The sequence below is a fragment of the Populus nigra genome, chromosome 1 (genome assembly GCF_951802175.1).
Source record: "Populus nigra chromosome 1, ddPopNigr1.1, whole genome shotgun sequence".
In the NCBI taxonomy this organism is placed as follows: Eukaryota; Viridiplantae; Streptophyta; class Magnoliopsida; order Malpighiales; family Salicaceae; genus Populus; species Populus nigra.
This window is the reverse complement of record NC_084852.1, coordinates 28,764,222-28,836,050: the sequence shown is the minus strand read 5'-3', so window position 1 is coordinate 28,836,050 and position 71,829 is coordinate 28,764,222. Positions and strand designations below refer to the sequence as shown.

The 71,829-nt window shown below is 31.8% G+C and overlaps 5 protein-coding genes and 1 pseudogene across 10 annotated transcripts; 4 read left to right on the top strand and 2 right to left on the bottom strand.

Moving 5' to 3' along the window:
- Positions 1-12,362: 12,362 nt before the first annotated feature.
- LOC133700204 (NAC domain-containing protein 104-like) lies at positions 12,363-13,634 on the top strand. The gene is made up of 3 exons (XM_062123782.1): positions 12,363-12,762; positions 12,901-13,166; positions 13,331-13,634. The coding sequence occupies exons 1-3, from the start codon at positions 12,606-12,608 to the stop codon at positions 13,466-13,468; spliced, it is 561 nt and encodes a 186-aa protein (XP_061979766.1). The 5' UTR covers positions 12,363-12,605; the 3' UTR covers positions 13,469-13,634.
- A 3,381-nt stretch (positions 13,635-17,015) lies between these two features.
- LOC133681036 (uncharacterized) lies at positions 17,016-20,957 on the bottom strand. The gene is made up of 5 exons (XM_062104123.1): positions 20,384-20,957; positions 19,907-20,224; positions 19,709-19,783; positions 19,403-19,477; positions 17,016-17,857 (listed from the first exon to the last, which is right to left on the bottom strand). Exons 1-5 carry the CDS (start codon positions 20,783-20,785, stop codon positions 17,303-17,305), a joined length of 1,425 nt encoding a protein of 474 aa, XP_061960107.1. The 5' UTR covers positions 20,786-20,957; the 3' UTR covers positions 17,016-17,302.
- Positions 20,958-28,224: 7,267 nt separating this feature from the next.
- Positions 28,225-30,667, top strand: LOC133669500 (glycine-rich RNA-binding protein RZ1A). 2 transcript variants are annotated; one of them, XR_009833906.1, is made up of 6 exons: positions 28,225-28,383; positions 28,539-28,667; positions 28,890-29,434; positions 29,510-29,716; positions 29,824-29,996; positions 30,084-30,667. XR_009833906.1 is itself a non-coding variant. In XM_062089673.1 (4 exons), the coding sequence occupies exons 2-3, from the start codon at positions 28,557-28,559 to the stop codon at positions 29,415-29,417; spliced, it is 639 nt and encodes a 212-aa protein (XP_061945657.1). In that variant the 5' UTR covers positions 28,225-28,383; positions 28,539-28,556; the 3' UTR covers positions 29,418-29,434; positions 29,510-29,765. The 2 variants fall into 2 exon arrangements, 1 of the variants encoding a protein (XP_061945657.1); XM_062089673.1 differs by lacking the exons at positions 29,824-29,996; positions 30,084-30,667 and having other exon boundaries at positions 29,510-29,765.
- Positions 30,668-33,105: 2,438 nt separating this feature from the next.
- On the top strand, positions 33,106-40,333 carry LOC133669494 (telomerase reverse transcriptase-like; annotated as a pseudogene).
- Positions 40,334-40,874: 541 nt separating this feature from the next.
- LOC133669478 (uncharacterized) lies at positions 40,875-41,895 on the top strand. 2 transcript variants are annotated; one of them, XM_062089651.1, is made up of 2 exons: positions 40,875-41,426; positions 41,605-41,895. In XM_062089651.1, the coding sequence occupies exons 1-2, from the start codon at positions 41,229-41,231 to the stop codon at positions 41,743-41,745; spliced, it is 339 nt and encodes a 112-aa protein (XP_061945635.1). In that variant the 5' UTR covers positions 40,875-41,228; the 3' UTR covers positions 41,746-41,895. The 2 variants fall into 2 exon arrangements, with proteins under 2 accessions (XP_061945635.1, XP_061945628.1); XM_062089644.1 differs by having other exon boundaries at positions 40,892-41,426; positions 41,593-41,895.
- A 324-nt stretch (positions 41,896-42,219) lies between these two features.
- On the bottom strand, positions 42,220-57,198 carry LOC133669460 (protein PHOTOPERIOD-INDEPENDENT EARLY FLOWERING 1-like). 4 transcript variants are annotated; one of them, XM_062089625.1, is made up of 20 exons: positions 56,893-57,198; positions 56,600-56,680; positions 56,410-56,517; positions 56,242-56,322; positions 56,062-56,150; positions 55,831-55,955; positions 55,682-55,743; positions 54,931-55,066; positions 54,615-54,677; positions 54,454-54,534; positions 54,239-54,342; positions 52,775-52,813; positions 50,385-50,453; positions 50,154-50,216; positions 47,014-50,071; positions 46,579-46,643; positions 46,428-46,498; positions 44,841-45,627; positions 43,584-44,104; positions 42,220-43,090 (listed from the first exon to the last, which is right to left on the bottom strand). In XM_062089625.1, the coding sequence occupies exons 1-20, from the start codon at positions 56,950-56,952 to the stop codon at positions 42,697-42,699; spliced, it is 6,057 nt and encodes a 2,018-aa protein (XP_061945609.1). In that variant the 5' UTR covers positions 56,953-57,198; the 3' UTR covers positions 42,220-42,696. The 4 variants fall into 4 exon arrangements, with proteins under 4 accessions (XP_061945609.1, XP_061945592.1, XP_061945616.1 ...); XM_062089608.1 differs by having other exon boundaries at positions 54,239-54,373; positions 54,461-54,534; XM_062089632.1 differs by having other exon boundaries at positions 54,621-54,677.
- Between the last annotated feature and the right edge of the window lie 14,631 nt (positions 57,199-71,829).

Sequence of the window (71,829 nt, the reverse complement as noted above, 5' to 3'; positions counted from 1 at the left end):
CACTGCAAGCTATGAGATGCATGTCTGGACGACTAGATGATTTCCATGAAGACTGGTGATAACACATACTTGAAGAGTATTGTTTCAACTTTAGGCAAGTTCATGACTGGTTGACAATCTTGATGGGTGTTGGCATGATGCACACAATCGATTAGAGGATAATTCTCAGAACAATCCAAAAGAGAAAATCCTTCATGATGAATCAAGCAACACCGCACTTGGGGGCAGAGTCAAGCTTGATAAACAACAAGAGCAGTAACCGTCGAAGACAGCCCAGGATGGGCACTGCACTTACAACTGAGTGGATGGCTAGCACATGAATAAGCCAATGCATCGAAAGAACAAATAAAGCTTTGGAATGCAAACAAAGGCACCCTGTGATGATGGAACATCAAAGAGGGGGGACCTATATTTCGAATCAGGTAAGGATGCATGCATGTCAGCTAACGTTAAAACATTGTACATATTTTTTATTTTGTTGCAGGAAAAATCCTCAATGTAGTTTAGCAAGATTGGGGACCAAAAAAAAAGAAAAAAAAAAGGGGAGAATCATTGAGCTGATAATAACAGAGAATCATGGTTGTGACCTTGGAACGGGAAGAAGATAAGATAAGCCTTACTGTTAGGAAAATCTCAAAGAAATGAAAAGATCAACCTTGCAATCAGGAAGCATCGAGTTTTCAAACCCTGCGATCAAGAATTATCAAGAAGCACCAAGTTTTTCGGCCCTTCTTCTATCATCCCTTCAGGACTTCACGAGGTAAGTCCCATTTTTCATACTTGTCACATCACATCTTTCATTTGGGTAGGTCACCCATAACAATGAGACCATTTCATATTTTTTCTATCCTCCACCTGGGTAGGTCACCCATAATAATGAGACCACTTCATATTTTTCTCATCTTCCATCTGGGTAGGTCACCCATTACAATGAGACCACTTCATATTTTTTCTATCCTCCACCTGGGTAGGTCACCCATAACAATGAGACCACTTCATATTTTTTCTATCTTCCATCTAGGTAGGTCACCCATAACAATGAGACCACTTCATATTTTTTCTATCTTCCATCTGGGTAGGTCACCCATTATAATGAAACCGCACTTCACATTTTTCCATCTGGGTAGGTCACCCATAACAATGAGACCACTTCATATTTTTTCTATCTTCCATCTGGGTAGGTCACCCATTATAATGAGACCGCACTTCACATTTTTTCCATTTGGGTAGGTCACCCATAACAATGAGATCACTTCATATTTTTTCTATCTTCCATCTGGGTAGGTCACCCATTATAATGAGACCGCACTTCACATTCTTTCCATTTGGGTAGGTCACCCATCATAATGAGACCATTTTCCACATTCTTTCCACTTGGGTAGGTCACCCATTACAATGAGACCATTTTGTTACACATATTCTTTATTTTGGTTTAATGAGGTTGCCAGATGGGATCTCATGTAGCTTTGGTTAAAGGAAATCGCCAAATGGGATTTCAGGTTGACCGAGTTACGTAACATCTTTTAGTTTTGGTTTAATGAGGTCGCTAGATGGGATCTCATGTAGCTTTGGTTAAAGGGAATCGCCAGATGGGATTTCAGGTTGACCGAGCTACCATACATTTTTTAAGTTCCAGTTGAATGAGGTCGCTAGATGGGATCTCATGTAACTTTGGTTAAAGGGAATCACCAGATAGGATTTCAGGTTGACCGAGCTACGCACATTTTTAGTTCCACTTTAATGAGGTTGCCAGATGGGATCTCATGTAGCTTTGGTTAAAGGGAATCGCCAGATGGGATTTCAGGTTGACCGAGCTACACACATTTTTTAGTCCCAATTTAATGAGGTCGCCAAATGGGATCTCATGTAGCTTTGGTTAAAGGGAATCACCAGATGGGATTTCAGGTTGACCGAGCTACACATATTTTTTTAGTTTTTGTTTAATGAGGTCGCCAGATGGGATCTCATGTTGGTTCTGGTTAAAGGGGATCGCCGGACGGGATTTCAAGTTAGCCCAACCACACACAGGATATTGGTTCTGGTTAAAGGGAATCGCCAGACGGGATCTCAGGTTAGCCCAACCACGCAGATTTTGATTTTGGTTCAAGGAGGTCGCCAGATGGGATCTCAAGTTAACGAAAGAAAAAAAAAGTAAGGTCATTAGATGAGTGAATATTCAGCAAGTTAGGAAGACAAAAAGACAAGTTTTTCTTTACAAAGCTTACTATGCAAAACATTTAGGAGTTTTGCTTCGTAAGCATTGTAAAGAGGGGGCATCTGTTGCTACCCAATTTTTGACCCATGTTTTGATAAATTTTCAGAAAAAATTCAAAAATAGCGAAAAACATTGAAAATCCAAAAAAATATGTTTTTAATACATTTGCATCGTTTTTATCATTTTTAGCATCGTCTCAAAAGAATTTAAATTTTCAAAGATATTTGGAACGCGTTCAACTTTTAACGCATCATTTTTAAAATCATTGATTTTCCACATTGAGTCTATGTTGATATTTGCTCGCTTTCAAAAATACAAAAAAAATTAAGAAAAATCAAAATTTACAAAAAAAAAAAAGAGGAAAAGAGAAGGAAAGGAAAAGTTGAGGGACTAATTTGAAAACCTAGCAAAACTTTTCCTATAAATATCATGCTACACTGAATTTTTCGAGGGGGGTCATTTTGTAATTTGAGAGAGGCAACACAAAAGGGGGGGAAACCCTAAAAAACTGAACTCTCATCTCCCTCACCTAAGGCAGCAGCCGCCAGCCCCCCTACCCCCTGACGTTGATTTTCCTTCTCCTTCTCAGCCGGTCCTCCTCCTCCTTCCCAGAACAGCCACCTGATCTGCCACCTGAGGAGGAGAGAAGACAGAAAAAAATCAGACCGGGAGGAAGAACCGAAACTTTGCTTGCGTTTTTTGCTTCTTTTGCAGGTGACGGTGGTTGTCACCGCCGGCGAGGAAGGGAAGAGGAGAAGAGGTTGAGCCAGATCCCGTTGTTTTCTAGTTGCTTGCGGCGGCGCGTGGGAAGACGCGCCGCCACTGTTCATGCGGTGGCAGAAGGGCTTCCCTGCAATTTGTGGAGTTTGGGGACTATTTTGTAATTTTTAAATTATGTAATGTAACTTTTGTTTAGTGTTTAATTTTTTATAATTTTGTAATGTGATGTACAAAAAGAAAAGAAAAGAAGAGAAAGAGAAAATAATAATAGAAAAGGAGATGTGTGTGTTTGTGTATTTTTTTATGTATGTCATTGAATCAAAAGAAAAAAATGAATTTAATATTTTAATTTATATGCACAAATATCTAAAGGACAGATAAAAATCATGTTGTATTTCCCATAAAAATATAGAACATGTATCTACATATATTTTGGGAACTAATAATTGATTTATCAAAGCCTTAGAATTGGGCTAAAACTTTATTTTTAAAAACACATCAAGTCCACGAAGCAGCTTACCTCAGGTAGAGCGCGTTAGGGGTGCTAATACCTTCCCTAACCACAACCAGTTCTTTACCTATGAATTTCTGACAAGACTAGTATATTCTGTTTCCTAGTAGCCCTCAATTAAATACTAGGTGGCGACTCCCAACGAACGAATCAAAGCAAAATGAGAAGAATGAAAAATCGTCAGCCGATGCCGCGCGGATTTTTTGAGACGTGCGACAATCATGATCTAAAAAACAAGTTTAAAAAAGAACAAACAATCATTTTTTAATAAAATTTTTATGGAAATGTGAAAAAATAAAAAATAGTAATAATAATTAATGAAAAATATAAAAAGAAATATTTTATTCTTATTGAACATTCATGTGTAATTTTTTTAAGGACCAAAATAAAATATTTTAACATTAAAATATTTTCTAACAACTCACACAAAAGATAATGTAAACCAAAACAAATTCTAAAATATAAAATCATACATGCATAATTTTTTTGAAGGATCAAAATAAATAAATAAAATAAAGTTCAATGAACAATGCTATGAATGGTGATTTAAGTGTAGCCTTTTTATTAATCTCTTGTAAATAGAGTTATGTTATTTTATTAATCTCCTTTATTTTAGTAGTGACTATTTATTGTGTCTATGCACTATCGTGAGACAATTTTCAAAGCTTTTTTTCATTTAATTATATAAACATTAAATAAAATATTTGCAAAAGTTTGGATAATTTAGATTCCATAGGAGAAAATCATTTCTTTCTTTTTTTATTTTATGAAACATATATATATATATATATATATCAACAACATGGTTTATTTAATAATAACTCTAGGTAATTAAAAAAAATATACATAAAAGTTTTAATAATTTAGATTTGAGAGAAAAATGTTTTTCTTAAGGAAAAAATACAGTTTTCTTATTCATTTATTTATTTTTATTTTGATGAAAACATGTTTTTTTATTAGCAGCATGTTTTTGTAAACCAAAACTTATCATGATCTAAAAAACAAGTTTAAAAAAGAACAAACAATCATTTCTTAATAATTTTTTTATGGAAATGTGAAAAAATAAAAAATAATAATAATTAATTAATGAAAGCTATAAAAAAAATTTATTCATATTGAACATTCATGTGTAATTTTTATTTTTTTACAATTTTTTACATATTAGTCTAATATATAATTAGTATTATCATAAACAAATATAATCTAATTTAAAAAGTGTAGCATGAGAGGATGATTTTAAACATTATTATCATCATTGATTTAAAGAGGATTTTATTTTAAAATATAAAAAAGCAATCCAAAAAAAGGTGAAGGCCAACTGAATGAAGTTCACATGTGTTTGGGCTTGAAGGGATTGACTCGCGCATGTCTTAGCTTGCAAGGCTAAGCTCGGGAACCTAACAAAAAAAATATTTATATTGAACATAACAAACAATGTGTCCTCCGCTTGCAAAAAAAAACTTAGTTGTATTTGATGGTTGGAGAATTGGGGTTTGAGTTTTATATTTTAGGCTTTAAAAACCCGAAATTCAATGTGTAAACTTATCCCTAGTTACAAAACACACTTTAGAATGAGGGCAGCCAAAAGCTCTGTCTCTCCCTTTCCTCTCTGATGACTTTCATTTTGTATCTCTTTTCTATCTCAACTTTTCGGAACTGAAATATAAAAGAAATGAAATTTATGTCTAAAAAAAAGTTTAAAAACTACAAGGATCAAAATGTAGGAGGACATGTCTTTTGAATAGTAAAAATGAAAAAAAAACTATATTTTTTATTAAGTCAATCTTGGTCATTTCTTTTTAAATTTTTTTTAATTATAAGCTAAAATTTTATTTTGTAATAGTAATCTTTAATTTAACATTGGTATAATATCTAACACTTTGCATACACGAGCTTATGCAATGGAAAACACATTTCAATACATAAAATCATGCCAACACAAATTGGAAAGATGAAAAAAAAAAGTTAAATTATCCAAGTGCAAAATAAATAAAAAAAATAGAGATAAAAAACAAAATAACTATGAACAACGAAATGAGAGTGGGTGAATGGCGCTTGCTATAGTAATCTACCTATTTATTTTATTTTATTTTATTTTATTTTATAATTATAACTAAATATAAGAAACCACCCTTTCATTTTAGCTAAAGGGCTTAAAATTGAATTAATTTTTGGTAAGTGGAATTTATTACTTATTAAGGATGCTTCTCTCTAGCTTGGAAAAGCTGAAAGCTATCCTAAATTATACCAAGTAATATAAATATTATAGTAATATAGTTATAGTAGTCACAATTGTAAATTCAGTTTTTTTAATGATAAAAGGCAACTCATTTATAGATTAAGATCATGTTTGTTTGTTGAAAAATAGATTTTTTTAAGTGGTTTTCTTGAAAATTAGATTCCAAAAAAGTGAATTATTTTTTTATATTTAGCAATACTATGAAAAATAAGTTGGAAAATATTTTCCAGTGTTTGGATATATCATAGAAAATAAGCTGCAAAATAATGTATTGATGTTTTAATATATTTTTTCAAGTTTATCTAATATATATAGAATATTAAATATAAATATTTAATCACTTACAATAAAAGAATAAGATCTAAAAGTGTAATTATGAATTTGTTTTATTATATCATATATTCATATATAGCTTATTTTATAAAATTTAACTATATATGTCGTATAATATTATAGATATATAATCTTGTGAAATATTTCTTAAGTAAAATCTATTAATATTTTTTTTCAATTTTAAAAGCTTAAATTTTTTTTTATATTAAGAAAGTCAAATTAGTTAATGGTATTAAGTAAGAGTTAGATATTTGGGTTTTTTTGGTATGAAGATTTTTTTAAAAGATAAATAGATACAAAAATATTTTGATGGGTTTTTTGGATAAAGATTGTTTTTTTTTTAAGGGTATGGCTAATTATCCCTTTAATATCCCTTTAATATATATCAAATAAGTATTAGGAAATAAATATAAATATCTTACATCAAACATAGTCATGCATAAATATTAAATTTTTATATCCTCCATATACATATTTGTTCAAATTAACAAACATAAACATGTAAGACTAAATTAAACAAGTAAATATACTTGTCAAATAACAAGCATAAACTTTCTTATCATAGTAAAATCATCTTAGCAATCAGGCATATAGTAGTGTTGGTTTACAAAATTCTTTAAATTGGCATTTTTTATCATAAATGCTTTTGTCAACATTTCATTTTGGATCAAGTGATTAAATGCATCCTCAAGAGTAATCTCATCAAAGCCTTCAATTTTCATCACTTATGTCTATATTAACATCAAGTTGATTTTTGCTTAGGTTTTGAATTGCAAACGCTACATCTCCAATCTTTTTAGACAACTTTTCAACATCATCATTATCTTCCTATGTTGCCTCTTTTATGCACTAGAGGAAGATGTCTCTTTTTCTTTTGAAGTTTCTTTATATTCCCTTTCATTTTCAATTGAAATCGATTGCACTTCAATATTCTCTTTCAGGTTAATATCAGCATATGATTTGGCATAATTTCTAGTTGTCATGTCTTTTCCAATAACAATTGTCATTGCCTCATACATGTCAAGTTTTTTTGTTGAGATTCTTGTCATGATTGGGATGTGTCTGTTTATAAAGTTTAGAATATGCAATTTTTTAGTTCCTTATATAAAATTTTGAAAACAAAAGTAAATATAAAAATTAAAAGGAATATAATATTTATCATACCTTTATTTCTTCATCATATACATCTTTCAAAATTGTAATCATCTCCAAACAATCATCCTAACCAAAGTCACTTTTATTTTTTAAGTTTGGTTATTATTCCCAATTCTTTTTTCATAGTTTTTAGATGATTGTCCACATGCTTAGGCTCGCATTGCATGTTAAACTTTTAGCTAATTTCTATAGCCACTTTAACAAAAGAGTCTACTTTAAAGGTGAAATAAGGCTTGTTTCCTTTAAGTGCCTCCTTTGCTAATATCTCAAATATCAAGTGAGATATAGGCTTAGATCATGTGAAGTGCTTATCCTTGTATTTTTCATTCTGTGTGGTACTCATTTCTACAAAAAAAAATTATAAATTTATACAAAATAAAATCATATAATATTTAGATTTAATAAATTTTATACAAAAACTACAATTAATATTTAAAAAAATACATAAGAAATTATAATAAAGTCAACAAGCAATCCAAATACATAACAAAGATAATACAAACTCAAGAAAAACATAATAAAAACAAACACATATAATTAACACTTAATTACTAGTTTCTTTGAGTGTTATAATCATTTCACTTGGTTGATGCATTCATTTCTCTTTTTGTTATCCACTCCCTATTCTTTTCCCTCTTCTCATGTTGACTTAAGTTGAATGTTCATCTAATTGGTTCATTTTCCAAACATATTTCTTCTATAAAAAAGTCACAATGATCACCTTTTATTATATGATTATGAATAATATAACGTGTAAGCATAACATCTACTTGTGTTTAATAAGATCAAAAAGATTTTTCATCAATTGATCTAAAACGACTCTTCAAAATATCAAACCCTCGCTCAATAGCAGTTCTCAATGAAGAATGTCGAAAATTAAATAGCTCCTTTTTTATTTTTCTTTGAATGTTTGTAAACTCATTCAAGTGATATCGAACTCCACAAAAAGAAAAAATGATATCGAACTCCCCAAAAATATGAACAAGTGAAGAAACATCATGAGAATGTGAAAAGAAGAAATAAAAAAAATGATGGAATAGTTCATGGGAGAATTCTTTAAGTGAATTAAAAGAAGAAAATTGATTAAAACTATATGTTGAAAATGAAGTGATAAATGAATGAAAATTTTGGTGTAAACCCCAATTAAATATAAAAAAAACAATATTACGTGCTTCAAATTCAGGCACGTAGGAGAAATAATAATGTAGTGCAATTTGATTATTCAGGAGTTGTTTCGGGAACAGGGCATCAGGCAGGAGGAGCTGGGCCATCACGAGCAGACTGTAGGTGATTCATCTCTTTCTTTAAAATTCAAAGTTTCATTATTAGTTATGAGTTGTTTATGACATGTTGATATGAAAGAAGTAGAAGAAGAAATTGTTGGTATTATAATGGGGATGTCGCGTGGTTAGTATAGAATTACCGGTTAATATGGAATTACCGGTTGGTATAGAATTACTGGTTGGTTAGCATGAATTACCGATTAGCATGGAATTACAGGTTCGTATGGAGTTACCGGTTAGATTGGCTACTGTAAAGAATAGCTGGATGTTGGGTAAATCGTATGGAATTACCGGTTATACTGGCTATTGATAGAGAATAGCCGGATGTTGGGTAATTCGTATAGAATTACCGGTTGTTGGGTAATTCGTATGGAATTACTGGTTATATTGGCTATTGATAGAGAATAGCCGGATATTGGGTAATTCGTATGGAATTACCGGTTATATTGGCTATTGATAGAGAATAGCTGGATGTGGGGTAATTCATATGGAGTTACCGGTTAGATTGACTATTATAAAGAATATCTGGATGTTGGGTAATTCATATGGAATTACCGGTTATATTAGCTATTGATAGAGAAAAGTTGGATGTTGGGTAATTCGTATGGAATTACCGGTTTAATTATTGGCCATTTAAGAGGGTTAGTCGGGTTTGAGGTAAAATTTATGAATTACCAAATTAAAAAAATTAAGCAATGAGTGTTTATTACAGACGTCTTATAAGTATAAGATTAATAAATTATAAATGGGTTATTAATGTTGATATATTTTGAAGACTTGTGAACATAATAGCTTTATCATTTTTAATATGTTATCTTCCTTATTTCTTATTAATGTTATGTATACAGGTTGTTCACGAGGTGATACGGAACGTTAGATATAGGCTTTGTGTTTTAATATGTTTATTTTGTGGGATGTAATATATTTGCTTTATATGTAATTTGTATTATACGTAGATTGTAATATAAATGTCATGAAGATGTTTGCTTTTGGTACTTACATATTTAGAAAGTATGAGTAAGGAACTAATATTATTAAACTACTCGAAAAGAATATTTAGTAATTATAATCATGCATGTTTAAAAGATAAATGCATGTTAATGTAATAATTAGTTCAGTATGAATCTTTTGAATTTATAATCTTTTGTAATTAAGTATGCGTTAGATCTGCTGCTCTCATACATGCTGCATGAATAATTTTACTATCCATAACAAGAAAGTGAAGTTTTCTAATAATAAAACCTACAAATTTAAGGAAATAAACATTAAAAAAGCATATCAAATACTTACACAATCAATACAATAAATTATGCTCAAACTGACACACATTATAAATTAAAAAGTTAGAAATAAAAGGAGCTGACAATGTATGATAGTTATGACAATAATATCTTATCCCTTAAACAAATGAGACCTTAAAGTAGATTATTTTATAAATTCTCAATCCTTAGGTTTCATGGTCTGAAAATATATTGTTCTTGCAAAACCTTTACTTAAACTTAATATCGTTGTCTTCTCTATTCATTTGCGTCAAAATACCTAACAGAAAATGCATATCATCAACAGAGACACAAACTTTAATTATAGAAATGCAGATTTTCTCACCAACACCAAATAAATTATCGGGAATCAAAATTTTTAGGAAAGCGGAAGAGAAAGAAAAGGAGAGCCCAAGGTAGCATCTCACGCTGCGCACTTCAAGTGTGTTCGCAATGTCACTGAGAAGCTATCAGCAACTGTCACACCAGAAAATAATAGAATTTGACAATGTGTTTAAAGCTGGGTTTTATAAGGGGTAAGGAGTTGAAGAATTGGAGGGCAATATTGGGGTTGAGATTAGGGTGGTTGTGAAAGAGAGAGGAAACATGGGAAAGGGACAGATTTGGGATTAGCTTTTAGAAATAAGGGTGTTTTTTCCATTTAGAATGAGAGAGGATGGAGAGAAGGCGATGCAAAGAGAGATCATCAGGTAGGTCAGGTTCTACTAGAAAAGAAACAATTAAAGAAAGGGAGAAAGAGGAAGAGATGGAGTGGAATTGAAAGCAGCTCTGATAGAAAATGTAAATAAAAATAGAATATGGATTGAAAGAAAAGACATGGAAAACACATACTTTCCTATTTAAACAACATAAATGTATAAATGAACATGAAAAAGAAGAGCTCTTTTGTTAGGTAAAGCAATGAGTCTCAAAAAAGTTGATGAGAGAAAGTAAAGCAGAAAAGGTAAAAATAAGCCAAAACCCACCAACAACAAACATTTCCTTCCACGAACGACACCATAATTGTTAAGCCAAAGCAAGGTAGGACACAAGAGCAGAGAGAGTACTTGGTGAGAGATAGATTGTGGAAAAGGCAAGAACAAGAACATGCTAGAGAGGGAGATCATTGGGACATAATGTAAAGGGAGTGAGGAGATCAACTAGAATTGAAAATGGTTTGGAAAACTTAAACCAACTCTTATAGGCAATCATATAATCCTAAACAAAACAGGGCATGGGATTGCTGTGTTTTTTTCATAGAAACCAAACAAAACATGAAAAACACAGCAAATTAACAAGATCACAAGATTTATGTCATAATCATAACTGCAAATCCAAACAAAAATGAGGAAAACATAAGGCAAATAATAAAGAGGCATTTGAGGAAAAAGAGTTACCTGAAATAAGAGGATTCAATATGCTTCAATGGAGATTGTTGCAGATAACAAAGAAAAAAAAAGAAATTATGATGATTTTGTTCCTAGTAAAGAGATTTAAGAGGGGGGGATTTGCATCAGCCACAAGAAAGTGTTTTTAGAAGTAAATTATGTATTTTGTAAAGAAAGGAAAGTGTTTTTTAAAAATAAAAAAATGAAAACACTTTCATTTTAATTTTTTCTTTGACTAAATTTTCATAAGTTTATTAAATATAGAAAAGTGAGAAAAATAATTTTTAAAAAAATATTTTTCTGAAATCAAATAAAGCCTTAAAAAAATGATAAATACATAAAGGAGCATGATAGAATTATAATTTGCACACACAAGCAAAGATTTCAGCTTGCGTACTGTTGATATAATAACAAAAAAAATAAAACTTTTTTAAAAAAACAAAAAAACGTAAGGAAACCAACAGGCTTGTTGTTAATTATAGGTGGGGACCTACCCAATGCTTCTAATGGTCCAAGACCAAACCCATTTTCTTATTGCAGTCGTGCATGACAGAGGTGCGTGACATAAGCATGAAGTGTGATGATGCCAACAAAAAAAATTCTTTTTTTGCTTTTTTTTTTCAATTCTTCCAAAAAAAATCCATTACTACAAATAAGAAGAGAGGAATAAAAAAAAAAGGGAAAAAACTGAATGTAGGCTGCCATACTCTCTTTAGCTCCCTTCAAAAGCAAGCAAACACATGCCTTCACTTGACAAAAAAAAAATATTTACAACAAACTTTTCATACCAAATTTTTTATATAAAATATTAAAAAATAATATAAATTATATCTTGAAACATCTCTTAATAATTTAAGTTATTGAATTGAGATGATTCTTTAACATAGTATTAGAGTTTTGACGAGAAAATGATCACGAATTCGAATCGCATTATTTTTATTTATTTGATAAAAATTAAACACGGGATAATGTGGGTTTATGTAAATTTCAAATTTAAAAAACTTTCATTTGAAAGGATGTGTTAGAAAATAATATAAATCATATCTTGAAACTTTACCTAATAATTTAAACTATTAAATTGAGATGATTTTTTGATATAAAATAATATGTAAATATATAATTTAATAGTATTTATTTAATAATTTTTAAAGATTAATGTTTCGCATAAAATAGATACGTGTGTTTGTACCAAAAAAAATTATTTATTTGCATAGAGTGGAAGTATCCTTTATCCACTATCTTTAAAATTATAATGTGTGTGTGTGTGGAGCTAGCTAGCTCAAGTCTAGCACCACCCACTATGATCCCAACTGTGATTTGTCATCGAATACGCCTTCCTTTTCACGTTACATGCAGTTTACCCTTGTCTCTCATGTTCCCTAGCTCTATAAATCTCATCATCATCTTAGGTCCCAAACAGTATAGCTACAACTAGAACTAGAAACTAGCTGTTTTTCGTCGTATATATATATACTGATCGAGTGGGGCTGGTGAAGATCATCATGGGTTGTGTTAATCTTCCTCCTGGTTTTCGGTTTTGCCCTAGTGATGAAGAGCTCGTAGTGCATTTTCTTCATCGTAAAGCAGCTCTTTTACCTTGCCATCCAGATGTGATCCCCGATCTTGGTCTTTATCCCTATGATCCATGGCAACTTGATGGCACGTACAGCATCTTAAGTTTAATATTCCCATCTTCACTCTTCTTTTCTTAGTTTTATGTTGGTAATTATGAGCATGCATGCATGCTTGTTAGTTAGATACATGGGTTTTTAATTATATGTTTTAAAAACTGATCAGGCAAAGCGCTGTCCGAGGGTAAACAACGCTATTTCTATAGCAGAAGGACACAAAACAAGATTACCAGCAATGGATGCTGGAAGCCAATGGCCGGCCGTGGCGAAGAGCTTGTGCTTGCAAGTGATAGCAACAAAACAGTAGGAACGAAGAAGTATTTTCTGTTTTATACAGCTGATGGTATAAGAACTAACTGGGTAATGGAAGAGTACAGACTATCAGGATTTGGCACTTCTGCCTCTACTAAAACAAGAAACCGGCAAAAACAAGTACGTGAATCTAATTATCGGAATGAATTGCTCATCAGAATAGGGGACTTTTGTGGGGTTCTTCCCTGTTTCTTCTTCTTCTTATTGCTTTGATATGGCTGCCGATCACCACATATATACTAACTCTTAGGCCCTCTTGTTTTTTGGATTCTTGGCTTGCTCAGGATTATAGTAAATGGGTTATTTGTCGAGTCTACGAGCGAGATCTTGACGAGGACGACAGCGGAACAGATCAGCTCTCATGTCTAGATGAAGTTTTTCTATCTTTGGACGATCTTGATGAAATAAGTTTGCCAAACTAATTACAATTTAGATTAGATCTAACATGTCGTCAGCTTTGTGCTCCATTATATATCAAGGCTCGATCCAGTTATAGAAAGTGGTTTTTGTACATTAATTAGTGGAAAGTCTTGTCGTGTGTACTTGCAAGCTCGGATTAGAAATTATAAAGCTAGCACTGTTTGAAAAGTGTAATGTTTTTTATTTAGAAATATATTAAAATAATATTTTTTATTTTTAAAAATTATTTTTAATATTAACAAATCATAACAATCTAAAAATATAAGAAATTTAATTAAAAACAAAAATATTATTCTTTTCAAAAATATTTGTATAACATAAAAACAAATATTATCTAAAATAAAAAGGGAAAAATCATGCAATTCTTAAGCTGGAACCGCATGAAATGGGTGAGCTAATGATGGTGAGATGGATAGCAAGGGAGAATGTTGGAGTGGCTGTGAGCGTGCGGTACGTGCTTGTACCCTCTTTTTTGATTGGATAGATCCTCACGTTGAGGTATATGGTGGGTGGAGGGTGTCAGAGAAGTGGAGCCCATTGACCACTGTACTGCTGTTGGGCTTTTCCTGCTATGATTGTATTTTTGTTTTTATTTTCTTTCTTTTTTTCTTTTCTTTTTTGGTAAAAAGGATGTATGACGCAAGGATTCACATGCTTATATCACTCATGAGGAATACCAATAATAACCAGATGGATTGGATTAATTTTTTTTTTTAAGTAAAAATATATTTAAATATTATTAATGTTTGTATTGAAAAAAAATTAAATCAAATAAAGATTAAAAGTTGATTTTATATGACATGGTTGACTGTGCAAGTCTAAAACCAACTTAGATGACTCGTAAAAACGTAGTTTGAATAAAAAATAATTTCATGATAACATCTTTTTTTAATATTAAGATAAAAATATATTGGATTGACTTGAACCAACCTGGATTAACATGTCAAATTCATGACCCGGGTTATGAGACTATGATAACCCCATACAAAACAATTCAAAACAAATTACAAAGTCTAATCTTCAATCAACCCAATATCGAAGAATAAAATTGAAAAAAAAATCAATTAAAAAAAGAACCTAAAAAAGTGGCCCAGGTTAATATGTCAAACTCGCAACTCGAGTCATAAAATTAAGATAACCACATGAAAAAAAATCATGACATTTAATTTTCAATTAACTCAATATTAAAGAATGAAATTGAAAAAAAAATTAAAAAAAAAACAATCACAACTAATCGGGTTAACCCACCAAACCTGCGATTCATATAATGAGAGTGAAATGACTCAATAAAAAAATATAATATTAAAGGATAAAATTATAAAAAAAAACATTAATTAAAAAAATTAAAGAAAAAATAAACAAAGGCTAATATTGATTTTAGAACCACACCAAAACATGTGGGAAAAGTATTATTCATTACTACAATATTTCTCTACATGTTTTAGTGTATTGTTAATTAATAATAGTTTTTTTAATTTGTATTTTTTAATCAATAATGATAAAAGGTAGGTAGGCATGGAGATTTCATTTCTTTATTTTTGTTAATATATATAATTATTATATTATTGTACAAACTTTATAAAAATTAAATTAAAATTAATTTTTTTATAAGAGTTAATACGTGTAAAGATAGTTGTTATGCAAAATCTAAAAGGATGCATTTAAAAAAAAATGATTAATGAAACTTAAATAAAAAATTATTGACATATATTTAGATAAAAAAAATGGTTATTCTCCTCGATATCTTAATAATTATTTTCTTGAAGTTCAGAAATGTGTCAACAACATTTGTTTTTTTTTTTTCCGGAACATATTAGCTTTTACGGAGCATTGGTACATGCGAGTAAGTTGGATAGTATATAATATGAACTAGTTTACTTTACCCGGATAATATTTGTGCATGATGTGACCTAAAGTATTCTAGGTTTCATTTATTCGCCAGAAAGTTTTTTTTTTTTTTTTGAAAAGTAGTTTTCATGGAAAATATATTTTTTAAAAGTAAATTATTTTTTATGTTTGACAATATCATGAAAAATAAGTTGAAAAATATTTTTCAATATTTGACTATGCCATGAAAAATAAACTAAAAAATAATTTATTAATGTATTAATTTTTTTTTCAAGTTTATCAAAAGAACGAGGAGTAAATTAATTTTTTTTTCAAGTTTATCAAAAGAATGAGGAGCAAATATAATAGATCAAAAATGAAGAATGAAATTAAAAAAAAATCAATTTCAAATCAATTTTATAAATTATTTCAAATAAAACAAATAACAATAAAAAGAATAGGAACCAAATCTATCAGATAAAAAAGTTAAAAGTGGATGAAATTAAAAAAAAATCTAAATTCATAAATTATTTCAAATAAAACAAATAGCAATTAAAAGAATGAGGACCAAATCTGATAAATAAAAAGATTTCAATTAAAAAGTGGATAAAAAATAATAATTAAAAGAATGAGAACACAAATTGATGAAAAAATAAAATTAAATCAAATTCTAAAAAAAATATTCAAAACAAGATATATAACAATCAAAAGATTGATGACCAAATTTGATATAATCAATAAATAATATAATATTTTTTTTATTTTTTATAATTTACAAAAAGTATATTCTGTCCAAAATAAAAATAAAAAATCTTTTAAAAATTAAAATAATTTTTTCTTTAACTAGAAAATATTTTTCGTTAATCAATTGTTCTAATAATAAACAAAAATAAAAAAAAATAATAAGTAATTTTTAAAAACCATTTTCTATGGAACAAATGAGGCCATAGGAACCAATTTTCTTGATACGGATAATGTTTGTGCTCCATGTAACCTCATTTCCAAGATTTTAAATTTAGCCCTAGAATAAATCAAGGTTGCGCAATTAAATCCCACAAAAGTTGAATCATTGAAAATTAATTTGGCTCGTTTTATGTAATAAATGAATGTTTAGAAATATAATGGCAGTTGCTTTTAAAGTATTTTTTATTTAGAAATGTATCAAAATATTATTTTATTATTTTTAAAAAATTATTTTTAATATTAACATATAAAACAATCTGAAAATATATATAAAAAAATAAATTAAAATTTGGAAGAAGATGGTGCAACCAAGCGGTCTTTAAAACCATTGATATTTCCTAGCAAAAATTGGGAAGTTCATAATACCTTGCAAAAACCTGTAGGATTGGCTTGATGTCCACCTTCCCAACGTGACGAGGAATGGACAGATACCCTCAACCACCTCATAATTCCACCAGACAATGCCCAAGTCCAAGTCATTCCAAGTACCGAGGAAGATTGCGAGCAACAAAGATAATTTTTGGTTAAAAAAAGAGAGAGCAGATTCCTTTTTCCAGTACTCGTGCAAATAAAAGGCATGAAAAGACTGAAGTACTATGTGCTACACCAAATACACCCAAAGATGGAACAGTAATACCTTTTTTCGAAAATCCTTTCCATGGAATTCATTTTCATACAAGCAAAAGGGGTTCAGGATGCAAAAAGGTGAGCAATGAAAAAGCAACTGGAATAGAAGACTAAGGACAGACATAACAGATGTGAGCAAGTGCCACTGATTTATATTAATCCGGCTAAAGATGATGGTACAAGTGAAAAATGCTGACTTCTCACTGATTCGCATGTCGAAAAGGACAGATATAACAGATGCATTGTTATGGCTTTCATAATAACTCTTCCATCTATCCTCTTTCTCCACCAGGATGAAAATACAAGACAAAGCAAAATGCAGTCACCAAAGCATAATGCGTAGCTACTATTTCTTTCTTTCTTTCTTTCTTTCTTTCTAGCATTTTTTCCTAGATAAACAACCTGGAGGTTCAGCTATGTCATACATATTTTCCTCTGTACTTTGGTTTCAGTTCTTTACATAATTTAGAATCAGTTTCTTCACCTAAATGCAGATGAGCTGGACCGAAAACAGAAGAATGGAGATTACCATGTTCTAACCACTTCACATAATTCTCCTTGAACTCCTGATGCTTGATCTTGGCTGCCTCAGCCACTTTGTCGGTGTATGAACCTGTCTTCACCATGGTTACTAATACCCGGCTGTAACGGGAACTTAAAATCTGTTCAGAAGATGCAATCAATTTGAAACATGGGTGCTCTGGAAAGTGATTTTCCATAACATCATCTTCTCTCAATACAGGGTAAAAGTATACAAGCCTGCCACCCATTACTAGCATCCTAGCAGCAAGGTCAAGTAAGTCATGCACACACTCAGCTAAGCTGTAAGGTGCAGTTGAGGGTATGTGGTCAGTTCTCTTATCATCAGGAACAGTGTAAGGGCCCACAATTCCCTTGAGCAATTTCCGGCCACCAGACTTGCGTCCCCCAGCACGAACCCCATAAGGCGGGTCACAGATTATGGCATCAAAAATCTATTGAATAGCAAAAAATTGAATCAATACAACAATCAGGAAACAGTATGAAGACAAAATAAGTTAGCAGGTACCTAAATCAACATGCAATTATTTCCATGAAACAGAAGACTACATAAACCACCATACATAGAGCTAGAGCAACCATTCAAGTTTCCATCTTGAAATGGAAAAGTTGAAGACAATTGCCAACAACTTTGAAAGAGGCTAAAAAGATTAAAACTACTCGCTCCCAAGGAAAAAGAAGAGAAATGATCTGCAAAGGTCGAGTCATTTACAAATAAAGAACCTGAAGTCATTGTCTGAAAAAAAAACACATCAACATCATTAATCACAAAGGGCATGTTGAAAGAATACTATCAGAACAGCGCTTAGTAATACTGGAAAGCTCTTCCTTGCCCAAGAACTACTTTTGACCTCTAAAGGTCATCAAAATTATTTTCAAGTTTCATAAGAACTTGAGCCGCCGCAGGCTTAGTCTGGTGGAAAACAGTTTGAGCCTGGGAAGCGCAGCCAAGCACATGACTTGGTTTTTCATTCCTTCCTAGGCATCTAGCACTCGTTGATACCTGTCCCTCCCTGTAGGATGGTGCAAGATCTCCAAAGTTTACCCACAAGGGTTTCCTTTAAACAAATAAAAGGCTTTTGCAGCTAGGGTCATCTCCATCAAGTTACCCTTTCAGTTATGAAAAAGATCTGTCAGATGGGATTCATTCCCACTTTTTTTTAGTACAATCAGAGCTTCAGTTCAATTCTGAACTCAAAATACACACTACAAGGCAAGTAAGATGCTTAGGGCCAGCATGGTTCATGTTTCTAAAGCTTCTTCTGTTTCAGAACATTTTCCAGTCACTTGTGCAAAACAGTCCTTAATGTTTTGAAACCAAGACAGATACTTTCAATGCTTTTCAAAAACACGAATTCGAACGACCAGATACCATTTTCTATTTTTCATGTTCAAGAACACGAATTCGAGAACATAAGAGTATTCAAACAGAAGCAAATAACACTATCTCATCAACTGTCAAAGCCCTCACCAAACAGGCTTCCTTGACATCTTAAATCACTTGGCAAGACATCAAAAGCAACCCATGTTTTAAATCATGATATTAATGTTGAAAGTATGCATAGTTCACATAAACAAATTTAAGGTAACCTTGGTGGTGTACAATGTTTAATATAGAGCTGTCTCTATTTGAACAGTGAACACGTCTCTGCACCAAAATGAGGAAAGAGAAAAATGTCCAAACCAAACAATGCCAAACAAAGATTGCTAAATTTGAACAAAGCACTGGTATTAAATTTGCAAACTACAAGCACCTAAGTAATGGATTTAGTTTTTAGCTTTAGATAGCTAAATAATCAGGAAATGCACCGATATTGTCTTGCAATGATATAGTATTTGGTTTGGCTTCAGCATAAAGACATAATCACAAAAAGCTGGCGGAAATTCAGCATGCCTCTCTGAATTCAAATAAAGGCACAAGAGGGTGGAATGGAATCATTTGTATTCAGGAAGAAATAACCATTATCAAAAAAGATTACCTCTTTTAATCCAGATCGCCAAGGAGGAAGATTATTATCTGCCCTTAAAAGAGCAACTGGCGAGGGTAATCCGTACTGCAAAAATGCATTAACAAATAAGCATCGTTTATGCAAGTTTGATGTTATTTCCTCAAATAACCTAACAAACAAAATTACAAAGAAGAAAGATATTTTAACTCTAAAAAAAATTGTTTTATATACAAGGAGAGTTCAGCAATGCATCAGTTATGATAATAAGCTGAGTTTCCCAAAGTATTTTCAGTCACACAACACAAAACCTAATAAACAATGTATTCCCACATTCACCTGCTTAAAATTGCTCCAAACATTACAGTCAGGTCCACGACCATCACGTACAGCCCTAATATCAATGTCAGCACCCTGAGAAATTTATATCGGTTGATGTTAATATAAGAAGCAAATAGGTTTTTGTTTGAAATTTGAAAGGCAGGTAGCAGATGGAAAGCAAATTAGCATGAAAGAAAAGGGCAATAAAATGCAAACCATGGTCATTGCCCCAAAGTGAGCTGCAGCAACAAGAATGCTGCCAGTTCCAACAAAAGGATCGTAGACGAGTTTCCCTGGCATGACCAGTGCTTGGTTAGCCATCAAGAAAGCCATCTCTGCGTCCATGGCAGTTGGGCCCAGATATCTACGGCTTTTCAACTGATAAGTTGGTAAGAGCTTCCTGTCAGCACCACCAACCAGTCGACCAAAAAAGATTCTTTTTTGGACAACCGGCGGAAGCCCATTGGGAGCTCCATAGTCATCAGTTTCTATGAGCCAGAAGTTGATATCTGGGTTTTTCAAATTAACTCGGCCCTGATAAATGGCAATGAATAAGGAGCATAATAAGTTTCTTAAAAGGGTTCGATGTAATCCCAATCATTCAAAAAAAAAGTCAGAAGAACACTAAGTCCATCTATTAATCAATGTTGGCAAGATTGAATCAAAACTACGGAGTAAGAAAAAGAAAGAAACCTTGAAAGGGATGTAGGCAAGACTCTTGATACGGTCATTCTGTTCCTGGAAGCTGATTGCCTTTCCAAAGCTGTCAACAGTGACCTTGAAAGTAGTTTCACAAGTCAAGTAAGGCAATTTTCGGTCTTCCGGATAACTCTTTATAGCCTCTTCAAGTTGCTCAAAGCTACTTCCTTCTCCCCAAAGTTCATAGATTCCTTTGACAAGTATGCTTCGATTGGCAATGTTTCGAGCAATATCTTCTGAAGGAAGATTGACCAAATGGAAAGGAGAGTCGGGATGCTGATTTTCTGGAAGCCTCCATTCCAAACTCGAAAAAACCCCAAACATTTCTGCCAGAGACTCCACTTCTGCCCTTCTGTAACTTAGCAATCTGTGGTAAAACACGCACAGATACCACATTTTTCTTCTTCTTTGCTTCTACTATAATAGTTCTTGCAATTATATTCTCAGGGCGAGGGCGGGAAGGGGGCAGCAGCGGCCACTGATATCTTACGACGGTTTGCTATGGTGGGTGTCAGTGGCACAGACTGCTAGCAAAACCCTAGGCTTATTATTAGGGTTTATAATGGCTGCTCACTTTTTACTGTATTCATAATATATCCATTGTTTATTATAAACAAATTAGAAAAAAAATATTTATACTTTATTATTCAATATATATATATATATATATATATAATTGAATTTTAAATTGGGTTCAGTAATATTTATATTTTATTTATTATTTATTAAATAAATAAATTGAAAAAACACATCTCATTTGAATCATATATAATGACTTGAAATTAAATTATTATCCATATTTATTGCTATTGTACAGCTTAAAATATTTTTGTTATGAGTGCAAAAAATAAATTAAATAAAAATTATTGTTGAAACTTGTGAGATTTAAAAAAATAACAAATAAGGTTTAATCTTTCCTTATAAATCAACTGTGAATTTAAATAGTACTGTGTAGTGATTATTTTACTTTTCCAAATAAATAATGAACTATAACTTTATAAAAATTCATTATTCATTATTATATTAATAAGAGACAAACAAGTCTTTTAACATTATTTTATTAAATAAGTAAATTATCTTTAAAAATAAAAAAATTATTTAAACTAGCGTTCAAGGATTTTTTTTGTATTTTTATTTTTTAAAATGTAGTCAAATAACTAAATTACACTCAAAGCAAAATCTCTTTAACTTGCATTCATATACTTTGTTGTATTTTCATCATTTTTTTTTGTTATCATCAAGTTGATTAAGGAGTAATTTGGTAATTTAACAAATATAAATTTTATTTAAAAAAAAACATTGAAGCGCATGCATTAACTAGTAGGTTCTGTTTGTTCCATTTAAACGATGCGTGAGAAGACATTTGATAGCTAAACCGTGGCTTTTAGAGTATCATTTGAATTGTCTTAGCGGGCCTTTCATCTTTAGATGGCACGTGTGGCTTGTTGACTTTTAGTTCAATACCAGCATTTTCTCTCTCTCTTATTTTCTTTTATCTCCTCAATTTTCATGTATGACCCTTAAAATTTCAAAGCAATTCTTCACTTTATTTTTTCTTTAGGTTTAATCTCTGTTATTTTGATTATTATTTATTTTATTTAAAATAATTTATAAAATTAGAGTTTTTTTCAATTTCATCCTCCTTTAATTTTTTTTATTTGTAAGATTTTGTCCTTATTATTTTTATTTTTATTGATTTTATTTGAGATAAAGTTTAAAATTAATTTTTTTTTACTTTTCATTCTCCTTTAGTTTTTTTTCTCTCTGACAGATTTGATTTTTATTTTTTTAATTGCTATGTTTTTTACTTTGAAAAATTTTTTAAAATTTTTTTATCTATTTTATCCTTTAACATTAAATTACTTAGGAATTGAACTTTTTTATTGAGTCTAGGACTAGGATTTCACGGGTTACGAGTTTAAAAAAATTAACGCAGGTTTAGAAGATTCAAACTGGTTTGCTTTTAAAAAAAAAAACTCATATTTTTCAGTTTCATTCTTTAGCATTTATTTAATTGGATATTGAACTCCATTTTTATTTATTTATTTATTTTCTTTCTATATGATTTGTTACTGATTTTAAAAACGGCATGGGTTATCTCGAGTTTTTTTATCTGTTGTTTTTTTGTTAATTTAGTTTTTCTTCATAGATTTTTTTAATTAAATTAATTTAATTGATTAAATATAAGTATTAGATACTCACTTCATGATGTGTTTATTTTATTTGCGTTTTGGATCGTTTCTCTAACAAGGCATACAACCTCTTTTTATGTCATTGTGTAGTCTTTTACAATGGCATTAGAATCATCTTGATGAGCTATTTCTAGTGGTGGGGTAATGTCCATGATGGAGCTAGGAATGGAAATTTAATCCAAACTCGATAGATATCGACCCAACTTGACCTGAATGAGTGAATATTGTACCCGATAGATAATAGGTATGGATATTGTGAAACCTGACCCGAACCCGTTTAAACCTAACCCGAAATATATATTTATATTATATAAATATATTTGTAGAATATTTAGATTTTTTCTAATATAATATGATATATACATACCTTAATATTGATATAACACACACACATATACACATATGAATAATATTTATCATTTTATAATTTCATATACATATACATACTTCATATATACATCAATTATTTTATTTTTTATTGCTTACTAAATAATAGTAGGTAATGGATACCCATTGAATATTCAAAACTTGATTGATAGTTTCTAAATATTTAAATTTTTTACCCAAATGATAATGGATAAAATATTAATATCAAGAAATCTGACATGTGGGTACCTATTGCCATTTCTAAATGGAGTAATGATAAGTTTTCAGCAGGCTTTTCTCAATTCATCTTCCAAGTATGATATTGACAACTCATTTTTTATAGTTAATTATTGCTAAAAAAATTTGTTTGTTTTATTTATTGTCGATATTTTTTTTAATCATGTCATTAAATAACCAAGTTTATTGAACTCGGTAAATCAATGATCCAGGTCTCGGATTTTTCTTGCTTTTTATAAAATATCAGCATTACTTAAACATCTTTTTATGTTAGGAAAATTTTAATCCAACTTGCGGTGTAACGTGAGCCATCTATATATAATATAATCTACTAAAACACTAACAAACACAATTTTATTTCCCAAAAAAATAAAAATAAAAAACTCAACAACTCTCAATGTTTTGTTTAAGGATAGTTTATTTTGCATAGAATAACTTATAAAATAAATATTTCTCTATTTGTTTAATATAAAATATTTTATAATAAAATACTTTCAACTCATAAAATTTTATAAAATATTTTATAAATAATAATTGACTCATATTTCATTCAAATATTTCAACTATTATTACTATCATCCCTTTATTTATTTTTTATTTGGTCACCATTGTCATTTTCCATCACAATAATTGTTGTTATCTCATCTTTATTATCACAAACACGAACATCATTGTTGTTTCACCACCAACCTATTTTAAATTAATATTTATCAAATATTGTAAAAATTTATTCAATAAAAAATGTTTTGATAAACAATATTTTATGTAGAGCAAAACAAAATTTCTCCTCCTAGCAAAACAAAAATCATTAACGCAAGTCAAGAAGTTTAATCTAGAATTTGTTTTGTTGAGTTGTTCTTCAAGAAGGTCTTTTTTTTATTTATCTATGATGTTTAATTTTCCATCTAATCCTAAATTTGTTATGTTGAATTATTCTTCATGAAAGTCTTTTTGTATTAATATTTCGTGTTTAATTTTCCATTCAAAATAGTTTTTTGTGCTAAACTTTTGTCTTTACATATTGCATTTAACTTTTATTATACCTAATCCTTTCAAATTTCATTTCTTTTGCCTTTTCTTCCTAAATTTCTTTGATGTTTCTTTTTTGTCTGTCATTTTGAATTTGGTAGTTTAAACTCTATAATTTGATTCATTTTGATTGATTTTTTTTAGTTTAATAAAAATTAAAAAGGGGAGTTAAGAGTGGTAAAAAGCAATATGAGTAAGAATAACATCAAGAAAAACCAAGTTGAGAGTAAAACACGAGTGAAGTGACATATCTTTGAGTGTAAACATATAGAAAATATGTATTACTAACATCTTCTTTAGATTTGAATATGTCTTCCAAAAGCAAATCATCACCCAAAAAGAAGGAAAACATGTTTTTTGTGTTACAGGAAATGCAATAATATTGTAAGTTTATGAATATGATGTTTGATAATATAAAAGATTGAATAGATATAAAAGATATTATGATTGTTAATCTGCAAGAGGGATAATTCTGCAGGGTCTCTAACACCATGAGGCTAAAAAGACATGCTCATGTACTCGTAGATGAGTTTGATGTTGAGCATAAGGATGAAGTTGTGGATGTATTTTATCAAGCATTATTTGGCAATAAATAAAGGATTTTACCAAACTATGATAAACATGACAAATTAAAAGAGATGCTAGAAGCCATAATTATATTGATAAAAACCTTGAAAGTATTAAAATAAAGATTTCTCTTTTTTAATAGAGGAATGATCTAGAAACTTACCTGGTGTGGTACAAGAAAATAGAAATGATCTTTGATATCCATGTCTATTATTGAGAGAAAAAGGTTAAGTTAGTCGTGATAAAGTTTATTAATTATGCATTTATATGGTAGGACCAACTTGTGTTAAATGGGATGAGAAATCATAAGAAGCCAATTAAGATTTAGGATGAAGCAAAGACTATTATGAGAAGAATATTTATCCATGCCCACTATTTTAGGGACCTATATCATAAGCTGCAAGGCTTTACTCAATGTTCCAAAAGTGTAGATAATTAACATAAATAAATAGAGGTAGTTATAATTCATGTAAATACAAAGGAAGAAATAGAAGTTATCGTTGTAAGATTTTGAATGATTTAAACCGTGAGATAAAAAATGTTAGAGAATTATAACAATATGAAGAATTAGAAGACACTATACATATGATTATGAAGGTAAAATGACAACTCAATAGGAAAAATAATTTAAAGTTGAGTCAACAATTTTGGTTCATTTATGTCATGGAAACCAAATTGAAAGAAGAATGATAAAGCTACCCAAAAGAGTAAATTTGAAACACCTAGAGGCAATAAAAAAAAGTCTATATCGATATTAGAGGTAAATCTGAATCACAATCACCTTGTAATCATGATATTATATATTTTCATTTCTTAAGATTAAGTCGCATAGCTTCTCAATATCTAGGCAAAAAAGTTATGATCTTGCATGACCATAAGGAGGTGGAAATTGTAGGTGACAGTGATGCTGAAAAGATGTTGTCATTTGAGGATGCTAATGATGATGAGGTAGAATATCCATTTGAGGGTGAGTCATTTATGGTTAGGCTTGCATTGAGTGCTCAAATCAAATAGGATGAGTTAGAGCAATAAATGAAAAATACTTTTCATATTGGATGCCACATCAATAATAAGGCATGTAATATGATTATAGATGAGAGAGTTATGCTAATATAGTTAGTAATACTCTTATGGAAATATTAAATTTGTTTATTATAAAATATCATAGACCATATAAGCTGCAATGGTTGAATGAGTATGATAAAGTAAAGGTGAATAAACATGTGTTAGTTTCCTTTTCAACTAGGAGGTATAATGATGATGTACTTTACAAATAAGTAATTCTGTTATACTATGGTAATTTGATGAGAATGTTATTCATTATAGGTTCAAGAATGGGTACTCTTTTGTATAAGATAATAAATCCATTACCTTTGTATCTTTAACCTCAAAACAAGTATATGAAGATTAATTAAGTGATCCGATGGAGATAAATAAATAATAGATAAGGGGTATTTAAGGGAGAACATGAGTCCATGTATGGTATTAGTGCTTCTTGTGCTGAAAAAAAATTAGTCTTAAAGGATGCACGTGAATTATTGGGCTATCAACAACATTATTGTAAAGTGTAAACATCTAATTCATAGGCTAAATGATATGTTAGATGAATTGCATGGTTTTTATAACTTCACAAAAAATAATTTAAAAAGTGGTTATCATCAAATTATAATGAAAGAGAGAGATGAATGAAAAACTACTTTTAAGATTAAACACGAGTTATATGAATAGTTAGTTATGCCATTTGATCTCACTGATGCACCAAACATATTTACGAGATTGATGAATAATGTATTGCATGAATTTTATAGGCAAATTTGTTGTAATATATTCTAATGGTATATTGGTGTATAATGAAAGCTTTAAGGAGCATATTAGCCATTTGTGATGTATGCTTGATGTCTTGAGAAATGAAAAATTATATGCTATCTTAAAAAAATGTACTTTTTGCATGGATAAATTTGTTTGTCTTCGTTACAGTGTTAATAAAAAAGGTATAGAGACAGATGAAGAAATGGTAAAGAAACTCCATTAGAGTGTTCAACAACAAATAGAAAGAGAAGAATGAACAATATACCACTAAAACTAATAAAAGTCGTTTATATGTTATCTTTGAACTTGATGATTGAGTTTAGGTGTATATAAAGAAGGAAAGATTTTCAACCCTTTGGCAATCTAAGTTGCAATCCAAAGGGGATGGTTCATTCCAAGTTTTTGAACAAATTAACAACAAGACTTATAAATTGGAACTTCCATATGAGTATAATGCAAGTGCTATATTTAATGTTTATGATCTTTCTCCTTTTAATATATGTGACAATTTGAGGTTTAAATCTTTTAAGGAAAGAGGGAATATGAGAATCAGTAAGCAACACCACAAGATTCATTGTTTGTGTCGAATAGACCAATTACAAGGGCAATAACCAAGATGATAAAAAAGGCATTTAATATATTGATTCATGACATTTAGGTTGAGCAAGCTTCAAGAACTCATACATAACTTTATGTTAATGATCATAACTTTAAATATAACTGTGAGATCGAGTTGAAATTTTACTATGAGGTTTTAAAGGCCCTATTTTTTATAGGATTAAAATTTTATAGCAATCAAACATCAATGAGACTTTTCAACAAGGTTTATAAGTTACTATTTAGAAATATACAAATTGAGCTTTTATTTATATAAAACCCAAACTTTGTATTTTATTTTACCTATATCTTTATATCAAATAGTTATTTGGATTTAATTTTAAACATATAGTTAATTAGGGTTTATTTTTGTTTAAGTCAAACATATAAATACTTTTTATTTTTTGGATGTGAAAAATATTTTTTATTTGAATAAAAATTGTATGAGCTATATTATTTTTAGTTTTTCTTTGAACTCTTTAGAACTTATCAAAAAGATCATATTTGTGGCATTCTAACTATATATTTTTTGGTTCTTGATTCATATAATCAGTTAGTTATGGTTTATTAATCTAATTTTAGTTTTTTTTAAAGTAATTATCCTAGTTTTTAATTTTAAGTTCTAAGGCTTTATCCTCTAGCTTCGCATGATTTTTAGGCTATTATTATTTATAACAATTATATATGAGTATGAAATTGATCATGAGTGCGAGATTGGTAATTATTTTATTTGAAATTAAAAATAAGTGAAAAAGAAAAGAGAAAAAGTGGTGAATAGTTTTTTTATAATAAAAATATAATATTTAATATAAGTGTAAGTGAAAATATGTCATTTAGTTATTAAATAAAATATAATGATTATTTTGTAAATAATTTGATTTTTTTATTGATTTTTTACATGTCAGGGAGAATATAAAGCATCATTTAATTTATAAATTTCAGAATATAAAATGAAAATTTTTAAATAAAAAACAAAATAAATAAAATGTTGGATGTAATTACACTATTTCTAATATCAATTAGTAATTTTATCTATATTTTATCCTTTTACAAGTTGACGAGTCCATCTCCAACGCCACCTCGTCTATTCCCATTGCTTTCCAGCTCCCCCTCTCTATATCTATCTGCTTCTTCTCTACTAGGGTTTGCGCTCACCCAAAAACCAGATTGTCTCCTCCTCCTCCTCCTCCTCCACAGGTTTAAAGTTGAAAATCTATTTCCTTTTCTGGCTGAATGTTGTTTTTCTTACTTGCATAGCTTTAGATCTAGAAATATATGTACGTACTCATATGAGTTTGAATGGATTTAGGTTTCAAACTGACAGTATAATTTTCTGAAAACAAAACATGCAGTTGAGATAAAGAGAGATCATGTCAGAAGAGTTAGAGTACCGCTGTTTTATTGGCGGCCTTTCATGGTCTACTTCTGATAGAGGTTTAAAGGAGACTTTTGAAAAGTTTGGCCATCTTCTTGAAGCTAAGGTAATCTTTTTTCTTATCAATTACTCCTTGAGAAAATTCCTAGCTGTTTCTTTATAGCCATGCTCTCTTTGTGCAAAAAAATAAAAATAAAAATCCTCTATCCCCGGAGAGGATGATGCTGAAATTGATGAGTTATTAACTAATTGCCCGACTCATGGTAACTAGTAAAATCCCTTTTGGTGTTATATCTTCACAGATGCGTTTTTCTCTTCCATGGTTTAGGTAGTGGTTGATAAGTTCAGTGGACGCTCTCGTGGATTTGGGTTTGTCACTTTTGATGAGAAGAAAGCAATGGAAGATGCCATTGAAGGGATGAATGGAATGGATTTAGACGGCCGAACCATCACTGTTGATAAAGCTCAGCCTCAGCAAGGTTCAAGCAGGGATCTTGATGGTGATCGCAGCCGTGATAGGGATCGTGACCGTGGGCATGATCGTGATAGGAATCGTGACTATGGAGGTGGGCGTGGATCTAACAGTGGAGAGTGCTTTAAGTGTGGCAAGCCTGGGCATTTTGCTAGGGAGTGTCCAAGTGAAGGGGCAAGAGGTGGCAGGTATGGTGGCAGAGATGAGAGGTATTCTGGTGGCGGCGGCAGTGGTGGTAGTCGCTATGGCCCTGATCGGAATGGAGATCGATCTGGTGGGCGTAATAGGGATGGTGGTAGTCGTGGAGGTCCTGGAGGTGATCGATATAATCGTGACCGTTCAGGACCCTATGAGCGTCGTACTTCAGGGTTTCGTTCAGGATAGAATGACTTCATACTTAGGTATGATACTTGGTAATTGACTGTCTTCTTTTGCACAGTTAGCATGGCAGTAATGGAATGTGTGTCCTCTTGCAGGTGATGAGCCGGTGGTGTTGCTGTTACTGCCTGCAAAACGTTTAAGTTAATTATCAAAGATGTGCTGTCTCTGTCATTGTCTCGCTGGATAAATCTAGTAGATCAGTTTTATCAGGCGTGGATGTTCGACTGTTTTTGTGTTCCTAAAATGCTGACTTCTGTCTCTTGGTTTAATGGAACTTATGCTTGCTTGTCATGCACATTTTAGTTGGGTTTAATTCTCTTTGAATGCCACTATTGCTTCTGAGTTTCCTTATTTTATATGTAAGCAGTTGTGAAACCATTGCCCAATTTTTCGTTGATTTTTTGTACAGGAAATTACAAGTACTGAAGATAGTTTCATGTCAAATTAGCATTTGGAGAGTACTGATGATGTGGGTTCTACTATTGGGGTCTGCTTCTTGTCACTTCGGGATTAGTTGCTGTTTTAAATGGAAATGACTGTTTTGGTTACCCTGTTTTCAAATCTTATTATACAAGAGAGAGGGTAATCTCTTTTTTTTTCTTGCACTAGTTGCCTGCTAGTTCTCAATTTACAGAGTGTGCTTTATTAATATTTTCAACATTTTGGCAGGATACATGGCTATTTATGGTTCTTTGGGATACATGATTGGGTGTCTTTGTTGCTAACTGGACAGAATTTTTTAACTTTATGTTAGAGTCTCTTTTGGGCTGCGGCAAGTGATCTAGAGTTTAACTAGTTTTCATGTTCTGCATGGCATATTGGTCCAAGGGTTCGATTCTCCATACACGTGTGGCATTTTGTTTGGAAGCTCTTGATCAATTGAAACAGCTGTCCAGTATTTTTGTTAACTTCCTATATCTCATATTGTTCTTCGATGGAGGGTTCTTATTCTCACATTGTTTCTGCACCTGCTTGCAATGTCTTGGTTTTCTTTGCTGGAATCCAGAAAGTTGGCAAATATCTTTAAGGTCAGGTTGGGGTTCCTCAGTTCTTTTTCTTTGCCTTGAGGGTGGGAGCATCATCAGGTTCTCTAATGGAGAATGCTTCCTGCTTCCCTTGTCCTTTGTGAAACAGTCAGGAAAATTATTTTCTGGGTTTGTTCTTTGTATATTCTGAAGGTGATTAATCAACCTTCTGTTCTTAAAGCAATTTGACCTGATGCTAGAACCTAAGGCGCTCATGCCCATTGCACATTGTGTTTTGCATGCCTAAGCTTCGCTTTTTTCTCTTGGTGAGTTTTCTGTGCTTGTCTTTCACTATTCACTTGCAAGATGGCCTTGCTTTGCTATGGCTATCAAGAAAATTTATCACCATACCGTATGTAATGGTTTGTAATTTGTATTATATTTAAAGAATGTGGTGATGAAGCATGTTAAACGAAATATAGTCACTTGTAAATCATGTTAAATTGATTTCAAAATTCAATGATCTTTGTCCACATCTACCTCAATTTACTAAATTCTTAGTTCTTTTAGGTGATGGTTTTAGGGTGTGTTCGGAGCGCTGATGAATTTGTGTTTTTTTAAAAATTGATTTTTTTTTTTGGTTTAAAATTAATTTTCTTTTATATTTTTAGATTGTGAAAAATAATTTTTAAAAAATAAAAAAATATTATTTAGATGAATTTATTAATAGAAAGTAGTTTAAACAACAATTGTTATAACATTTTCAAACATGGTTGCATAACATTTTGATGTTAAGGTTGTTTGCTTTGTCATAAACATTGTTTCATGCATGAATGTAATGGACATGATCATGGAGTCTTTTTATTGTGGTTTCTACTCTTATTTTTGCCTCCTAGGTGATCACTTTCTCTGGGGCAAACCTTTTCCCTTGAAATACAGTGTTAATTATATAATACTGATGAGAACTAATTTTCATTATTTGAAAAGTCAAGTCTTTTGTACTAGAAAACATTACTGATGTATTGTTCGGTTATGATTATTTTTTAAATATAATTTAAAATATTTAAAAAATAATTTTTAATTAAAAAATTAAATTTTTATATAACACCAACGGCGTATTAAAAGTATAAAAGGACAAACAATTAGTTATTTTTTTATTAATAAATTAATTTGTGTATATTTTAATATTATATAAATCTTTAATAATCATTATATTAGCAATTATAATCAATTATTTTATTATTAATGAGGGTAAATGATGACTTTGTATGATCCATACAAATTTTGTAACCTTGCATTTTCCGACTTCACTAGCAAATTTTTTTATAAAGATTCATCATTTTTTTTTGACATGTTGATTACGTTCTTCACCAAGACCATGATGCTATGAAATACCATGGAATCGATACAATGGTTATCGGATATGAAGAACAAAAAAGTATACCAATCAAATTTGATTTGGCTCCCTGGGTTGATCTTGAGCCTGATTTATTAATTTTATCAAATTTAATTTTGTTGGATTAAAATCAAGAAATTAAAAAAAAATTAAAATGATATTATTTTTTTAAAAAATAATAAATTTAATTGATTTAAAAATATTTGATATTGTGGTAGTTTTTATTTTTCTAAATCATATAAGAAAAATTATTAAATTAATCAAATAGCTTATATTTTTTATATTAGATTTCACATATAATTGGTTTTAAATTTTAATTTTATAAAACTTAAAATAACTTGATTTTTATTCATGAAAATTTATTTCATTATGATGAATATATGTTATTGAAATACTAAACACTTCACATATTAGTCTTTATTATTTTAAAATATAAAAGATATTTAAAAAAAATTTAGAGTTGAAATAAGTCTAAATCTATAAAATAAAAATAAATAGCAACTATGTTTTTAATATAAATATGTATTTAATATAAATATAATAATAGAATATTAATATATACTAAATATATATTCAAATTTATAGGTAATATTAATTTAAAATTTTAGTATATATACTACTAATAAAAATATTTATATATAAATTAAAATAAAAAGTAAAGTATTTATTTGTTAAAATATTTTAAAGCAATAAAATATTTATTGTTATCTAGTATAAATTATTTATTTTTAAATTTTTATTAATACAATTAGAATGACTTTTAAAATTCAAGAACACCATCAAAATTTAATTTTAATCTTTGAACAAAGATAAAATAATTCAATAATCTATCAGTAAAAGTGAATCGAAGCTTTAGAATTTGGGAGATTATCCGAAACAACTAGACCGGCTGCCGGCAACAGTGAAGGGCGTTCAAATGAGGCTCTTCAAGGCTTGTGTGAGAGTAGATTGAGATCTAGAAAGCCATTTGGATGGCAGCGCCGCAAAAAGCAAAGGCCTTTGGATGCTGAACAAACTGGTGGTAAGATTTTTTACATTATGGGTTCTATAAATGGCGGTAGCTCACCTGAGAGGCTTCCGGTTGAATTCAGTAACAGTTCCAGTCACAGCTCTGGAAAGGTAATTTCTTCTGAAGATCATGTTTGTTTATAGCTTTTTGTCCATGGTCTGTACAGATGGTTTCCTCAAATTAGTTTCTTTTTGATCAGATTTTTTTCTTTGTTTTTTTGTATCTGCAGATGCTGCCTCAATGCTGTTGTCGTCTTGTTACAAACTCCCAACTTAGCTCCTGTTTTCTTCGTTATTGTATAACCTTAATGATATTTAGATGTACTGAAGTGCCTGAAGCCTAATTTGGGTGGTTCAAAGTCTCTTATTCAGAGTATTTTTGGCATATCTGATGAAGATGCAAGTGCTCCATCAATGCCACTTTCTTACAGCAAAGGCTTTTGTCTCATTAGATCCACATGCCTGTGAGTCAAGCTCTACATGCAATATTTTGTTGTTGTTAAGAGTTTTCTTAACTATTTTGTTTTCTTAACCATGCTTCAGTGATTTCTAGTAACATTTGCACCACCTCTTATGTTTATAAATCCTCATGTTATTCACCTCATTGGGCTACTATGAACATATAAACCAAGCCCAACAGACCACATGGTTAGGTTTTTCTGCTCTTTAATCATTTTTAGAGTCTATTTGCAATATTCTATCTAAAACAATTCTGTGAAGTGAAGAACATTCTTTAAACTATGCCTACATGAAACTTCAATGTGAATGTGATATTTTCCAGCTGAGCCAAGATTGAACAATTAGATAGTTGGAGCAAACATGGATATAAGTTCCTTGAAATTGTTAGGCTCCAAATGGGTGTGGTAGGGAAGGAGGATTTGCAAGCCATTTTGTAATTCTCTGTAAGACTGGTTCGCTATATTTCCTTAACTTTTGTTTCTTTCTTGATATGGCTGCTATGAATGGTGCGATACTGAATAAACAAGTCTAAGAAATGTATTATATTGATACCACAATGCCAATAGAATCTCTAATATTATACAGTGAAATGCAATCCGGCATGCTGTCAATAACCAAAACAAAACTTTTGTGGCAGCAAATTTCCATCTGATCCGGTTTTAAAGTGTCTTCACTAGATTTGAGATCCAATACAAGCCAATCCATAGACAAGGGTTCCTCAGAGTCAGAGTTTCCATCAGATGATATTAATTCAACACTGATTGTTTTTTCGTTCTTTTTTTTGAACGACAATTACAAGGAAGCTAGGGAAGTGATTCAAATATGAACATGATTTCTAAACTTCAGAAAGTTTCAGATAGAGGATACCCTGAGGAAGCCAAGTGATCTTTCTATTAAACTAATGATTAGAAAGGGAGCTTTTTGAAGAAAAAATAACAGTCCTGAATTTTCTGTCTTGCCAAACAAACCAAATATCTGAAACTGCTTGCTGCCACAGATTGCTCTCTCCTGCTCATAAACTAGGTAGTATTTAGGAGAAGCTTTTCGGTCTTTTAAAACACAAACATGTAGGTTATGCAAAACTATGGGTACTTTAGGAAAAGATAGGAGTATACTACATGCAGAATGGATCCAAAATGACCACGATGAGCAGTGTACTGATTTATTGTTATTTTCCTTCCTAGGTATCTTTCCCTTGTTAAATTATTTAAGGTTCTTATATGTTAAACTCAATGCTGAAAGCATTCAAGATTAATGCAGAGGCACTGCTCTGTTTCATCATCAAATCAAAATGCCATGGAAAATTCAAACTCAGTGTTTGAGGTAAGTTTTCATCCTGGGACCTCTGTGAAGTCTGAGAGGTGTGTGTGAAAATTCAAACTAGTTTAATTTCCTTTGCTTGCAAGAATTTTTATTTTTATTTTTTTTGTGGACAATTCTCTTTTAGGGGGATGGTTTAGAGTGATAATTCTCAGGGAAATTCCATAGTTTTTGTTAATGAACGGTGTGATAAAACTCTGGAAACCATTGATCCTTAGACACTGATGCTAAAATCTTATTGCTCAAAAAGTCAGGTAGTATCATTTGTATGGATTGTTTGTAGAAATGCAGTCCCTCCTGATTTGCTAGGGAGTCCTGCTAACTGGAGAATCGTAAGGAGAAATATTGCCAAGTTTATTGGGCTAAGAAAGTTCAAAAAATTCTCACTAAAGCAATGTATGCATAAATTGAAGGCTTCTGGGTTTCTATTTCTGTCTGATAAACACTATTCATGTTGCTTGGATACTCGAAAGCTGAATAATGTGCCAGGGCAGACTGCAGGCTTGCATAAGGGTTTATATAAATGCAATGGTGCTGTAAATGATTTGAAACACTACTTTTATAGAAATGGATATATTGGTTCTTTTCATTTCTGGTTGTGCCACTGGTACTAGCCAACTTCTATGTCACTGAAAGTGAGCATGGGAAACATGAAATATATTACTATAAGAACTCAATTTGAAGAAATTAAGAAATAGGCCCCCTTCTTGCTTGAAAGATCATAACTATCAGTGCTCGGATAAAGCTAGTGTTGAAAGTATTATAGGATGTAGGTTGTTTTGTTTCTCAAAGCTCAGGCTTCTTCCAAAGAAAAATGGAGCAAGGATGATGGAAAATCTTAAAACATCATCAACAATGCCTACTAAAAAATCCACTTCTGAACTTTACTCATTTACTCATTTGGAATGCAGAGAAAAGCACAGTTCTTTACTAATTCTGTCAAATGTGAACATTTTAAGTCTCTGAATAGTGTTCTTCATGATACTCATGCTGTTCTGAAAGGCACACGGTTGAAAGAACCAGAAAAGTTAGGGTCATCAGTGTTTGACTATAATGATATCTACCATAAGTCGTGCTAGTTTGTAATTGATCTGAATAAAAGATCAACTATGATGCCGAATGTGTTCGTTGTTGTTTCTGATGCATTTGATTCCATATATCAGGACCAACTGCTTTGTGTAATGGAAGGAGGAATCAGATCCATCTAAACAGCTGCAAATAGATTTGGATCGAGGTTTAGTTGAGTTGAGCTATTGATACCTATAACTTCTGTTACATTTTCGACACTTGTTGTCCCTTGCAAAATTCCAGTGGTCTTTCATTCCCTGGACACCCCAAATACCATTTTACATGGTGGTTTTTATTTTTTTAATTTGTTACCAAACCACATGTACATTTGTGCTGTGCTTATTGTTATAGCCTTTTGCGTTAGTCTTGCTCAGTGTTTGAACACCCATACAAACAAATGTTTCTGATCCACTTGCACTGAGATGTACAGGCGACCAATTAATAATTGCTAAGATTCATATATGAATTGTGTAGTAGTGTTAAAATCTCTTCCTCGTTCCTCCAGCTCAATAATGATTTGAGTTCATTATAATACCATTTTATGTTTCTAATTTACAAATGCTTTCTACTGCATTTTAAAGTTATTGATGGAAGTAACTTTTCTCAATTTCTTGTTACCTACTGACCTTTTTTTTTTTTGGTTTCTTAATCAAATAAAATTTCATTTTAGTGCAAGATTTTGAAACAATGCTAACCTTGCAAATAAATTAGTTGTAGGAGAAGTGTCAGATTTATTGACAAGCAAAATTTGTGTGTAAATTGCAGGAATATTGTCTAGCATAGCAAAATAGAAAAATGTACCTTGTCTCATAATTATTGCCTTTGTCCTACACTAAACGTGTAAGCTTACTTGCTTATGCATTAATTTTGCGTTACATAAATAGTTTTGAAAATACGAATATTTTTTGCCTTTTGCCTTGTGAAGTCTCAACCAAGTCCCTTTTCTTGCATTGCATTTGCTTACCTATGCGTAGCATGGCAGCTGTTGAAAAAAAAATACCTTTTGACCCTGAGTTGTGTCCAAAATCTGTGCACCCCTATTACTTTGATGTTGCCATTAGCTCACCACCTTTTTTTTTGTTTTTCCTTTAATTTTTTTTTGTCAGTGTTATGATAAATGGTGTCATTCGTTTATATTTGATATTTATGCTCACTTGTATCTTCTATGATGTAGGAAGATGGTGATTTTGATCTTGTTGCTGGAGAAGAAAAGGTACGTGTTATCTATGATTTAGTCTTTCATGTAGTTATGATTCTGTTCTTACCCTTTTTCCTGATCTTATAGTTTTTTCCCATACAACCTTGTGTTATCCTAAATTTGAACAAGCATAAAGTTAAAAAAATCCTAAAAAAGTAAATTACCCTCCAATCATGTTTTGCAACTTTCAAAGTACACAGTGAAGTCGAACAACTTTAATACATTGTTATATATGTTTTTGAGTCTTTTAAGTCATAAGTGATTCTGTAGTTATAGTTTCTCCATTCCTCCAAAAGATAAGTGTATTTTGATAATTTTCAGATTTGAAAGAGGGTGTCAAAGTAGTTTTTATAGGAAACATTGTTCTTGCCCTTGAAACCATATTTTGGCCCTTGTGTTATTTGCAATCTGTCAATTTATCTCATGTGTTGTTAATTGAGTCATCTGAACCCTATATTATACAGATGTTGTCAAACAAGGCCAATAGACTCAATCAATATTGTCTGTCACTGTGTCTATTAGTTTTTATTTTTGACATGTAATTTAATTGTAAAAAGGATAACTTTAAATCAATCTCCAACTTATATACTCGTTAACAGATCAATCCCCAATCTTCAAGAACTTGCTAATTTCTCCTTGTACTTTCTTTGTCTAACAAGTTCATCCTAATCAGTTTCCCTACCATAAAATTAACTTATGGACTTACCAAAGGGAAGGAGAGATGAAGGTGATTAGGGCACATTTGGATTTGTGTCCTACAAAGAATTTGTGGTGGGCTAGGGTGGTTGGGGAATTAGGGATTTTAGATAGGAATTCTGGTATTTGGAATTGGAATGGATTAAGGATATGTTTTGGGAGGATCTTTTCCGTAGTGATTAGTAACCGAGGTTACTGTAGGAAGAAAGAAATAGAATATAAGAGAGAAGAGAACATGGAAGAGGATTAATAGCCTAGATCCTGAACAAGCTAATATTCCAAAGTAAACAAAATCCTAGATGGACCCAATTTTAGAGGAAATATAAAAGAGGAGCGCTCCACTTATATATGTATCATTGGCTGCATCAAACAGAAAAGTTGTAGTAGTGTTGCCAACAGAAATGATCCTTCAATGTTGAATAAAGCGTACAGTTTCTTATATTTTCACTTGCATTGCTTCATATGAGCCCCTGAGAATAGTAATTCCATTAACCACCAATTCATTTTCCTTGTTCATTCACTTTTCTTGAGCCCCTTTTACAAATAGACTTGGGGGTCGGATCTCATTTATTATATTAACAGGTTAACAAACCAATCACTTTTTCAAACATATATGGTTGACCTAATTGCTGAGGTATAAAGATTCTACTGCTGTAGATATGTTTTCTTGTCAAAAGCTAACTGTTGCTGGAAAATTTGTCTTCTGTTATTTTGCAGGGGTGTGGTAGGTCTCTGAAAAAGGAACGGCTTCTTTTCAATCTGAGCAGGTGAAGTGCAATGTACTTCAGTTGGATGACAAGTTTTACTTGCAAGTCAAAGGTATACCTCAAGGAAGCACTTTGTCTTCTCTGCTATGCTCCTTATACTATGGGCACCTTGAAAGGAATGTGATCTTTCCTTTTCTTGAAGATTTATCCAGAAGACATTCCTATCAGGATGCTTCTGCTATAGGAAGTAGCAGTGGGGATAGAGTTATCTCACCCCCACATTACATGGTTCTTAGGTTCATTGATGACCTCCTTTTTATATCAACTTCTGAAAAGCAGGCTACTATCACGGAGTGGATTTTGGGATTATAACTGCTTCATGAATGAGGAAAAGTTGTCTTAGTATAGATATTGAACACGTATCAGGGCTTCAGTCAAACAAGCTCTATATTGGTGAGGACAGTATCACCTTTCTTCAATGGAGTGGCATACTTTTAAACTGGTGCACTTTAGAAGTCCAGGCAGATTATGCGAGGTTATCTCTTAGTGTTTTTGCTGGATAGGTCTTATCCATATGCTTACTTTGGCTTTCCTGTGGTGTTTTTTGGTTGTTAATTTGAAACTCATAGCTGTAAGCTATTGCCCCAAAGACTTTTAGTCTTTAGGATTTTTTTCTAGACTTGTAAGTTGATCCAAATAATCTGAATGGGATGGAGAATCTGCTGAAGATGTATACATTATTTGACTATCAAGGGATGTTCTTATTCTAGGAAGTAGATTTTTATTATAACATTACTCAAAAGAGATCCTTTTCTTTTCCAGCTAAAAAATCTTGTGTGAACTGAATTATTTAGGAGAACTTGATGTTAATTAATTTGATAGGATACCGATTAGACTTATTTATTTATTCAAGACCGTATGGTTTGGCACCCACAGAGAACCCAAGACTTTATTATGTGTTAAAACTGTTAATTAGATGAAATTTTACACTAGGCTTACAAACGAGAGATGATACCCTCTAGTGTTTTGAGGTGGATTCCTCATGTTCTTGTATAAGGTGTTGGTTCCTCTAGCTCATGGAACTTTTCCCTTTTGGTTCTACATCAGCATGTTTCGTATAGCAATCATCTCTTAAACTTGTTTACCATACGCTCCACAGCACTCGATATTTTTGTTTAATGTGTTTAAGCGATAACTTGTTTAATCTATTAACAGGTATCTGAATAACCATGTAAACTCTACTCTTACTGTCTGCTTCCTAGTAAACATCGGAAGAGGAAGCTGTGCAATGCAACTTCATGAGACCCGAGTGCCATCCCACATTCTTCGATTCTAATATTTACTCAACACCTGTTGCCAGATTAAACATCTACCAAGCATTTTTGTTCTGTGCAATTAAGTTCCATTGTTATGTTTCTGACATGTCTTTCCATTGCCGACTGAGTGCATATTCTATGTAAACATGATTGAATGGTCCTTGAGGTATGAATCTATTCCCAGATGTTCTTTTTTGTAGTTGAAATTGATATTATGAAGCTTGGTTTATTCATATTCACTCACTTCTATGGTAAACTGGGATTGAATTGTTGGTTATATGCACAAAGTTTGCTAGTTATTAAGATGCTAACAAACGGCTCTTTTGTTACATGCTCTCATTCAGTTTCTGAACTAGGATCCAGACTAGTTTAAGGGATCTTTTTATGTTTTTTCTCCCTTTTCACCTCTATTACCTTCTATTCTCTCTCTTTGTTCATTGACTGCTAGGCATATGTATGTTCTCATGAAGAGAAGGATGTGTTCTATGCACCTGAGATCTTGTCTCCGCCAAAGTCTTGTATTGGAGGATGGAGAAGTTGAATGGCTTGGGTTGAATGCCTTTATCCAAGTGTTGAAGAGAAAACAATCACTGTATACAGAGTTGCTCTCTCGATTGAGTTTGGAAGTTATCAGAAAATAGTGCAAATGGGAGTCCATTATCTGATCTAAAATATGGGTTAGCTGTGTTGGGTTTTATGAATATCATATTAGCAATGGAAATTATGAAATAAGATTATTCAGGAGTTTTTATAATTTTGTTAAATAAATCTAAAGTTCTTCAAGAATTTATCTGATTTTCTTTGATTTTTAATAATTTTTTAAAAGTTGTGTTGTCACAGATCATAAGCTGTCTAATTATTTAGTTTTTAGTGGTAATCCACGCGAACCATTAATAAAAATTCTTCGAAATCTTTATTTAAGAGAAGGAAATTGTTATGCTTAAGGTGCTAGTTTTAATTTTGTGTTGATATTTGACATAGTTTTTTTTTTTTTTAATCTAATAAACAACCACTAAAAAAATAAGAGACATGACTTTTTATTTATAAAGAAATCTGAAAAAACTTTATAAATTGATAAAAAAATTAATTTTTTCCTGGAATAATATTCATATATTAATTTAGAAAATTTTTAGAAATTAACTCAATCAAGTCATTACGTGATTTTTCTAGGTCTAAAAATATAATATTTGTATTAATTATATTATAATATTTAATTTTTAAAATATATTTTAATCAAGTTATACTTAATTAAATCATTCAAGTTTATTTTATGACTAATGATTCTTGTATTACCTATCAAATTTCTAATATGTTAATTCAAATATAAATTTTAATTTTAATTAAATAGAATTAAATAATTTAATTATACACAGTTAAATGACGCGCAATTAAGAACAGCCACAGCCTGCGATTATTTAAAGCAAACCTGTTTAGTACTAATTCTGAAAATTACACCTAAAATCTTTCCAAGCCATAGAGAGAAGAGAGAAGCCCGGTGGGTAGCTAGCTTCTACAAGAGAAAAAAAAACAAAACATTCCACTATCTATATGTAGTTCTTGAAAACCAGAAAAGCTGTGTGTATCTCAACCCCATAAAGTCATATTATCAATTTGCTTTCTCTCCTCTTTCAACAACCGAGAAAAAAAGGAGGAGAGGGAATTTAGTCTCTGAACATCAAATATGGGAGGCTGCGCTAGTGTACCGAAGGACTTGAAGGATGAAGTTGGCTCCGCCCCAGCACCCGAGCCTCCCATGGAGGAAACCGCGGAGAACAATGAAGCTGTGAAGGTTGAGCTAGAGGCCGTAGAAAAGGTTGAAGAAGAAAATGCTGAGAAGAGTGACGATTATAAGAAGTCCCTTGGATCATTGCTTAATGAGGTAATTAAATACCTTAAGACAATTATCTCATTCTATGCTGTTTTCGTAATTATTTTTTTGCCTTCCATTAATTTTCTCAAACATCCATCCATGCACGAGTATTGCCATGCAATTTTACCCATGGATCGATCAAGTTATTCTCAAGCCATTTCAAATGCGTTTGCAGAATGAAGTGCAGATGGAAACAACAAGCGAAAGCAAGGAAGAGGAAGTTCCATGCAAGCAAAACGAAGAACAAGCAGCAACTGAGGCTCCTGCGGCTGAATCAGAGAAAGAACAAATCAAGAATGCTGAGGGAGAAAAGAAAGAAGACAATTAGGAATTATACTTGGAGAGCCATGGATGTTTAGAAATAAATTTAAAGAAACACTTGTTTTCCCAGCTTCTGCCACACTTGCTGGTGTATATTTTTATAAACAGCACCGAGAGTTGTTTATTTCTTCAATTATATTAAATCCCTTTTTTTTCCTTTTCTTTTTTAGGGGTGATTCCAACAAATTTGACAAGTTAAATACAAATTAGAATTGATAATATAATTAAATTGTTTACATGCAAGGGGTATAGATACATGGAGATGGATATTGTTAATGTTAGATATATTTAAAATAATAATAATAATAATATTGTCTTCCATTATATTCATGTTTTTATAATTCTTTATTACTGTCATTTTCTTTAATTAAACTCTCACAATTAAGGTATAAAAAGCAGAATTGATAATCAATTCACATGCTTTGAATGGCTATCTTACCTGGCTTGGGAATCAGAACCATCACACCCTACCCTACCCAGCTCGAGAATCAGCTAGCCATTAATTGAAGATTGGAATCAAACAAATTGCAGGTGGTTAGGGTTTAGAGTAGACAGCGAGAGAGACTCAACCTTTCATTTTTCATTCGTATCTATTGCCCTACCCTAATTCCTTTCTATGCGGAAACATGCCGTAAATTGATCATTTAACTGACCCCAACAAAACTGGCCTGGCACACCCCCCTCCAATAAGAATCGAATTCAAAAAATTATGTTACATTTTGTAATTTCATTACCCTGGGGATCCTTCCTGCAGAGCCACTTCAGATCCTCCTTGCAGACAAACTCCAACCATGAGAGAAACCATGTCCTTGATTGGCGTCCTGAAAATGGGCAGTTGATTCCATCATTTCCCGGCGACACAATTATGGTCGCCCAGCTGTAGGTGATTCTCCGACCAGAACACATTTGTCATGAGAGCCAAAGCCGAGAAGATGTTATTTGGTTCTCTAGTTTAATCCTATCCAATGTCAGTGTATTCCGGCAACAAAGAATAATCATCAAGACCTGATATCAAATCAGGAACATAGTTATGCGGGACAGCTTCGGAGATCCTCGTTTCCACTGAAAGTTCTTTTTCCATGAATGAAATAGAAAACCCATCCTTATCATCCTGAATGACTTCTGGTGGCAGGTCAAACCTTAAATTGGGATCCCTAACTGACAGTGGTTGCATTACTAGCTCGGCGTGTCCTTCATTTTGCTCCAGCAAAGTTTTCCTCGTCTTTGACCTAGGAGGCTTGGTTGACTCAGAGACAGATAGCTTGTGCTTTCCCAAGGACTGAGTCTTTGAAGCCAGCCACAACTTCAAATCATTTGCTGGTAACACAGATGAAGAAGCTCTTGCTGCATCCCTGTGAAGAGGGAGAAAAAAAGACTTTTAGCCAGTTACTAAAGAATCAAATACCTGTACATGTTTCACATATAAATGGCATGGATTCATTTTGTTAGCACCTGAAACTAATGATAAATGGCCTCAGTACCACAATATCAATTCCTCAATATTTACAATCACTCGTAATAAAACAAATCTCCGGGAATTTTGGAAAAGATGCATTAAAATTCCAAGAAATCGATGAAATGCATGAAAATCAAGAGACTAGCCAAGCACTATAGCTGCCAGAGGGGAAGAAAACAAAAGCAGCACAAGTCAATCGGTCAACCCAGTTCCAGTACAAGAAAGTAACAAATTGAATGCATTGCAAGAGTGAAACCTTAAACTCTCTGTCCAACAAAACCGCGCTGCTAACGCCAGTGTCTTCAATGTCATCAAACAGGAAATACAAGGAGACTATCCATACCACACAAGCAGATCCATGTAATCTTCGTGATTGCAAGAAAACATACCTGAATCGATTTTCAGCTATATTTGTGGATGCCCTGAGATGGTGAGCCGCCTTATTTACAGACGTCCATGGTGCTGAGCCAGGTATTGACAAACTTATTACAGGTGGGAATGGAATCACATAATCATTTTCCTCCTTTTGGAATTCCAATGTTATTTCCAGCTTCTCGCCTACAGCAGGAGCTTCTTCATTCACATTGGAATTGGAAACTCTATCACCTGGCCTTCTACTGCTGGCATCATGGAGTGCAGCTGCCAGCAACTTAGTACTCTGTCCCAAATTAGTGAATTTCATTCTTTTTGCCGATTCCCTCAAGGAGTTCCAAGGTAACGGATTGACAGAAGAATTGAAAACCCTTCCACTGTTATAAAGGGCATTTCGAGATGATGGCATGTTTTGTTGATTTTCAACACGAGATTTCACCCTCCACACAGAAGAAAGCAGTGCTGTGAAGTGCTTCTGGAGAAGTAACTCATGGTCTGGCTGCTCAGCAACAACATTTAACAACATCCGTATGTTATCCTGATGCAACAAAAAATCGATCAGCACAAGCTTTACTGTCTAATCTATTTCATCATAGAATTACCAAACTATTGTTTTCTCTAGTTACATTGTGATATTTCCCATCAATCATTAAAATTGATTATTCACTCAAAGTCATAAAAAATGCAGCAGGCATTTTTTTAAGTAGTACTACTTTCACTATGATCATATATGCATATAAAATTAACCATTCAGAATTAGATTATTCTGAGAAAAAAAAATGTGCATAACTGCTGTTTCGGAGATAATGGCTATGCAGGCTGATAAAGTTTATTGTTATTAACCACCAAGAAATTTGCATTAGTTGAATCCTATTCAATGGTACATCAGAAATCCCAAACCCGTAATGAATATTAATGATTAGCAGTTAATTAAAGCATTTCTTCTATGGCCGAAGAGCCTGTTTTGTTATCTTTTGAGCACCAAAACAAATAAATATATATAAAAAGAATTGAATAACAAAAACCAAAGGGATAGCTAATCCAAACATCAGTAACTGTTATCAATCAATTGTTGGAATTACTGACCAGTGTGGTTGGTATCTGCAGGACAATAACTGAATAGGGTTCACGAGTGCAAATAAGCATCCAGTTTTCAATTAGCAAGTCTGATTAAATATATGAATGTCTTCAGGAGCCTTTTCCTATTCTCAGCATCTTCTTTCCCTAATTTCTCTATATGGAACACATTTGAATGCAAAGGAAATCAGACTTACCTCGGTTACTTTCAGAAGGGCCTTCCCAGGGACCATGTTGCTCATCTTTTCGTTATTAATAGGATTTTCCGGAGAAAATAAAACATATCTGTGGATTAGCTCCCTAAATCTCTCACAACAATGAACTGGATGGCGGTATCTTCCCCGATAAAACCCACCAGCAGTCATCCCATACAGAATTTCACTGACCAAGCTCCAATGTGGACCATATTCATGCACAACAGCACATAATACAGCATCCTCCTGTGGCATCCATAAAGCAGGTGGTGGAACACAATCTTTCAACCAAACATTCCCCTTCTTCAACTTCTCTGGCTTTATCATCAAAACCCGTTTCACTGGCATGGTACTGATGGATATTTTCCCTCCCATTTTGCTCCTGCTAGCTGGCTTCTGCTCAATATCGGAAACCAAAACCTCAAATGGTTTTAGTTCCGTAAATCTGTCATGATGCTTTCCAGACAGGTCTGAATCTACACTAAAAGTGCACATTTCTGGACCCTTTTTGAATTTCTTAGTCTTCTTCGACCTCGTTTTGTCAATACCAATTGCTGATTCTGCTTTCTTACGCTTTCTCCACATGCTGGAACAAGGAGACATCGTATCCGAATATGTACCATCATCATCATCATCATCATCATCATCATCTACAGACAAAGTTTCCATTGATGCCTCCTCTTTCACGTGTTTCAATTCAGAAGTCAAAGATTCTTTCTTCAGAGATTTGAACTTGGCTTTCTTTGGTTTCTTCTTAGACTTCAATTTAGGATTACGTGGCATTTTATACCTGCTAAAATGAAACAGGTTAGTAACCGAGCATTTCATCTGACAATAAAAAGAACAAGTGCCAGTCAGGTGTGCCCAAGAAATAGCCACCTTTAGAGACAATAAATCGGAATGATTTTTCCAAGCTTACCACCAGAATACATAGCAGCAAGCTTGTCAGACAGATTCATGAAAAGTAAGGAGAACAGTGCCTGCTTCATTCCTAATGACCAAAAAACTACCCATGCAACAAGGATTGGGCACAAGGCTCTGTTTTCCCTTTGTCTCAAGCATTGTTCTAAACCCAACCCTCATGCACTATTTAGTTTCATCTCAAGATGGGGAGTTGAATAGCTCGGTTAGAATGCAAGTTTCAATTTTATTCATATTTATTAATGACATTAATATCTGAACCATTTAAGTGATGTCTCAGTGGAAGCATAAATGGTCAAAAAACTCAATCTATACTGAAGCATCCATTCTATTCAGCATTAATAACTTGTCATTGCAGTAGTTTGAGCCCAGGAGACCTCCAGCATGTGTCTCGCACACTACAAATGCACTGCCTGGTAAATATCAACTGCTTGTGTGAAATTTTAATGATACTAGGGCATTCGCTTCCAAAAGCCACATGCTGCCACAAGAGATAGCAAGTATAAAATAACAGAACACCCCTCAGCCCTCGGCCATAAAAAATTAAAAAGACAAAAAAAGTTACCTAATTGCTGACCTACATCCCAAAACACCTTAATTTCATCTTTTTTAATAAAAAAGTTAGATAGCCAGCACAATAAATTCATGATAAGTTCAGAATTGTCTTACACCATAGCATCTAAATGTCCATCATCTGCACCTTCCTTCTCATTAGCTTCAGCTTCCTGTTCTTCCAACAGCTAAAAAAACACAATAATAATAAGCTTTCAGACACATTTAAAGAAAACAAAATTTACAGCATGTGACAAAATTCACTAACCTGATGTTGAGTTAATGCCTCAACTTCTTGTCGGTACGCCTCAGTCGCAAAATCAGCATCCCATCCTGATATAAGTAGAAAAATCATCACTTCTGCTTATGATTGGCACTGTACATAATATAAAAATTGCTTATCCTAAAAAATTCAAATGAAAAATAGAAACTAGATATCACATGCCATGTAGTTATTCATTATAAACTTAAGTTGAAGAAAGGTCTTGAAACCCAAATTACGAGTATTATAAATGGTTTCAACAAGAAAAATAGAAACGATTAAAAGGAGAAAAACATGATTTCAATATTTCTATCCCACCATCATGCTTTGCAATCAAGACTAAAAAAAACTACCAATTTTCTCAGAAAAAAGTATTGCAAGTTACTAATTTGTAGATTTGATTCATTCAAGGACAAACTAGCACAAAAGAAAAATGCTTACTTTCATAAACTAAAGGTTCCTCGTCATCATCAATCTCAGCTTCCATTTCCTCCTTGTACTTCTCAATACGATCAAGCTCCCATTCGGTCTCCTCAAACCCAACTTGAGATTCCAAGGCTGATTTGTCTATAATTGGATCCCACAATTCCAGAAACCGAACCGCATATCTGTCGATTGGACGTAGCTGATTCTCAAAGGATGAGATAGCCTGTCCAGCAGCCGCCGCGGCCGCCGCCATCTGTTTGACATCAGCCAACATATCAACATCTTCATTGCCAGTAAGAGTTACAGCTCTCTCTTCAATGCAACCATTCTCTTTTAAATTCACTGCACCATCTTTACTATAAGTTGTCATCTCATGATCTGTAGGCTCATCAGCCTTCATATCATCATCATTCACAAATTCATCATCTTCCAATCTCCCAATGGCCTCTTCAGTAAACTCTTGGTTGTCTACAGCCTCTTCCTGTTCGACTTTCTTCAATGCCATGTAATCTGCTTCATCTTCTGCATATTTCAGAGCAGCATCCACATCTGCATTAGACAAAGACACCTCGTTTCCATTGTTATGGTTTTTCTCCCTCTGCATATTCTTAATCTGAAGTGTTTTATGCCCTGAGAATAATTCCATAGGATTGAGCTTCTTGAAAAATTCCGTATTGTACCCTCCACTCTGTATTACTAGATCATCAAGAGCACGCTTCTGATTGGCTTTCTTTAAGATGTTTTCTTCAATGGTGCTCTCACTGATTAACCTGTAGATATGTACTTCACGTGTCTGTCCTATCCGATGGCAGCGGTCTTGGGCCTGTTGATCCATAGCAGGATTCCAGTCACTATCATAGAAGATTACAGTATCTGCCCCAACAAGATTGATGCCAACACCTCCACTACGGGTTGATAAAATGAAGATAAAGATTTTGGGATTTGTGTTGAAACGCTGCATTAATGTTTGTCTCTCCTCTGGTTGAGTGGATCCATCTAAGCGCATGTAAGTGTAGCCATACAAATTCATGAAAACCTCCAAAATATCAAGCATCTTAGTCATCTGTGTGAATATTAATACCCGGTGTCCTTCTGACTTCAACTTCCTGAGCAAAATTGCAAGCTCCTGCAATTTACCACAGTCAAACTGTATTAGACGCCTGTCTGGAAAATAAAGTTGTCTCCGAACAATTGCAGGTCTGATAGGTGAAAGAAGAGGTAACAACATTTCAGAGCATTTCTCCTCATAAGTTGAATGAAGAAACACTGGAGTTCTAGTCTGACTACACCAGAAGACAGGTACTGGGGTACGTGCTGCTGGAATTGCAAACATAAATGATTCCACGAGATCAGTCATCTTCTGAAACCGTTCAATTGGTGAAAGAATAACATCACCCAGCTTAGAAGAGTACAAGTAGGAGAGTCGCTCAGTTTTATGGCGATGGACATCATAGATGGGATGCTTCACTGTGAGAAGTTCTCGTAGGGTTGTTGAGTATATGGGTTTTTTCTGACACCTCAAGGAATTCCACCATGCAATAGATGCTGCCCGTTGCTTCACTTCTCTTAATCTCTCCTCCAATAATGACTTTCTAATCTCTTCAAAAATATTTGTTCCAGGCAACTTCTTCCAATGTTTAGATCCCAGTCCAACTTCTTCTATGTTATCCAGGTTGGAGCGCTCTTTAATTAATCTTGATGGAGTTGCAATAGACTTTACTTCATCGTACTCCCAAGAGGCCATGCTAAAATCAAGATGAGTAAATATAAGCCCCAAAGCACAAAGATCTACTGATGAAAATGGCCCGGGTGAAAGCATTGAACAAACAGAACTACTTAATTGCATGTCTATACCAGCCATATCAAAAGAACTAATAATTGGACGACCCTCAAATAAGTCAGGATGGTTACAAACTTTACGAAGTTGCATTATGATACTGATCATCCCAAAAAAGTTGGCAGTGGCAAGGGTAGCTTGTGTCTCTGAGCTAGCAATGAAATCCTCATACAAGTTACGCTGCCTCCTTGAAAGTCTACAATAGATGACATGCTCATGTTTCATGGGCAGCTGCTTCTCCACATCCCTTTTCAATCGACGGAGGATGAATGGACGGAGAACATTATGCAAACGATCAACAACTTCTTTGTTCACTCTTTCTTGTCCCTCCACCATCCCAGTTATTGGATTGCTAAACCAGTCCTTGAATTCCTGGTGAGATTGAAAGATGTGGGGCATCAAGAAATGCATCAGTGACCAGAGTTCCATGAGATCATTCTGCAGAGGTGTACCAGTTAATAAGATTCGTCGTTTTGAATTAAAGTTTAAAAGAGTTTGCCATCTCTGAGACTTCCAATTTTTAATCAGATGAGCTTCATCCAATATCAAATACTTCCATTTCTTCCTTTTGAAGACTTTTGAATCCTGTATAACCAGTCTGTAAGTTGTTATGCATACATGGAAGGAGTTCGGTTTCAGCCAACCTTGCCTCTTGCATTTACGCTCTTTTGCACTGCCAAAATATGTTAAAATCTTGAAGGCAGGACACCATTTAAAAAACTCTGTTTCCCAGTTAAGCATGACACTTGTGGGAACCACGATCAGATGAGGACCCCATATCCCCTTTTCACATGCCAGGTGTGCAAGCAAAGCAATAGTCATGATTGTCTTTCCAAGCCCCATTTCATCAGCTAGAATCCCATTTAATCTTTTCTCATACATTGTAACAAGCCAATCAAGGCCTATATGTTGATATTCACGAAGAGGGTACTTAAGAAGAAAAGGGAACTTCGTGCGCACTTTAGTTGTTGAGAATGTATTGCCTGTTGGTTGTGCAGATCTTGCAGCAGCAGCAGCATCAGCAATCCTATTCTCACTCTCCCTTCCATCTTCTGAAATTTTTTCATTTCCCTTTTCTTGTTCTTCTACAAGAGGATGGTTTCCACATTCAACAATTCCATCCATTGAGTTATCCAGCTGCTTCAGTTCATCTTCATGGCCTGGGGAATTTGACACATTGTCTGATAATAAAGATGCATATTCAGATTCATCCTCTGAAACTTCATTGTTAGGCTCCTATAAGAAGGCATGGATAATATAAATAAATCAACATACAATATGAGAAAAACGTCTGTGCAGAGGCAATTCTTGAACCCACCTTGGTATACCTTGCAAGCAATTCTTCCAAAGGGATTTCACTCTCCTTTTGCAGCAATGAGATCTGTGAATTAGCAGCTATCTCAGGCAGAGTGATTAAAAATAAAACAATTAAACTAGCAAAGACAATCAGGAGTTATAATAAAATTTTGTTGAAAAACCATGGATTTCTTCACCAAAATGCAAGGTTATGGAACACAAAGAAATATGATACATCCAACTAGTTCTTTACCTCATCTATGGGATTCTTTGAATCTGCTTTTGCCAGCTCTTCCTCTTCCAACAAGGTTGTCTCGTCATCCTGAACATTGAAGCCAGTGACAAATCATAGTAAAAAATTCAGCCTTTGAAATCTGTAACATGGCAAATGAGCATACACATAAATTGTACTATCTGAACTTCACTTGATCATATTAAAACTATTCTGTTCAAAACTTAGTGAGAGAAGGAGGACCTAATAATTACATCTAAATACATATAAGAAAGAGGACCTAAAATCGACACTCAGTTCATTGTATGATTTAGGATTGTAATAAAGATGAAGTACACAATCAGACAGTCACAACATTTCACAGTAATTCCTTGCAATAAATTCCATGCAAAGTAGGATGTTTTAAAGGTGGCTGAATTCACAAGTATGTCCTTGCGTTATCCAAAATTCATCAATTAAGCCCCTATATAAATAACCTGGTCAATCAAACCTTAAATTCATCAATTTCAATAGATAAAATCTAGCGTCAATTAAGCCCCTATGACATGCATCATTTTCCATCAAACCTTAAATTCATCGATTTCAATAAGCCCCTACATAAATAAAATGGCAAGTCAAACCTTAAATTCAATCAATTGGTCAATCAAACCTTAAGACAAGCCAAATTATTAACATCAGTTTGTTTGAGTGTTAGTATATTCTGAAAAGAAGAAACAGAATATATACACAACAGTTTTTAATAAAGAAAAAAGATTTTAAGTTCTTATTAAGAAGAAAAATTCAAATATCAATACCATTAATATTTATTCTCTATTAGAGTAATGCTGAATATGAATAAAAAATTTCAAGAATACACGAGCCAGTGGATTAGTGGGCCCACTATTTGGGTCCCACATTAAGATTATGATCCAGTGGCTCGTATTCTTCTTTAAATTTAATATTGTTTTTTTTCTCGTAAGTTTAGTATTTAAGTGGGAATTTTATTCAGTTTGGAAATACTTGCTGGTTGCGGATTAGCACATTCTGAGCCATCAGCGGTGGTGCAAATTGATTTCTGGTTGAGGCTGCATTTCTTTATTCAACTTGACACATGGGAAGAGCTTAATCTCCTAGTGATTTGCACAACTGCAGATCTGCAAATCTAAAATTGAAAAATCATGTGAAGTCCCCGAAGTCCAATTTCTTCCTCCTCTCATGGGATAGAAATCCCAATCTCCAACCTCTTTACTATTCAGACTGATCCAACAAAATCTATTTCATTAGCCCAAACCAAAACCTTTTTATAACCAACAAACCAGTGAAAACTACTCTAAAAAGGTCCTTTTCTTTTCTTTTTCAAAAAGAAATGTAGGTCATTGAATAACTCGATGGTTTTGGTACTGGACACAAAAGAGCCTTTTTTTCTAACAAAATCTGGTTCTTTTCTCTTGCTTTCAATCCATAACCAAAAACAATAAATCTGCTATCTCTTTAAGCAAGATCTATAGCCACTACCAGTCATGCCACCAACAATGCAACCTCCACCCATAACATACTCCAACTCTGTTTTCCCCGGTAACACCCCTGCACTACTTGCAGCAACCCATTTCAACAGAGATGAAAAACTGTAATGGGTTCAATGGAGATGTAAAAGTGCAATTGTTCAAGTACTTATCTGGATCCCTTTGATTTTGTTTGTCTTTTTCATCTGGTTTTCAGAAAAGCATACAGTTTGTCCTATGCCTTTGGTTATTTGTATTTCAAACTTTTATTATTCATGATTTTTACCATTAACTAGAAACATGCAATTAATGCACCCTCTGAAGTTTCAAATTAGTGACATGTAAAACATTAGAAGGGGGGGTAAATGCCATGACAAAAAATACTACCATACATATCAATCTGGATTAATTCTTCTTCATTGATCAAAATAAGAGAATTTAGGGTTCGACTAACCAAGTTATTACATAGGAGCTCAGTCAACAAATTTAGGATAACACAAGGGTGAACTTATGGGTTTAGCCTTATGCATGGAAGCAGATACAGCTCTGTGGAAGCCGGAAGGTTAACCTAGTAAACTCCATTCCACAGAATGCATCACAGACTTCTTAGATCATCCTAGAAACAATAAGACTTCCAACAAGAAGAGAAACGCAAAAGCCATATCAACGTCTGCCATAACAACACACTGATTAAAATCATTATTTCAAGTTTCAACCAATATATAACAGGAAAGGTACTGAAAAAAACTTCATCCCTCGTAAAATTTACAAATGGATTCTATTGAATTTGCATTTGGAAAATAAATTCATTATTGAAAATAAAAATAAAATTTTATGCTCAGGTTGTAGGGGAAAAAACTATACGACCAGGAAAGAGGGTAAGAACAGAATCATAACTACATGAAAGACTAAATCATAGCTAACACGTACCTTTTCTTCTTCTGCAGCAAGATCAAAATCACCATCTTCCTACATCACAGAAGATACAAGTGAGTATAAATATCAAATATAAATCAATGACAATATTTATTATAACTCTCGCAATAAAATTTTAAAGGAAAAACAAAAAAAAAGGTGGTGAACTAATGGCAGCATCAAAGTAATAAGGGTACATAGATTTTGGACACAAGTCAGGGTCAAAAGGTGTTTTTTTTTTTCAATAGCTGACCATGCTTTGCAAGTGCAATTCAAGAAACAGGACTTGGTTGAAACTTCACACAGCAGGATAAAAAATATTAATATTTTCATAGATGAGCTCATACCTGGAATATGTAAGACTTAAATTTGGTGCAGAAAAACAGTAGTATGTATGTAAATAAACTTTGATTAATAGCTAATCGATTTCCTTCATTTAGTTATTTGTTTCCCCTTTTCTGAAATAACAAAATGTTCTCTTGGGGCAACTGTGGAAATGAGACCACGTCCCCCCTACACTAGCCTTCCTTTTTAAAGATCAGAGCAGATGAACTTTGTAACAGCAGAGAAGGGTTTCACCTCAAATCTAAACCATTTCTTGTTTATCTTTTCCTCTCTTGAGATATTTCTAGTAATAGTTAGTCCCACTCGATCAAAACAGAAACCCGTAATTCCATAGGGAGAAGAAATAGATGAGATATTCCTGGCAGATAGCAGTGAAGGGGGAAGAATTTGAAAACCATATACGTGTATATAAGAAAGAATCTGTATTGTTATTCATGAAAAGGAAAAAAGAATAACTGAAAGAAAGGAAATCAAGTAGCAGTTCTTTGCAGCCAGAATTGTTGTGAGAGGCATCAACTCTATTTTCATTACTCTGGTCCCTAAAATGGATTCACCATTAAATATCAGCCATTACACTGATCTTTAAGAGCATCTTAGGGTCCCATTACCATTATACAGCAATATAACAGCATTTTTTTTAATACACATCATAAAAAAGGTTGCGATTGGTTTGATAATTGTAATGACCGTTATGAATGCTACAAAAAAATCAGTCTCAACCAATTAATTTATTCTATCACCTACAACCTTCTTCGTCCATTCTCCATGTTCCCCACTAATTTTCTTAAGTAGTTTTACCACAATCAAGCTTTGATCATCAAATATTTGCTTCTGAAGTAGAGATGCAAGTGATGATTTTCAGAATGAGATCCAAGTCAAATTCTGTTCTAGTTGCTTGACAGTAAATTGATTTATTTTCCCAAATAATCACCAAAATGACAAAAATAAAAACTATATGGAAAATTCAAATCTACAGAAACGGATTGTTTGCATGTGTATATATTTCTTTACACCTGATAATTAAATCTCTTATAAATAGACATAGGAAGCCTAGAAGGGACAAAATAGAATATGAAGACAGAGAGTTCAGAGATTGGTGTGTGTGTGTGTGTGTGTGTGTGTGTAGTATCTTGCCTGTTCATCACTGAAATCATATGGCACACGTTCTTTGGCTGGATCATCAGAAATACTTAACTGATTTCTGGTTTCATTGGTCCTGATTTCCAATAAGTCATTGTCTGGAATGGGCAAGGCACCATTATTTTCACCCTATTATTAGATAATAGACATTATGTTGAACCGTTTTAGCTGAATTTAGTAATTCAGCAATGGCAACTATTAACACATACAACTTACACAACGACGACTAGCATTAACAGGTGAGCAGCTTATCTCCATGTCACTAGCAGCAGACATATTGTTTCCTTTCCCTGCAAATTATATAACCAAGCAATAGTATCAGATAATCAAATTACTTGCTAGAAGACATGATTCATCCACAGCAGCTTACTCTCACAATGGTCTTCCCCATTTGCAGATGGCTTAGCTCCATTTTCACTACTTTCTCTGCTACCTGAAAAAACAGGTGGGGAAATAACCAATTGAATGAAATGGCAGAGAAGAAACACAATGAACAAGGTCATCTAGAGAATGAAATGGCAGGGATTGAGAGCCTTTAACAAAGCGGTTTGCATCAACTCATACACAACACTATTTAAGTGGTTATAACCATAGACAGCACGCATAACTCAGCAAATAGAATAAAAGGTGTAGGGAAAATGGTATCTCCAAAATTAAAAAGAAGAATCATGAGAACAGCTTTCTACCTTTCTCTACAGGATAACGGTTAAGTAGCTCCTCGAGTGGAATATCTGTTTCATTGTGCAGAGCTTCCAATTCTTCTTGCCTTTCTTCTGCAGTTATAAGAGCCTCATCTTCCTCAATAGTATGCTCATCATCTTCCTAGAACAAATATCAGTAAGCGAGATCGTTAGTAATTGTATGCCAATTGAAAATGCAGGACAAACAAAGGAATCACCATGACAGTTCCACAAATTTTTTAGCTGACAAATGGGGCAGTGTCAAATAAAGCCTAAGGCTTCACATAAGGAACCTGAGAAAACAAAACGGTATACCCAAAACAGAATCTCACCATTCAAGCATGATATATAAACAACAGATGAGTTTATGCAGCAGGTTCCTAGTAGAAGAATCCTACAAGCCACACGTGTGTTTGGTATTGTGGTGCAAGGTGCTTTTCAAAAGCACTTTTCGCTTGAAAATGCATCAAAATAATTTTTTTTCAGATTTGTTATTCATTTTTGACATCAGCACATCAAAACCATTGGAAAGCACTAAAAAAAGCATCAATTTAATGTTTTCTCAAGCCAAACGCACTCAAAAGCAGTTTTAAACACAAAAACAAACAGCCTCTGGGCAGATCAAATTACAGATAGTACAGCCAGCCCTAATTTGATCGCAAACAAAAATTTTTGAATTATAACTACATCTTGAGTTAAAAAAAAGTAAGGGAAAAATACTTTACATAAGATGACAGAGACATGAAAGGCAACTCACCACTTCATCTTCAGATTGCACATCATATTCATCGTCATTGTCTGTAGTGTCCAACTGAGACTCTAAACAATTGTGCCAAACATTTGGTAAGGATATCTGCCTCTTACCTAAGTAAGAAACTAATAATCAAACTAAGTGATTCTGCTTACCATCATTGACTTGCTCAGGTATATTAGCATCATCTCCTTTCTTGTATGCAATTCTCGGTTTATCTTGTGCAGCATATTGCTCTGATGGTTTGTCCACTAGATTTTCTGCTAACATTGTAGAGTACCTAGCAACACGAAATGCAGATTCAATTGCCCATTCACAAAACATAATTAACAGGGCAAAGTTCCAAGTCAATGTTAGAAACAAGAATAAGGAAAAAGAAACACCACCTCTCAGTTTGTCCTAGAAGAAACTCAAGCTGCTTATCAAGTGCCTTTTTCTTCTTCTCATCAAGCTCCATCTGATGCTTGTAAAGTACCTGGAGAAACAATTACATACGGTTTCAAAGAGATAAAAAAAAAAAAGAAACAAAAGTTGATGAAGAATCAAATCATTATAGATAAATTTACCAGCTTTTCTATTTTAACCCAGAATTTCTTTACATCCTTTGAAATATTAAGAGCAACTTTTCGCAGCCGCTGCTCCTCTTCCTGATACCAATGAAATCAATTCAGCCCATTCTTCTCCAAGTGAAATATACCCCCAAAAAAAATCATAAAGAAACAAGAAATCAGAACCTTCAGTTTCTTCTCTCCTCTGGTGGCCTGATCCAACATGCCCTTACTGGCTCTTAATGCCACTTTCTTCGCATGTGCCAATTTCCATTTCCTCTCCGACTCAAAGTCCTGTAAGTAACAGTTCAATTAGAAGAGAAAACCTAAACTTAATACTTTCAAGCATGCATCAATCAACTACTTAATGAGTTACCTTCGACAACCAAACCATTTCCTCTAAGACGTGATCCCAGTGAGTCTTAGGGCGACGCGGCTCCCTCGGAGCTTCCAGTGCCTACAAACCCATTTATCAATAAAATAATAGAAAATTCAATAAACCCAAAACTTCTAAATTTTGCATAGAAATTAAGTAAGATTACTTATTTTTCAAAATTATGACTAGAAAATGTAGAAATTAGCTCTTCAAAGTCCATTAAAAAAACCTTCACACATTCACTGAGAAAACAAATAAAATAAATAAAATAAAAGGAGTGACCAACTACAAACCTTTTGACGCCGAGCTCTGGTCTCGTGATCAAGCTTAGACCTTGGGCCTTTCGACGCCATTGTCGTTTTTTTTTTCTCTTAAATAAAATTAACCGCCTGCATGTCCACAGGAACTTGAAGGAGATGCAAAAGGAGACGACTCTAATGGCTGTGATAAAATTGTGAGGAAATTATCTTCACATTAGCAGGCTTCTTCTTCTCCTCCTTTTTCTTCGGCGTTAGGGTTTCAGATTTGGTCCCTTTCACCTTTCTTTTTTTTTGTAATTTTTTTTTACGTACTGTATATAAAATACAAATAAACAGAAGAAAAATATTTTGTGTTTTCTTGGGAAACCTCATAGTCTTACAAGTATATATAGTTTATCAATTGAGTCCCCCAACTGCTGCTTTTATTAATTAGATCACCCATCTCTGAAATTTTCCCAATCAAATCCTTCTTTATAATTAAACGTGTGCTTTCAAATTAATCCTAGTTTTTCTATTTTTTATTCCTGCAATATCCAATTTTCAATTTCATCTAGCATGGAAAAGTACTTGTTCAGTTCATTGGTTAGACTATAAATTACTTGATATATCTTAACGAGTATAAATGTATTCAATTTGAGTTGATTGCATTTTGAAAATATAATATGTGATTACATGCACGTGCTTGTTTATTTAATCAAAGGTATTTGTTTGTTTGGTTGCGTCTAGTTTTTTTAAAAAATTTTAAAAAATTATTTAAAATTAATTTTTTTATATTTTTAAATTATTTTAATATATTAATATTAAAAATAAAAAATATATATTATTTTAAATTTTAATGTATTTTTAAACAAAAAATATCTTAAAAAGTAACTTTTACTATAATCTCAAATATATCTTTAATGATTATTATCAATATTAAAAAATAACTAACAACTTATCTTTCTCACAACAAATTTTCTTTTCAAAATAATTAATGCTATGTAAAATTTTACCCAAGCTTGTCTTGAACTAGAAAAAAAAACAGGGTATTTTGATGGTTGATACTTTAAAAATTTAAGATTAATTAAAAAATAAGTAATTGTTATGAGCAAAACGGTATGTAAAAAGTGATGTAAGAACTAGGGATCTAACTAATAAAATTGATTATTGGATATTTAATCAAAGAAACTATATACAGTGGGGCACTAATACAAGGTTTGTTATTATTTTATTTTATTTTTTGCTTTTTCATAGTTTGCCTTTTGTGTTGCGGTATTATCCTAGTAGCCATCTTTTCTTTGCTTTGCTTTATTTTTTCTCAAGTTCTCTCGACTTCCGTATTATTTAATTAAGGTGGCAGCTGACGTGGCACGAGAGCAAATCTTTTCTAATATAAACAATTTTGAGGGTGTTTGTTTTCGAGGCAATTATTGTTTTTAGAACAAATCATAAATTTAAAGTATTTGGTTAATATTTAAACCATAGTTTCTTAATATAAGATCCAATGAAAATGGTGGTCCAACCACAAGTTCACAAAAAGCAAGTGTAACTTGCTTTTACCGAATTGAAATCTTAGTTTTAATTCATTTGTCTTCACTAGTAACTTTTGACAGAAAAAAGAAAAGAACAATTGTTTTATTCACCAACCAAAATAACCTCATCATCTTCCCATTCAGCCTCTTCTTCCTCCGTGTTTCCTTCACTCGTTTATGGTCCTCCTCACCTTCTTGTTTTGCTTCTCTTATGTTTGTGATATTGACAATACGAGGTCACACCTCATTTTATTCTCTCCAAAAAAAAATTTACACTCAAAAAACGAGTAAGCAATTGGCACAAACAACCCTCATCATCTTCTAGGATTACTAATATCCTTTTCATCATATTTGTTTTGCTTTTTCATCTTCTTCTTTGTTGTGTTGACAAACCATTGTGATTTATGTCAATAGATATTGATAAGTTAAGCCTGATATTTATTGTGCTCATTGGTAGTCTCTGCATGTTAGATGTTATGTAACTGTTTATCATTTGAAAATCATCACTTTCTTCTTTGTTAAGTTAAAGCTTTTCATTTTGTTTTATTGCAGGAATGGAAGTTGTACACTTTAATTTTTTAGGTTCATCAAGAAGAAGAAAACCTAGACCGTGAAATTAATTTCAGTAGACAGGGGATTACAAGTTGGGTAATCCAATTTTCCTCCAAAATCTTCCATTCAAAACTATATATAAACTGAAATCAAACATGTTATGTTGATGACTGCATACATTACATAATGTTTTTAGGATTCTTTACCTTTTATTGCATTATCTTTCAATTTATGTGTTTAGGTTTTTAGATAATCTATGTAGATCTTAAACAACCCTGAATTTAAAAGTTTATGTTCAATGAAATCAAATGCCATTTTCAATGTTAAATGTCTCTGCCACCACTAATAGAAAACAACAATGGTCCTTGGAAAATTGTAAGATTGACATTGTTATGGTTATACTTGCAATCTTTATTAAGATGGTCACAATTGAGTTAGAGATTGAGAAGGAAATAAAGGAAGCTCGAGTCAGTTAGAAAGTAAAGGCCATTACTCTAGCCATACATAAATCAATTTAGAGGTTTTAGCCTTTAGGGGCAGTCTAAAGAGAAGAATGTATGTCATCATATTGCGAGGAAGCTTTGTCTCTGCACTACCATGATGGATGATCAATTTTTAAATCTTTCTATAACCTTGTATAGGTTTTGCCTACATAGAGATGTCATAGTTGGGTAGACTTTAACTACATTGTTTGTATTAGACATGAAAAATGTATCATGTTTTTCTTTTTAATAATAACGCCTACTTTTAAATTTATTTACCAAACCCCAATATTTGTTTGTCACTTAACACTTCACTTGTTCAAGTCATAATTCCTAATTAATTAATAATAAATAAACATCAATTAAGATCAATCTCTTAGAATTATAAGAAAGACTATAAATTACTCAATATATCTTAATGAGTATAAATGTATCCAATTTGAGTTGATTGCATTCTGAAAATATAATTTGTGATTACATGCACGTGCTTGTTTATTTAATCAATACTTATGAGGATGTATTTGTTCGCTTGGTTGTGCCAGTGTATTTTAAAATTTTTAAAAAATATTATTTTAAATTAGTTTTTTATATTTTTTAATTATTTTAATATATTAATATTAAAAATAAAAAATATATATTATTTTAATATATTTCTAAATAAAAAATATTTTAAAAAATAACTTTTATTACAATCTCGAACATACTTTTAGTGATTATTATCAATATTAAAAAATAACTGACAACTTATCTTTTTCACAACAAATCTTCTTTTCAAAATATTTAATGTTAAACCATAAGCAACACTAGTAAAATTTTACCCAAGCTTGTCTTGAACTTAAAAAAAAATAATTGGGTATTTTGATGGTTGATACTTTAAAAATTTAAGATTAATTGAAAAACAAGTAATTGTTATGAGCAAAACGGCCTCTGAGAACTAGGGATCTAACTAATAAAAATGATTATTGGGTATTTAATCAAAGAAACTATATATAGTAGGGCACTAATATGAGGTTTGTCATTATTTTATTTTATTTTTTGCTTTTTCATAGTTTGCTTTTTGTGTTGCAGTACTCTTACATGTTTATATCCTCGCCTTGGTAGCCATCTTTTCTTTGCTTTGCTTTATTTTTTCTCAAGTTTTCTCGACTTCCGTATTATTTAACTAAGGTGGCAGCTGATGTGGCACGAGAGCAGATATTTTCTAATATAAACAAATTTGAAGGTGTTTGTTTTTGAGACAACTATTGCTTTTAGAACAAATCATAAATTTAAAGTATTTAGTTAATATTTAAACCACAGTTTTTTAATATAAGATCCATTGAAAATGATGGTCCAACCACAGGTTCACAAAAAGCAAGTGTAACTTGCTTTTACTGAATTGCAATCTTAGTTTTAATTCATTTGTCTTCACTAGTAACTTTTGATAGAAAAGAGAGAAGAACAATTGTTTTATTCACTGACCAAAATAACCTCATCATCTTCCTAATCAGCCTCATCTTCCTATGTGTTTCCTTCACTCATTTATGGTCATCCCCACCTTCTTGTTTTGTTTCTCTTATGTTTGTGATATTGACAATACAAGGTCACACCTCATTTTATTCTCTCCAAAAAGAAATCTGCACTCAAAAAACAACTAAGCAATTGGCACAAACAACCCTCATCATCTTCTAGGATTACTAATATCCTTCAATCATATTTGTTTTGCTTTTTCATCTTCTTCTCTATTGTGTTGACAAACCATTGTGATTTACGTCAATAGATATTGATAAGCTAAGCCTGACATTTATTGTGCTCATTGGCAGTCTTTGCATGTCAGATGTTATGTAATTGTTTATCATTTGAAAATCATCACCTTTTTCTTTGTTAAGCTAAAGCTTTTCATTTTGTTTTACTACAAGAATGAAAGTTGTGCACTATAATGTTTTAGGTTCATCAAGAAGAAGAAAACCTAGACCGTGAAATTAATTTCAGTAGACGGGGGATTACAAGTTCGGTAATCCAATTTTCCTTTAAAATCCTCCATTCAAAACTATATGTAAATTGAAATCAAATATGTTATGTTGATGACCGCGTGCATTACATAATGTTTTTAGGATTCTTTACCTTTCATTACATTATCTTTCAATTTATGTGTTTAGGTTTTTAGATAATCTATGTAGATCTTAAACAACCCTGAATTTAGAAGTTTATGTTTAATGAAATCAAATGCCATTTTCAATGTTAAATGTCTCTGCCACCACTAATAGATACAACAATGGTCCTTGAAAAATTGTAAGATTGACACTGTTATGGTTATGCTTGCAATCTTTATTAAGATGGTCACAATTGAGTTAGAGTTTGTGAATGAAATAAGGGAAGCTTGAGTCAGTAAGAAAGTAAAGGCCATTACTCTAGCCATATATGAATCGATTTAGAAGTTTTAGGGGCAGTCTAGAAAGAATGTATGTCATCATATTGCGATGAAGCTTTGTCTCTACCACTACCATGATGGATGATCAATTTTTAAATCTTTCTTTAACCTTGTTTAGGTTTTGCCTACATAGAGATGTCATAGTTGGGTAGACTTTAACTACATTGTTTGTATTAGGCATGAAAAATGTATCATTTGTTTTTCTTTTTAATAATAACGCCTATTTTTAAATTTATTTACCAAACCCCAGTATTTGTTTGTCAGATAATACTTAACTTGTTCAAGTTATAATTCCTACTTAATTAATAATAAATAAACATCAATTAAGATAAATCTCTTAGAATTATGAGAAAGATTTAAAGTATACCAAAATAAGTAACTATCTACAAAATGAAAATAAAAAGCATGATCCAAGTAAAAATAGATAGTGGCAAGTGAGGTTGTTAATAGATGATAACAGTGATCAATTAACATGTAGTAGTCAACAATAGCCAAAGCTTGAAAGAAATCTCATTCAAGCATAGAATGTAAAAAATATATTATAATTCACGTTGCTGGTTGGAATTAATAATATTAGCATTAAAGGATTGAACAACTATCACCATAATTTTTCAGATAAGATACTAGATTGAAATTGCCCTTTGCAATGTGAAGTGTCTTTCATATTTATCATTGATTGCCTACAAGTTGCAGATTCATTTTGTTAGATTGTTGTTTTTTATTCTTATTGGTTTTAGTATAATGTATGTTGTTGTTTTTATCATACTTCTTCTATTATATGTTTTATCATGATTTTTTTTTCTTGACCACAAAGTTATTGTTTTTTCTTTATCATGTTGTTAATTTTATCTTTTATTATTTTCATTTGATGGCAATTTCAGACGACATTCCACTGTTTTTTTTAACATGATGTGTCACAATTTTTTCCTTCTTATGCACCAATATTTATGGTTATCACTAGCTTAATCCTTCATTTATATGTTACCCTATTTTGTTTCAATCTTCATCATGCCTATTATATTTGTTTTTTGCATATTATCCATTAATAACACTTCATTTATATATTATTGTTCTTAAAAGTTTATCACCCAATATGCATATGTTCATTGTTAATCATTACATTGTACCCAGGACATTAACTGTTTAATTGTTTATTTAGAAATAAGATTTCAACTAAGGATATAGAAGATTCTTAAAGTCGCATGTTGAACTAAAGATATATTATACACTTTCTATGACATGTATCAAGGCGATTGAGAAAGGTATAAGACCAAACACGTATTTTAACAAAGCTAGATGGAAATTCATTATAACTAGATTCAAATAGCAGACTGGGCATACATTCATAAAAGCACAATTAAAGAATAAATATGATGGAGTAAAAAAGATTGGAGGATATGGAAAAAGTTAATTTTTGAAATTGGAGTTTGTTGGAGTTTTGAATTATGAGCAATTTATACAACTTATGAGTGGTAGAAATCCAAAATCCAGGTCATTTTATTGTTAATTCATCTCTATAATTACATTAAGCTAGTCTAAGTTTTTATTTCATTCATTATGATTCATTAATTGCATTTATTTTCTTTGTTGTAGAAATAAGAGGAGTTAGAAAGTTTACGCATTTCAGTAATATAACATTACCTAAGTGCTTGATGTTGTTTTAATGTTAAATGACATGTCAATTTTACATGGAAACTTTGAATTATTAGAAAAAATAAATAAAAAAACAGTAATCAAAATTGACATTTAGCAAAAAAATGACAGCCTTTTTCAATGTTTATTGTCACAAGGCATTTAAATTTATAGTTTAATCCCTCAATTTTACTTTTTAGGTTTGGTCCCTAACTGTTTTTTTGTGTTCATTTAGGTCTAAAGTTCAATTGTTTTAAGTTTCATTCCTAGAACTTGAGAGAGAATAAAAAAGGTCATCAAAAAATTGTAAGGAGAGAAAGCTTTCGGGTGGCATGATTTTAACCACTAATAATTTTGATTTTGGTTTTTATAGATTTTTTTAGAGTGAGATTTAATGGAAGTAGTTCCCACTTTTAATTATACAATAAAAAGAAGACCAAAGCTCGAAAAGTTTTTTCTATTTGATTTGATTTTGCATTTTTAAGTCTATTAAAATGTGTTTTGTTTTTAGAATCAAGGTTATACTAGTTCATAAAATTTTGTTTTCTATATTTTTAAGTGAAAAAAATCCGAGTATTTTGGCTAAAAAACTTGGACCCTGATTTTTTGGTCACCGAAGCCATTTTTGATGACTGAAGAAAAGGCTGATGAACAACTCGTTGTTTTTCTAGGAGAGCGACATGTGGTTCATCAAATTTTAAAAAAGAAAAAAATAATTTGGGCAAATGACATGTTGTCCATTCCTCAAGGAAAAGAAGAAGAAGAATAAACAAACACATGGCACTAGGTTTCTAGACCTAAGCATGCCTGAGTTTTCATATTGGGTTAGGTGCGTATGTCCAGCCTATATGGGCATGACCCTTTATTTTCTTTTTCTCATTGCTTTTTCCCTTTTCTTATTTAATTATTTTTAAATAATATTGAAATAATTATCCAATTATGCCATTATTTTTAAATAATATTAGTTTCTCTTATGATAACATTAGCAATTAATTTCTTAAAATATAAACACTGGTAAAAAAATAATAAAATAAAAATCTAATTAAATTTAAGAATACAATCTAATGTAAGGTATGTAAATCTCAAAATACATTGCTTGCAAACATAGAGGAATTACAATGAAAAACAATAAGTAAAAATACCCGCGATTAAAAAATCATCTGCATTAAGCCTTAAACAAATAAGAGAGAGGGAAATTTTTGTAAATAAAACAAAAACAACCCCTCCCTCTTTTTAAGAACTCGCTGATTGGAAGTTAGAAAAAAAGGGGAAGAGGAGTTCTTCATTTCTTCTCATTTTTATCTTGTTTTTCCAAATAAAAAAGGGCTAAGTTTATTTAGGAAAGTGTTGAGCTAGGATTTGAGCAACCAAGTGAGTCTAAAGAAGAGAGAAAAGGACATGAACAATGTAGGTAGAGAGAAAAAGGTGACCTAGAGAGTGAAAGAAAAAATCTTTGGAAGAGATTGTGAAAGGAACAAGGCAAACTTGATTAATTGGTGTTAGTAAAGTGTTTTTTTTGCTTTGATTTTATTTATGTTGTCAATTTTTCATAAGAATTAAAAATCCTCAAGATTATATAAAGTAGGGTTTATGTTGAAATAGTGTTGAAAGAGGAGTTGTGTATCAATAAATTTATATAGGTTTAAATCATGTAATTAAGGATAAAAATGAAATAAAACTCAAATGGAATGTGGTATTTTATATGTTTTAGTGGCTGACCAAGGGTAGAGAAAATAGTGGGGTCGTGATTTAAACTAAATGATGTTAATATTGTTGATTTAATTGTCTCGGTAAAAAAGATTGGGTTGATTTATAGTGTTTTAATGAAGATTTGTCACAATGAGATTTAATTAGAGCTAATGTTTTGTTATTTGCAAAAAAGAATAGTGTAAATACAAATATATGCAGGTAAACTGGAGTTTGATTTACAATGAGTAGATTAGTGCAAATATTTTGGTTATATTGTGAGAGAAGTTATTGTGAATTATGTTTAAATGAATGCTTAAATTCAAGGAGAGGTTTATTGAGGAAAATGAAAATTTGACTAGTGAAATGTTGATCTTGTTAAGAGGTTCATTTGGAGTGGAGCTAATACTCTCGGGAGCTCATGTCTTAGAAGCTTCAGGTAAGGGCTCATCCCTACTACTTGAATGCTATTATTTTTCAAATTAATGGAAGGTTCTTGTTTAAACATTAATTGTTAGTTCTAAAACAACACAAGTTGATATCAAATAAACTGAATTGCTTTTGGGTCGAGATGACATATTTTGAGTATTGAATTGCCTTTGAGACGGGATAATAAATTTGAAAATTGAATAGCCTTTGGGATGAGATAGTAAATTTTAAGAATTGAATTGCTTTCAGGGCGGGGTAATGCATTTCATGATTGTACTGCTTTCGGGCCGAGATAGTAAAGTTCAATATTTGAATTTTCCTTTGAGGTAAGACAATAAATTTCAAGAATTGGTTTGCCTATAGGGTATAATAGTGAAATTCAAAAATTGATTTGCCTTTAGGGTGGGATAATATATTTCAAGATTTGAATTTCTTTCAGGGCGAGATGATGTATTATAAGGATTCATTCGCCTTTAGGGTAAGACATTAAGATTTTAAGGATTAATTGTCTGCAAAAAGGTTATTGAGAATGTTAGGAAGACCAATAGTATATGTCGTTAGAGTAAGGATATAGTCATATAAATCGAATCTAATATTTTTTGAAATGATTTTTATTTTTGGTGTTTAAAGAAACAAAGGGTAACAAGTTGAAATAAAGGTTGTATATTGTGAATGGTAAGGAGAAATAAATACAATCGTAGATATAAAAACTAGAAGTAAAGGAGATTAAAATGTCTTAAAGGTTTAATTGTAATAGTACATGCATACTTGTATTTCATAATTTAATTGTATTTTATAGGTACTTCAAGTGCACCTCCTCAGTAGCCCTTAACTTATCATATCTTCATTTTCTTATATAAATAGTCTAGGAAATGAAGAATTTTGGCAAGTAAATTTTTGAAATGTTATAATTAATTAATGTAATCCTTTAAGTAAATTGATTCTTAAAATACTCTTTTGATTTTCCTTTATTATTGGTTATGTAATGCTAATATATTGTATGAATTGTGTGGAGTGTGTGTTAAGAAAATATTGAGATTTAAGTATGTATTTTGATGGGAGGTGAGCTTAAAGGCACACTGAATGATTTGAAAGAAATATATATAGTATGTTTTTCTACATGATTCAATACAAGAAAATTCTTGGGTAGCGTTCCATATAGAGAAAACGTTATTGCTACAATTCATATAATGAACTGATAAATTTTGTAATTATCCGGTTATTTCAATTATGATAAATTCATATAGCGAACTAATAAAATTATCTTTACATGTTATTGTCAGGATTCTGAATCAATGCTTGTTTAAAGTGAGAATATAAATTAGGAGTCTTTATATAATATATATTTTTGAATTTAATATGCATAATTTTCTAAATGCATAAGAAATATCTATTTAAAAAACTTTTTTTTATAAAATTTTTATATAACTTTTCTCAATATTAATTTATTATGCTTTTTAAATACATTCGCATCAAAACTATCAATAAATCACGTGTTTTCTTATATTAAAACTTGCTTTTAAAATTATGATGAGATATTTGTTTTAAAAAGAAAACTTATGATAAGAAAATATTTATAAAAAAATGCATCATCAAGGAAAACATGATTGGTGTAAACTTATTTTAAATTGTTACAATTATTTTTATATTGATTTTTATTGCTTATAGTTTTTATACAATAAACAACATAGCTAAAGAAATATTTTTTTTTAAACAAATACATTTGTAAAAAAATGAGAATGTACTAACTTTCTATAAAAATTAAATTATTATATTTATGATGAAAATTCATTTTTATCTCCATATAATTAAATAAAAAAACTCAAAAAGCACATCATGTCATGAGATTAAATATTGTCATATGCATTTATCTTTCAACTTTTTGCTTTAGTTTTTTGTTAATATTAACAACTCTTTTTACAGTTTATTAGTTTCTTTAATTATCATTATATTTTATTAAACACAATTATTAACATTTTAGTTCCTAATTAAAATTTTTCAAGATGCAAGAAAATGTGTTCATAATGTCAATACATTTTTCTCTTACATTAAAAAATAACTTAGAACTCACCTATTACATAACATAAATTATTTGCTAGTTTATATCTACATGTCATTGCTTTTCTAATCTCTAGGTAAGGCTCGACAATCAAAGGAATAAGAAGTTACTATCAAGAATATTATACAATATACTAAAACATATTAGCTTTGCACTGTAGAGCATGAGAGCTTTTGATTGTGGATTTCAATAGTTGAATGGTTGTTCTACCTTTTGTTTTGGTTGGTTGAAGGCTGTTGTAGTGTATAAGATCAGGTGTTCAACTTTTGGAATGTGAGAGCTTTCACATATGGTTTTTGATTGTTCAATGAATTTAAATTATTAAAAAGTTGTTTTGCCCTTGGTTTGTCTGGGGTATTGGATGCTTTAGGGAGGGTATTTAGGGTTTTTTTTGTTGCTTAATTATGGGTTTTTGGAAGTGATTTTTCTTTTTCTCTTCATGCACGTGGTGGCTTCTCTGCCACATATTCTTTTTTTTTTATGTTTTTTTTTCATTTTTGCCACTTTGGTTCTGGTTTTTTCCTGCTCACATCTTCCTTTTATGAGCCATATCAATTGACTGAAGGGAGTAAATGCAGACTATTTAGGGAAAAATATTATATAATTGTAGGGTGTGAGGTATTACCGTTTAGATTCAACCATTATTTTTTCTTGGTTGTTGTGGATTGCAGCTGGCATTTATTTTCTTGGGCTCTCACAATCCTTTTGTGTTTGGTTCTTGGGATTGGCTTGCGCATCAACTTTCATGAATTTGTCTCTTCGATTTCTTAGCAATGGAGGCTTGCTTTGGAGTGGATGAAAGCTGATGTGTTTGGTTGTTCAACTTAATTTTATGGGTTTGTCACTGGGTATCTAGGCAAAAGAGGGATGTTTCAGCGTGGCAATGAGCTGGTGTGATTGATTGTCTATTTTCTAGAAGAGTTGGTTTGTGTGCAACGATTTGCGTTAAATGCACAATTTACTTGTCATGCCCTAACACAGTCGCTGTTTGAGCATGCACAGTCTTTGTTATTTGGAAGGATGCATGTGAGGGTTACTTACCATGTCCTGTGCAGTTATGGATTTAATGTATGATTGAATTTGTTTTTACATTATCTAGATTTGTTGTCGATATGTGTTTGTTGCATGTTGTCTCATTTGGGATAAAGCTGCGAAATAAGTTTACAATTTTTTTACAAGATTTGCTTACTGTTTTTGCTTCTTTGCAATGTAATTGGTAAAATATTGGGACGTTTTCTTCTTGCTGTGTCAGACCTTTTGTACTGTTATAATGACTTTTGTTAGTACATGATATGTTTTGTTCGATGTACATATTTTATTTTTTTCTCTATAAGGTTAGGTGTAATTTGGGCTGCATATTATATAAAATCTTGAAATTTTTATTGTTTTTTATTAGATTTGAATTAGTGAGTTTTAGATTAGTGTGTAGTTCTTGAACTTTGCTTATTATTTATGTCTTTCTTTTCGACGCAAATAGACATTATATGTTCACAACTTGGTCACCATTTTATTTTTTATTATTATTATTTTGCATTGCTTTGTCTTCGACTTGATTTGTTGGGTTGATTTGTAATTTCTGTTTTTGGTTGTGTTTTGTATTTTTTTTTATATGGGTTTTGAAGTGTTTTGATTCTAAAGTGTTTGCCTTCTTTGTTTGTTCTCAAAGTATATGTATGTATATGTGTTTCATTTTGTGTTGCTGTTGATTTTAGTTGATTGAGTTTTGTTATTTATTTTTTAGTTTTCAAAATTGTTAGGTTGAGTAATGACGTCTATTATGTTGGTTAATGTTTCTCATAATTGGTTGTTGATTTCAATGTATTGATTGTTTTTTTTTCTAAGGCTGCTAATAATGATATCTAATTCAATAGATGGTTGTTGTTTTAAGTGTCTTATTTGAATAATTATGCGTTGATGTTAGTATAAAAGAATTGGATTATTGTTTTTTTAAGGGGGTTGTTAATGGAAATAAATAATAAGTTCTTTGGAAATGAGTTTCCTTGTTCATAAATCTTGATTTTTCTGTTGTTATGTTTGGTTCAAGGAATTGTGGAAACAATGGTTTATCTCATGGATTTCTTCATTTCTTAGTTTTGATTTGAATTGAATATCATGTTTGAACATCAGAGAGCGAAAGGACGTTGGGAAACTCAATTTGGTATTTGTTGGAGGTTGCTGCATATGACCTATTTTTTAGTTGGTTACATGCCTTTTAATTTAGTTTTTAGCTTATCGTTACTTTGCATACCTAATATTGTTTGCCTTTGTTTGGACAATTTGACTTACTTTTTTGCTATTGTTGGGAGTTCTTTTGTGCCTGCAAGACAATGTTTTATTTTGTTTGGATTTTTTTTATTACTTGAAAATTTTGTGATGTTGTTGCATGTTAAGTCTACTTTTGCAGATTTTATAATTGCTTTTTATGGTTGCATGAGTGTCTTCTAGGTTTTTATGTCACTGCCTGCTTTTTGTATATTATTTGTGGTATTTTTTTGTCGCGAAATTGTTGAAACCTTTTTTCAGTTTGGTTTTTTTAAAGGTTTGGAACTCTTTTTATCCTTTTCCACTTGCTTTTTTTTTGTGATATAGGTAGCTCTTTTTTTTTTGGAAAGTTGTGGGTGCTGATCACAGTCAACAAAACCATTGTTTTCCTTTTAATTTTGATGTGAGTTGAGGTTAATGATGGTGGATATTGTATTGGTCATTGCGACAGATCATTTGTTGCTAATTTAAAAATTTGGTGTACTTTTTTTTAATATTGTTGCTCATGTTTAGTGATTCAAATGTTTAATTCTTTGATCATTTGTTGCTCATGTGCTTTTGTTAGATGATTTTGCCTTGAAATCACTATAAAAAAAAAGGATTGGTGTTTGGTTTGATTGTTGATGGAAGTAAATAGTTAGTTCTGTGGATGTGAGTTCCCTTGATCATGTTTTAGATTTTTTCTGTTGTTATATATGAGTGATGGTTTTCTTGAAATAGTTGGTAGCTTTATGGTTATGTTTGCTCTATAATTTGACACTTGATTCATCATGTTTTATGTGTATATAAAAGATTTGTTTTTCATCATAATCAATGGAATTATATGTTATCCTTTTGTTTTTGAAGATGGTTAAGGTGAGTCAAAGTGAGTTTTGTGTAGATCATTGCATCTAGTCATTTGTTTCTGCCTTAAAAATTAAATCTATCTTTTTTAGTTGAGAGTTTTAGTCATGCTTGGTGGTTCAGATATTAATATTTGTTTCATATGCCTTTGATGGATGATTTATGCTGAAATTAGTCAAGAAAATTGAAGGATTAATGTTTTGTTTGATTGTGGAGGAAGTTAATAATTAGTACCGTGGATATTAGCTTTCTTGCCCATGTTTTTAATTTTTCTTTTATATATATATATATATATATATATATATATTTGGGTGTTGGGTTTCTTGAAAAACTAGGTTGTTTGTGGCTTTGTTAGCTCCAAAATTTACCACTTAGTCCATCATTGTATTTTTATGTCGAGAAGGATAATGGTTGGAATGAATTTAATTTAAGAATGGTTAAAGGTTGCTGCATATGTTTTGTTTTGATGTTTGTTTGGTCTAATGTTATGTTTTTATTTGTGTTTGTCGACATATTTTATGTTGTGCATCTTTGCTGGGAAGTGTAGTGTGCTTTATTGATGTTTAGAGGCTTTTTTTTTTTTTTTTATCTTAGACGCATTTTCATTATTTTTTCCCCCAGCTAGATAACTTGGTTTTGTTTGTTTTGCATGCTATATAAAATTTAGTTTTTGTTATTAGTTTTGTTTGTGTTGGATGCCTTACTCCTAGCTTGGAATCTAATTGCCTAGATATTTGGTTTGTTGTTTTTAAAATTGGTTTATGATTTGGTTGCAAGCATATATTTTTATGCTTGTGTTAGGATTTACACAAGGTTGTCAATTCTGTTTCGGTAAGTGTTTTGTTTCGGAGTGTTTCGGCGTGCCGTTTCAGGGTTGTACTGTTATATATATTCAACAAACATAATTCAAATTCAAGATAAATTAATTATAAATTATGCAATACAAACACAATGCTAAACAAATATAATTTCAAAGTTTAAAATATTTCTAAATAGTCAAGATTAAATAGATCTTTAACTTAAAGTAATTTAACTTAAACAAAATATCAAAATATTATGAAAGTAAAATGTTTTAACATAAATATTTTAAATACAAAGTTAGGT

Bases quoted from the DNA above. Each gene is read 5' to 3' on its own strand.
- LOC133669500 (XM_062089673.1), top strand. From the start codon at position 28,557: ATGTCAGAAGAGTTAGAGTACCGCTGTTTTATTGGCGGCCTTTCATGG. The intron at 28,668-28,889 runs GTAATCTTTTTT...TCCATGGTTTAG, and splicing joins GCCATCTTCTTGAAGCTAAG to GTAGTGGTTGATAAGTTCAG.
- LOC133669478 (XM_062089644.1), top strand. From the start codon at position 41,229: ATGGGAGGCTGCGCTAGTGTACCGAAGGACTTGAAGGATGAAGTTGGC. The intron at 41,427-41,592 runs GTAATTAAATAC...ATGCGTTTGCAG, and splicing joins TTGGATCATTGCTTAATGAG to AATGAAGTGCAGATGGAAAC.
- LOC133700204 (XM_062123782.1), top strand. From the start codon at position 12,606: ATGGGTTGTGTTAATCTTCCTCCTGGTTTTCGGTTTTGCCCTAGTGAT. The intron at 12,763-12,900 runs GCACGTACAGCA...AAAACTGATCAG, and splicing joins TGATCCATGGCAACTTGATG to GCAAAGCGCTGTCCGAGGGT. The intron at 13,167-13,330 runs GTACGTGAATCT...TGGCTTGCTCAG, and splicing joins CAAGAAACCGGCAAAAACAA to GATTATAGTAAATGGGTTAT.
- LOC133669460 (XM_062089608.1), bottom strand. From the start codon at position 56,952: ATGGCGTCGAAAGGCCCAAGGTCTAAGCTTGATCACGAGACCAGAGCT. The intron at 56,151-56,241 runs GTAAATTTATCT...TTGTTTCTCCAG, and splicing joins GGGTTAAAATAGAAAAGCTG to GTACTTTACAAGCATCAGAT. The intron at 50,217-50,384 runs GTAAAGAACTAG...GCTAATTCACAG, and splicing joins CAAAGAATCCCATAGATGAG to ATCTCATTGCTGCAAAAGGA.
- LOC133681036 (XM_062104123.1), bottom strand. From the start codon at position 20,785: ATGTGGTATCTGTGCGTGTTTTACCACAGATTGCTAAGTTACAGAAGG. The intron at 20,225-20,383 runs GTTTCTTTCTTT...GCCATTTATCAG, and splicing joins TTGCCTACATCCCTTTCAAG to GGCCGAGTTAATTTGAAAAA. The intron at 17,858-19,402 runs GTAATCTTTTTT...GCTATTCAATAG, and splicing joins GGCGATCTGGATTAAAAGAG to ATTTTTGATGCCATAATCTG.